The following is a 72,089-nucleotide window of genomic DNA, read 5'->3' on the forward strand; positions in this document are numbered from 1 at the left end:
GTGGCGGTCAAAGATGATTTCATTGCAATGTATATGCATTATTGTCCACATTTTCACATTTTGTCTTCTTGCGCCTATTTCCTAGGATCCACAAGAATACTTGACAATCCCCTCAACCAACCAAGCATATCCAACAATCATGGCCACTTGTTTAATTTGTTTTTAAAAAGAAATACTTTTAGAAAATTTTATTAAATTTTTTAAAATAATTAAAACATATGAAAATATAATTCTTTTTAACTGACTAAGGAAATATATTTTTAATTATTTTGATAATTTACTTTGGTTAGGTTATGTAAATAATCAGATGCAATGAATGAGAGAAGATGTAAACAATATAGTTATACAAAAATATAAAAAAAAACCAAATAGTATATCATTTTTATGAACAATAATCTACAGAGAGTCAGAGATATAATAAAATCTTAAAATCACAAAACAATTCTTAATCACATGCTTTTATTAAATCAACAAATGATAAAAAAAAATTTAATCATTTAACTTATTTTTTAATCCCATTGGGACCTATCCAATTAATATAGTTTAATGTATTATAATATAAAATAAATAAATAAATTATCCTTTAAACTCTAAATCCAGTAGCATATAGATTATAAACTTATTGATTGTGTAAATTGTTCCATCAACTTTTAAAAATGATGTACTCTAGCCCCATGTAGCTAAGAAAAGTTAACTTTAAATGTTAGGTAATCAGAAAATGACAAAAAGAACATCAAAGATGATAAAAAAAGCATCAAAATTGTTTTGATCGTTTTCTATAATTTTTTAGGTCCTATAATTTGTGGGTTAATTATTATAAATTTTTTGTCTTTTTTTTTTAATTTTTGATATTCTTTTATGTCATTTTTCAATCAATTGATGATTAAAGTTAACTTATATTAATAATAAAGGTTATATTATAATATTTTTAAAAATTAAAAAAATAATTTACATAATAAATAAATTTAAAATATATGATACTGCTTGATTTAAAATCAGGGAATAACTTATTTATTTATCCTATAACCCATAATATATGCATATAAAAAAAGGGAGCAATTTGTCCTCCTTGGGTGTTGTTGATGAACAAGGCATCCTTTTGATTGCGCATAAATATAAATATTAATAGTGTCATTGTCATCGTTGTTCAGTAGTCAGCACTGCTTAATTCTTTTTATCACTTGTTTTAAATTTAAAGTATAAAAGCTAATTTTTTACATCCACAAAATCATATTCAATTTCTATTCCTTTTTTTTAAAAAAAAATTCTGTTCAGCTATGCATACTATACAGGGGCTTAGCATTTATTTTTATTTTTTTAAAAATAAGGTTTCTTAGCAGTGACCATTCACTTTTTACAAGGTTTCTTCTTTTTAATATTTAATTTTTAAAATTAAAATCCTAATTTGTTCTCCTTTTTAAGTTCATCGGATACCTTCAAGTTAAAGGTGAGACAATGTCACCTCTCATTATGTCCTCATTGTCTTGAACATCTCCAGTACGGTTGAAAAAAATATTAAAAAATTTAACTTTTTTAATTATTTATAAATATTTTTTTGTTAAAGATAACCTTGTTTGATATACAGTTATTTACTAAATGTCAGCAACTAGACATTTCTTTTAGCAATAATTTAAATATTAATTTATTACATTATGAAAAATTAACCCCTTATGCTAGACAGAATATTCATTAATAATAAAATTAACAATTTAACCTTGACATTTACGAAATCCAATATCAATTTGTAATTCAATAGATATAACTAGGAACATGAAATTATTCCTTTGAGCATGTGCATAGCACTCGACAGTCGACAGGGTTCCGTGAGACGGGGACGTGTCTCTTTCCTCTTTGTTTGCTTTATAATGATTCTTGACTTCATCCTCCACACAAAACTTTCCCTTCATATATTATTACACTGCATCTGACTATTCTTTGGGGAATATATGTATATATATATATTCCTCCTATCTGGTGCTGCTCATAAACTCAGGTTTGAGTGCAAGAAGTAACCTTCGTAATTTTCATTGTCAAATCTTGAGCCCCCATCAACTAATGCCAACTCAACAATGTTGAGAATTTACAAGCTCTCAACATGAATAATTATATAAACATTAATTAAAATTAATGATTTTGGTTGAGAGCATGTTTTGCTTGTAAAAGCGCGCGCGGAGGCTTAACAAACAAACAATGACAAAGGAAAAAGGTTAAATATGCTGCAAGAATGTTTTCTTCTCCCTCCTCCATTTAAAAATATAAAATATTTTTTTAAGAGTTAGATATTTAAAAATATAAATTATTTTTAGTCTTTTAAAATATAATTATTATCTTTTTATAAGTGCTCCTATTAATAATGACTTTATAATTATTGTAGGGTGTTTAATAGGAATAAATATGAAAAGATAGGATTAGTTAAAAATTAAGTAACTACTTTATTGAGGGATATGATTCAGTTAAAAATATTTTATTTTTTTAAATAGAGAGAGTATTATTTTATCTAAATACATGCATAATCAAACAAAACAGTACTATTACAATTTATAATGGTTGAAAGTAAGTGTTTCGAAAGTGCTGTGACTTGTGCCGCCACAGGTGCACTAAGGATATAAATCACGACTGTCTTGTGAGAAATTGCCACGTGGCTCGAGAAAATACTCTAATTAGATCCATTGGCTTTCTAGATTACATCTGAGAGACTTGATATTGCTGACTTTTGGCACCATGAACGCTTAATTCTCGTCTTATGTTGTGCTAATGTCCTTGTCTGTGCTTGTATGAATGCGTTTTTATTGAGAAAAAGGCATCGTGTAAGGAATGCAAGAATTGTGCTGGCTTTTTTATTTTATTTTATTTTATGGTACACGGCTTTTTATTTTAATTTATTTTAACTTATCAAGCTCCTACTTTCTAAAATCACACACGCAAAATATTAATATGATATAGACTATAGATCTGGATGTTGCCAACATGCGCAAGAGTCGTGGATTGCTTTGCTTCGGTTTCAGTATACCATCAAAGTTTTGATTAGCAAATCGCAGCACAATTCGTGTCCCTAGCAATCCTCTCATAATCAAAAATGAAAAACGACGGACACTCACTGAAATCAACACCTCCTCGACAAGTGGCTTCCAGATTGCCCACATGCGCATCAGCGTCCACATCACGCGCCTCCCTTCAGCCTCTTCCGTGCGGCCTTTCCCTATCTAATGTTAATCATTGAAGGTTTTCCCCCTAATTTACTCCCTCTTTCCTTCATCTCACACTTCTAATTACTTGTGAAATTAAGTAAACATGATTAAGTTATTAAATTTATTTAAAAATATATTAAAATTTTAGTTTTATCTCTATTTAAATATTTTTTAAAAAAATTACATTGTTACATTGTATGTTCTCTCATAATAAATGAATTTAAATAAAGATAATATTAAAGAATGTAATTAATACATATCAGGTGGTATTAAACATACGGGTGACCACATAATCCTTTAAAAAGACACTTTATAATAAAAATTGAAAGGAATTTAAGACATGTCATTAATTTTTCTTATTACAATTTTTTAACTCTCGTTAAATATTAGTAAGAAAAATATGTTATTAAACTATATTTCCTCTAATATTATTTATAAACAATTAGAATCAAAGAAAAATCATAAAATTTATTAATTTTTTTAAAAAAATTTAGCAATTTTTTAAATTTATCATATTTAATAACACATTTTATCCTACCAATATTTAATGAAAAGTAAGAGAAGAAATTGTGATAAAAAATTGATGATATGACTTATAGATATTCTCTCTGTTAAAAAATATAAAGTATTTTTTTAAAAAAAATAAATATTTAAAAATGTAAGTCATTTTAGTCTTTTAAGGTGTAATCATTGCTTTTTTAAAGCACCCCTATTAATGAATAATTTTAAATTATTATAGGGTATTTAATAGAGATAAATATGAAAAGATATGATTAGTTTAAAAGTAAATAATTATTTTATTGAAGATAAAATTTGATTAAAAATACTTTATATTTTTAAACAGATGGAGTAATTTTTTTCTCTTTAACTTATAAATAGAATCTTAGAGTTATATATATTTAATAAGAATATAATTAAAAATTTGTTAAACTTTTAAAGGTAATCAACAAATCTTAAAATTGTTCATAATTTTAAAGAAACATGTTGAAAAAGTAAAAGTTATGATCATCCACTAGTTTTGGGGGGGAAATCTCCGGCACATTAGATTCCATGTGCCGGTTTGGAATCCATGACGTGGCGACGTGGCGTGCTTTTAAGAAGGGTTTTGTGAAATTTGCGGTGGTTGCGATGAATTACAGTGGGACCGTACCAGAATAGACGGGTCAGATATCAGTGTCATGTGAATGGATGACATTGATGCGACCACAGACATTACAGTTTTTACCCGCTCGGGTTACTTTCGTTACGATTCCCCCCCTCCCGGTGCTGTGAATTCTTAATTAAGTTTATTAAGGGTCCATTTGATTCGCTTATTTTTAAAATATTAAAAATTATTTAGATAAAATATTTTATAAAAAGCTATATTTAAATTATGGAAAGTAAATTTTTAAAACATAATTATTTAAAATTTTAAAAAAATAAATTTAAAAAGTATAATGTTATTTGATCATATTATTTCAAATTTAATCTTTTATTTTTTATTTAAAAAATAGTTAATTCCTTAAAAATATAATTATTATTTTAATAATAATAATAATTAGGTATCAATTTTTTAACCTTATAAATTAAATAATTAATCATGTTAACTTTTAGTATTAATATATAATAAAAATTATAAATTTTTATCATATTTTCAAAAATTACAAATTAAAAAATTACAAATAACTAGAGATCAAGTTATTAGCATTATAAATTAAATTTTATATTATTTAAAATCTTTATCATATTTTTAAAATATTTTAAATATATTATATTTATATAATAAAAATTATAAGTTATCATGAATCAATGTCTTTTTTAATAATTAGACATTTAAAAGCACATTTTATTATTATAATCTAAACAACTTTAAGCGTATCAAACTAAATTTTAAAAAAATATATCTAAATATAAATTTTATTACAACAATTAACTTTCACTAGATTAATTTTTGTCAAATATACTTTTATCCAATAAACTTTTGACAAGTTAAAAACCAAATACATACTAAAGAGTTTGTTTTGATTCTTGACATAATATTTATTTTTTATATTTATCATTTTTCCTAAACTACTTCTATTAATTATATAAATTACTGTAGTTTTTAATATAAATAAATAAAAAATATTTTAAAGAAACTAATATATATTTCACAAGTAACTAACTAAATAAAATTTTATAATGTATGTAAATTGATTATATAACTTTTACTTAGGAGATTAGGAAATATATACTCTCTTTATTAAAAAATGTAAAATATTTTTTGAGAAGTTTGGTATTAACAAATATAATGCATTTTTAATCTTTCGAGGTATAATTATTATTATTTTTAAATATTCCTAATAATAGTGACTTTATATTTACTATAGAATATTTAATATGAGTAAATATAAAAAGATATGATTAATTTAAAAATAAATAATTAATTTATTAAAGGATAAAATTTAATTAAAAATATTTTATATTTTTAAATAAGAGGAATATATCTATTTACACACATATTTGTCTCTTTCGGCTTTGATCAGTTGATGGCGGCAGGAGACGTGGCGAATCGTTCCTCCGTTTACAATCATCAAAGCTCTTATTATTTTAATTTGAAAGCTACAATCATCGAAACAAAGTCTAAAACGATTTTTAAAAGCGATATTAGGGTGACGATGTCTGTCATGTTCATGTACATGCGAATCCCCCCTTTTTATGTATTTAATTAGCCCCTTTTCTAGTGTTGGCGTGTTGCAGAAAATAAAAAATTGGAAAAACAAAAAAAAGTTTTTAAGCGACTTGTTATAAATTATAGATTAAAATATATTTGAACAAATTTTAAATATAATTTTTAAATTTTAATCAATTTTTCAAAAAAGAATATAAGAAGCTCGTGAATTTTATAGTTAGCGATACGGTTTTTATTATTAAATAATATCTTATAATTTTTAATATTTTCCAAACCAGTATTTAGATTTTTTAAAAAATATATACATATCAGATTCTCATTAATAATTGCCGATATTATTCAAAATACTTAAAAATTATATGAAATATGTATTTTCTATTTTTTCTCAATACATCATTAAATATTTTAAAATATAATTGTGATATGATTTTCAAAGTGTTTGTTTAATTTATCATTTTCTAAGTTTTATGCACTAATGAGTAATTATATTTTCATGGTAAACATGCAAATCAATTCACTCTCCGGCAAAATAAATCTTGTAATTTAAACAATTATTAAGAGAATTTCAAATAAATTAATTTACCATATTATTAAGATAATTTCACACAGCTAGCTGGAAGAAGAATTATTTTAGAACGACGAGATTCTTCCTGTTTTTTTTTTTTTAACGAAGTAAGTTTGATATATTATAAAGGTGCCAAATAGATAATAAATAGTCATAGATTCAAAGTATTAAAACACATTCAAGGGTTTGGGCCCAAAAAAAAAAAAAATAAATAAAACACATTCAAGGGCGAGATTCTTCATCATATGCAGATCACAATAAAAGATCTATGATGAAACAAACTCAACCTCACTTTATTTGAATTATAATTAATGAAAAGTTAAATTAAAGTTTAATTTAACCTAATCATTATCGTTATTAATTAAATAGGGAAAGCAGGGTGGCCCTTCAGTCTTATAAAATTAAGGTTGGATCATGCGCCGCTAAGAAGTAAGAATTGATTTAGGGCAAGTGGCCCTTGGGCTAGATAATATTAATGCTATGTTTAGATACACATGAATTTGGATTTGAATTTGAATTTGAGCTAAATTCATTATTTGAATAATTAAAAATGTATGAATTTGGATTTGACTAAGTCTAAATTCTCTTTTTTTTTTAATTTAAAATTCTTTTTAAACCTCTATTATTTCAAATTCTAAATCAAGCTCTTTTGTACTTTGATCCATATGAAAGCTTGATCGACTTGCTAACGGTAATTAAATTGAACTGCCAAAGTTCATAGAAACAAGTTAACATTGTTGATCGAGACAAAACAATTGGCTTCTAATGGGACGGGACCGACGACCACAACGGGGATCAGACAGTCAACTTCCATTGGCACCGAACAGATAATGACGATCGAGACTGGACGATCGATTTGCACAGCACTGGATTGACGGCAATGACCGAGACAAGGCGGTCAACTTTCACTAGGACTGGACTGACGACGGGAATCGAATGATGGACATCTACCGGGGCCGGACTGACTGTGAGGATGGGGATCGAACAGCTGACTTTCACAAAGACCAAATTGATGGTGGATGTAAATTGTTTGGTTCCTTTCATTGGTCTTGTCTCGTGGAAGTCGATCGTTCGGTCCCTGTCGTTGCCGTTGGTCTAGTCCTAGTGAAAGTTGGCCATTCGGTCCTTATCTTCATCGTCAGTTGTCCGGTCCTCATCTTCACCGTCAATCCAGTCTCAATGAAAGTTGGCCATACGGTCCTAGTAGAAGTCAGCCATCTAGTCACGATCGTCATCATCGGTCTGGTGTTGGTAGAAGTTAGTCATCCAGTCCCCATCATGGTTGTCGGTTCGGTTTTGGTGGAAGTCGACCATCCCATCCCTGTTGTTGTGACAATCTGGTCTCGATGGAAGTCAAAGGTCCCATTCCCGATCATGACCGATGCCATAATGCCAGCCAACTTTGTTTGTTTGATCCCGTTGGAAGTTGGCCATTCGAATCCTCTAATTTGATCAATCTTTCAAGTTTCTTTTAAATTCAAATATTAAATATAAAATTTAAGAGTTTACTCTAGATCCAAACAAAGAATTTGAATATTGTAATTTGAAATTTTTTATATCATCCAAATAAAGAATTTAAAATCTATAAATTTCATATGTGAGATTTTAAATCTATATTTTTAACTTAAATTCACCCATCCAAACACAATCTAAAAGAAAAACATAATTTTAAATATTTATATTTTAATTAAATTTTATTATAAGTCTTTACACTTTGTTTTGATATTTTAAATTCTTATACTTTTATTATTTAGTGTTTTAAGTTTCTATATTAAAATATTAAAAAAATATAAAAATTTATAACAAAATTTAAGTAAAATTTAACCATCTAAAATTATGTTTTCTCATATTAAAACCAATACTCAATCCGTTTTGTTTTCTTTTTTAACTCTCTTATTGGAAATGGGGAAAAGTTAAAAAAAAAAGGGGGGGAAGAAGAAGCGAGAGGACAATGCTGAAGGGTTGGATCAAATAAGATAATAATATTTTTGTCCTGATTAGTCTATTTTTAATTAAATTTGGGAATAAATAATAGATAGGTGGGCCATTCACGAGCCAGGGCCGAGAGCCGCACAAAGGTTATAAAAGGCCCTTGCTCTTGGGTAACAAGAGGTCACCCTCATCCCCTCATCCTCCTTCTTCTTCACAATTCAGAATTTCACAGAATGACAGAAGCTCTTCCTGTGAATATGAACGGCCTCACCGAGTTCTTCATCAACTCGCTCGAGTTGCCTAACTCGAACGGGTCAACTCAGTTAAAGTACCCTTCTGATTCCACTGATTTCACCAAGGTCGATCCTTCTCGCGTTTTCGTCCGCAAGGTCAGGCGCCTCATCGTTAAGGTCAGTCCCTTCTTCTTCCTCACTCTTTTCCCTTCTTTTTTTCTTTTATCTTTTTCTTTTAAAAAAATTAGACCTTCTGGTTCTTCCGAGTTTGGAAAAATTCATTATACGCTGTAAATGTTGAACGAGTAAAACCTCCTGCTTCTCCATTCTCGACATTGTATATGGTTATTATTACTCGCTTCAGTTCTCCCTCTGCCACTCATTGAACAGGTTAAACGATTCATGGTTAGAATCGGCGTCGATTATGAGTAAAGTATTTTATTAAATTGGATGACTTGACCTAAATTTCTATGTTATTTCCCTTTCCATCAATTTTTATCTATATTAAGAATTAGTCATTTATTTGTTGTTCTTTTGATCAGATTTATTAGTTGTTGCTGTCTAAGAGTGAATTGAGATTTGTTAAAAATAGTTTCATAAGGCTCCATCTTCGGAATATTCTGTTCGTGCCGTTAGAACCATCAATTTTATCAATACTCCTTTAGTTTCTTTAATAACTCATTTTTATTAATTTCACCAATATCGATATAAAAAAATTTAAAAAATAAAATGTATAAAATTTTAAATATATTTTTATATAATAAATTTTAAAAAATTATTTTTCAATAAAGAATAATTTTAAAAATATTTTTTTAAAAGTTAAACCATAATTTATAAATAAAATTAAATAAATTTTTTAAAACGTGCTTTACATATAGAATAAGAGGAGTGTTCAGTAAAAAAATAATATGCTAATATATATAGTTATTCTTTACTGCATTCGGCCGCGTCTTCTAGTTTCATTGGTATTTTAAATTTAAATTTTCAAAATTTCTCCAGGTTTATTTATTTGATGCTTGTACGTTGTATCCATGATAAACACAAATTTCCCTAGTTTTATAGTTAGGATGTGTGACGTGTGCGCATTGGATGTTAGATTAATAGAAAACAGAAATTTTGAAACGGTTTGAAACTGTTTTTATTTTATTATTTTGAGAATTAGTATTTTGTATAACATATTTTGAAAATAAAAAAATAATAAAAATAAATATTTTTTTCATTCTCCCTTATTATCCGAAACAATAATCACATAACATTTAAAAGTTATTTTTATTTTTCTGTTCTTTAAAATAATATTTTATTTTTTTTTCTAAAATATTTTTTAAAAACACGTTACCAAACGAATTTTTTTATTCTCTTGTTTTAAAAAACAGAAAACTGTTCAACTAGAATTGGTAAACGGGCGGGCCTAACTCATATGAGCTCGGCCCTTATGGACCTAGGCTCTAAAGCTCGGTTACTTCAATTTTACCCTAAAATTGAAGCCCGGGCCTTATTCATAGGGCTCAGGGTCGGGCTCGTAAGCCCGGATAAGAATAAAATAAAATAAAATAAAATTTAACATTAAAATTTGTTTAAAATATTTTAAAATTTAACATATATCAAACCAAAGTCTCACATAATCTAAAAAATGAACAAAAAATTTAAAAGTCTAAATAAGATGAAGGCAAATATCATCATCAATCCTAATCAAGATCTCCCTCATTATCATCCATAAATAAAATATTAAAACCCTCAGATGTAGGTTCACTTGTGAAAGATGGAGGCGGAAGCTCAATATTAATTATTTCTGCAACTTCTTCATCATCACCTACAACAATTATTAATTAAATTGTTTTATTATCAAAAATATATATACATATATCACAAGATAAAATATAAAAATTACTATAAAATGGCACAAAATAATTTAACCAATTGTTGGTACAAAATACAAATTAATGTTTGCACATTATCTGGAAAGAGGTGAAAACAATACTTTGTGAATAGTAAAACGGACTTCACGGGCCGCCCGAGTCCGAACCCGTTTTTCTAGGGCTTAAAAGGGCCGGGTTTCGAAGTCCGATTATCCTAAAAAATGCTAAATTTTTAAGCCCAAACCCTTATTAAAATGGGTTTAAACGGGCGGCCTGTCAAGCCCGGCTCTTATTCCCGACTCTATGTTCAACAGATTTTCCAAACAGGCCCTTCTTTTCTTTTTGTTTTTTGTTTTGTTTTTTTTTTAGGCTGAAAGTGGCTTTCTTCTTTTGAAGCGCGTTTTTTCAATGAATGTTGAATTTCTTTAATTAGTTTCTGAATTTGGGGCTCTCAATTTTGCCGAGTTTCTGAAGGGGTTGGCATTTTTATTTTCCTCAAATTATCACAATTCAATTTTTAAAAATATTTGTCTACCATTTTACGAAAAAGAAAAATATATTTTTACTATTTAAGTAAAAAATTGGTTTGCTTGATACCATGCTATATGACACTGGCATGCTCATCAAATCTTTTAGAAGCTTTATAGTTTATACTCGTGATTTCATTTGAATATGTCCAAATTAGATATTGGATATTTATTTAAGTTTACATTCAGAAATATTTTTTTATTTTAAAAATTATATATTTAAAAAACAAAAAAATAACATTGAATCAACTCTCGTTTTTGTTTGAATTTAATTATATCCTTTTCTTGCCAACGAATTTAATAATAGCTAATGTCGACTTTATGCCACAATTCCAACTCCCAATCATCAATGGTGAGGTAGCTGGAGCTCGAGCATAATGTGAAAAAGTAGACGGCGTAGCCGTTTCTCAACTTTATTTCCCATCAACAACATTTTTAACTTTTTAATCAAAAAATTAAATACAACTATTAAAAAAGCTATACTTTTCATCATGACATACTAATACATTTGGATATAAAATTTCATATTCAAAATATTGTTAATCTATGTATAAACTCTCTAAATTAGTTTTAATTTAAGATAATTTTTTTTATATCAACATAAAATTTAAGATTTATAAGGTACACCCCTGTTCTAAACTTTAAATACTGCAAATCCTATAGATTTTTCAACTTTTTTCTTGTTTTTTTCTTTGTATTTTCAATCACCGCATGATATTATGATATTGTGTGATTAGAGATCTGATCTCATCTAATAAGATAAGATCTATTATTATTATTATTATTATTATTATTATTATTATTATCTCCGTATTTTATTAAGATTTTGTAAATTTTTATTTTCATGGTTCTGATTATTTATTTACATGTTTCAATTAAATAAGATTTGTGATCTGCATAAAATATGAGTCAAGCCTTTAAAGCCACGCAAATACTCACTCCATATAAAAATATGAGGAATTTTTTGAGAAGTTTGTATGTTTAAAAATGTAAGGCATTTTTAGTCTTTCAAGATGTAATCATTATCTTTTTTTTTTCAAAAGTATCCCTATTAATAGTGAATTTATATTTATTATAGGGTATTTAATAAGGATAAATATGAAAAGATAGGGTTAGTTTGAAAGTAGGTAACTACTTTATTGAAGGGTAAGATTCAATTAAAAATACCTTATACTTTTTGAACGGAGTAAATAATATATATGGTACGAAGAGCAAATTATGGATGGTGTGGTCCGTGTGGGTAAACTTAAAATAAATAAATTATAAAACTGGTTTCATTATTTAAATATATTTTAAAAAAATAATCATGTTTATTCATAATCATAAAAATCATGTATTTATTTATCAAGTTTTTAAAATAGTTTATACTATGTGCGTGTACCTTGTATTTGCATAAATATTACCTCTTACATGTATCATAATTATTTTTCGAAAATACCTTTTAAGATAAAAAGAAATATTATTATTATTTTTTAGGTTTTGATTATTTTAAAAACAATTTAGAGAAATATCCTATTTTTAAATTTTATGCTAGACATAACCTTATATATGTTGATAAGATTTAGATATTTTTTGCTGACAAAATTTAGACTTCCCTTAAGTCTTAAGTACTCTCCCCTTGAATGCATGACAAGTTTTCCAGAGAAGAACGTGAAAATGGCATAAGTGGACAGAAAATGTCAGATGTATTATTTGTTAAATTATATATATTTTAAATTGGACGAATCTGAATCCAAGGAAACAACAACATTAGGACTTCCGTTTATGTCTCAGCACATGAACCCTGGGAGCTCTAGGTACCGCTTTGGCTTTAAATGAATGATCGTTAAATATTTGGGTTGGTTTCAGAGTGAGAATATTCTTTTTTCTATTCATAAGTTTTGCTATTAAATTTTTATTATAAATTTTATCATTTTATATTTCATTAAATATTGATGACAAAAATATGGTATTAAAATATTTATATGTACCAAGGACAAAATTGTTATTAAAATATTTATTAAAGACCTACTTTATTTGTTTGGATTGGTGTAGATGCGGATGCTCAACTAATTTTCCTCCAAACAAATACAGGGGTTTGCGTTTAGGTATGAAAAGCAGAACCAGTAGAAAGGTTTTACTTTTCCAGTACCCTGTTTCCCCTGGTAATCATACTTTTCATTATCAATCATCTCGGAGGAGGAGAAAATTTGGTACAAATAATGGACTAATGACACGTGACCCCACAAAATGACACGTGACCCCACAAAGTTCAAGCTGAATCCGTGCTCTTCCTTTTACTTTTTCTTGGAAAGAGATACTTTTTCTTTTTCTTTTTTCCCAGTTGGATTTGGATGAGCCAATCAGTTCACATAGGAAAAATTTCTAACACATCTTGGTAAAAAATATTTATTTATTTATTTTGATTTTAAATATAAGTAATTTAATATTTATAATTTTTTTTTCATTTCACCTTTTATATTTATTAAATTGGATTCTTGTGTCTGTAAATTTATAATCTTCTTACTTATCATAAATTAGAATTAAAAATAAAAAATAATATATATTTTTATGAGAATAAAAATTTTATTTATATGTCAATTATTGTTAAAATATGCTTATATTTTGAATTAGATGAAGCATTTTCTAATCACATTTATTAGTCAAATTTTAATGTCAAATTCCAATACTATGAAGTTAAAAAGAAAGTATGCAAGGTTGTATTTTTAAAATTATCGTGTTAAAAAATATATGACTTTTTTTGTCTTTTAAAATGTAATTAAAAGTTTTTTTTTAAATTTTCTTAATCAAAAGAGTAATCAAAAAGGTTTTTTAATTGAAATATGAAAATGGTGTATAATTTTAAAGATAATTAATTAATTCACTAATTGATATTATTAAGTTAAAAATGTCTTAAATATTGTATTTACAAGTGATCGAGACATTTAAAAATGATTAATTTTCTTACCCGAACCTGTGCGTAAAATCGTAAATCTCTCAAAAAAAGTGCATCCCTCATAGATTTAATAATTTTTTAAATGGCAAGTGAATCTGTAAGATTTATTTTATGGAGTAACGATTAATAGTAATAATAATGAGCAAAAATCAGAGCACGCTAATGGTCCAAATAGTTTGGCACAACGTGGCAGGTCCGCCGCGTCTCTGGAAACGCTTTTTTCACCCTCCAATCCAACACTGCACTCCTCCTGGTCTAAACTAAACTAACACAATCCTTCCACTCTCATTCACACGGAGGTTCTTGTGTTCTCACCTTATTCATCATCTTCGATTTCTATCACCGCCATGGATCCTAATCGTGCTTTTGTCAAGAATGTCAAGCGTGTTGTTGTCAAGGTCTCTCTCGCTTTTATTATCTACTGTTTCATTCATTGCATTTTTGTTTTCTCTTCTTCTATTTTTGGGTAATGCTTCACTCGTTGCCTATTGTTTAATTCAGTGAAATGTTAGCGAGCGATGCAAATCATTTGTGGTGTTGTTCTCTGTTGTGCTATCGGTTTAATCTGTTGACTGGTTCAATGATAAGATTTGTTATTATTTTTCCGACAAATTTTTATGCTTTAAGTTCTATGGATTTATTTCTGATACATGTTAAGATGAAAAACAGAAAACGAATGTCACCTAGTTTATTGAGCTCCATTCAATTTCCCTACATTTTTATACATCACTTTGCTTTTACTTTCCTGCTTTTTTTTTACTTGTCCTACATGTAGACTTCAACTTATTTTTTAACTAATATGATTGCAGGTCGGAACTGCTGTAGTTACTCGAAGTGATGGAAGATTAGCGCTGGGCAGACTTGGGGCTCTCTGTGAGCAGGTAATGTAATAATACCACTATAAAATTAAGTCTAATGTTCAGTTAACCCTTTGTAAATCTTCTGAACTGCATGGGAGAAAACCAAGGATGAAAACAAATAAAAGGGTCAAGGAGAGAGCTGAAAGGCAAACGGACCCAGAATTTTTTTAGAATCTAGAAATATCCCATTGGTCATGACTTCGTTTTTGTTCGTTTTGTCCAACATCATTTTTTCATTTTTTCAGTGACTGAAATTTTGTCAATTTGTACAGCTTAAAGAGCTCAATACCCTTGGGTACGAGGTTATATTGGTGACATCTGGTGCAGTTGGTCTGGGCCGCCAAAGACTAGGATATCGCAGAGTGGCCAATAGCAGGTTTTCCCTGAGCTGAAGTAAAATATGGTTTCAATACATGTATCAATTTCATCTAACTACTGGATCACAAAATTAACTGCATGAATTTATCAAACAATAGAAACTTTCGAAGCATGTGATGTTCCTCCAAAATATGTCATGTTTACATGCGGATTTAAGGTCAGATATATGGATTAGAAAATCAATTGGAACAAAAATGTGTTTTCGTTTAGCTCTGCGCTGTTCTGTAAAACTAGTTTAATTTTCCCCCAGTATAACTTTGTTAGGTTATTATGATTTAAATCATTTAGTTTGGATTAGATCAACATAGCATATAATAATTTCATGCACACTTTCAGCATTTAATTTTGCACTTGAGAATCACACGCATGTTCATAAATTTTTTCATTATTATACAGCTTTTCTGATCTTCAAAAGCCTCAAAGTGAGCTTGATGGGAAAGCCTGCGCATCGGTTGGGCAGGGTAGTCTCATGGCTCTGTATGATACCATGTTCAGCCAGGTAGTAACAAATCAATCTGTTAATCTAATAGGTTTTTAATTTGATATGAGTGGCATGATTGTGTGCAGTGGAATATTTTTTTTCTCAAAATTTACTATCATAGTTTTCCTCCATATTGATATTGATAAGATATTTGTATGGTGCAGCTTGATGTCACTTCATCCCAACTTCTTGTGACTGATGGCTTATTTAGAGATGCGGGTTTCAGAAAACAACTGACGGACACAGTGATGTCCTTATTAGAATTAAGAGTTATTCCTATTTTTAATGAAAATGATGCCGTTAGTACCAGGAAGGCGCCTTATGAGGTATGCTGGATTAATTTGATTTTCTTTCTTTCTAATTTTTATGGATTTATGTTTTTGCTTTTGATTGTTTAATCCCTCCATTTTCATTCAATCATCCTCCTTTTTCAAGAGGATATGAGGGAAACTGAGAACCATCAATTACTGCTGATACTTGGGCTGATTTTACAGCCGTTTTCTAGGAATAATCTTTTTGTGGGGACCTTGAAATTCAAGCTTTTGCTGTTACCATATTGTCAGATGGCTTTTGTCAAAATGTTAACTTCTTGTTTCCACAGACAAACAATAATCTGATTCTGTTGGCATTGTGATAGATGATTGCTTCTAATTGTTACCTCTGTGCAGGATTCTTCTGGTATTTTCTGGGATAACGACAGTTTGGCGGGTCTATTGGCTTTGGAGCTGAAAGCCGATCTACTTGTTTTATTGAGTGATGTGGAGGGCCTTTATAGTGGTCCTCCAAGTGATCCAAAGTCAAAGCTAATTCACACTTATGTGAAAGAGAAACACCAAGAAGAAATTACTTTTGGAGACAAGTCCAGATTGGGCAGAGGGGGTATGACTGCTAAAGTCAATGCTGCAGTTTGTGCTGCCTATGCTGGAACACCGGTGGTTATTACTAGGTATTCTTTTCTTTTCTTTTCTTTTTAACCAATATATCAAGATGTTTATTCTAAAAATAAGTATTTTTGTTCGAATTTTATTTATTATTAAAAAATCAGTTGTTTTAATTTATTGGTTCATCCATCTTTGGCCTGACTATTAGGAGAAAACTGTCCCCACTGATAAAATTACTGATGGAAACGTCAGGAAATAAATGCAATGAAGACTGAACTGAAGTAGGGCTATCATGAATTTGTTTATTACAAACTATTCCTTTCTTATGGTTGGTTTATATATATATATATATATATATTGTGTTTTCATGTCAGCATTGGAATCTGGTAAGGTTATTAGTTGTTGAGACAAGGCATAAAGATGTTCCACAAAGCCAGTAAAAAGAGTTCAGTCTGACGGTCTACATCAGATTGAAAAAAAAAAAAATTGATTTCATATAATATATATTTTCTATAGGCTTTTAATGTCTTTCAATGCCAACTTTTTGAAGTGATGAAGACAGATTCTAATTTCTAATTGAGTGTTATTTCTGATTCTTTTCTCTGGAACAAGGATAAGGGGAATTTCCTATTTTACTGACTTTGATTTGAATTCTTTCTCCTTTCAAGCGGCTATGCTACAGACAATATTATTAGAGTGCTTCAAGGGGAGAAGATAGGAACTGTTTTTCATAAAGATGCACATTTGTGGTCAACCATTAAGGAAGTGAGCGCACATGAAATGGCAGTTGCAGCGCGTGATAGTTCTAGAAGACTTCAGGTAAATGCAATGGCAAATTAACGAGTGTGAAGTGCCTTCTTTATTTTCATAGGAATACATCTTTTAAGAGTGATTTATCTTTTTCGGCCTTGAGTCTTATAGGGTATAGTTCAAATGGCACCCCACAGTTCCCTCAAAGAAGTGTGTTTGTGGGATCAAACCCCCAAGTGGGTGATGTGTGTGTGGGTCACCCTTTCTGATGGAAAAGGGCTAGAGTAGGTGTGTGTGAGTGTATAAATTTCATGTGTGTTAAAAAGAAAGAAAGAAAGAAAGAAAATAATGATTTATCTTTTTGATTTTTCTACTTCATTTTTCTTTTGGGGAAGTTTACAGCCAACAACAATTAACCAATGTAGATAGTTTTCATTTACATAATACTAATGTTTTGGGTATCAGGCCCTAGAGTCTGATGAAAGGAGGAAAATATTGTTGTCGATAGCTGATGCATTGGAGGAAAATGAAAGCATGATAAGGCTTGAGAATGAAGCTGATGTTGCTGAGGCAGAACAGGCTGGGTTAGAGAAGTCACTGGTTTCACGTTTAACCTTGAAACCTGAGAAGGTAATCAATCATTTCCCTATTAGGGTAATACTCTATAAATAACATGCCTGACAATCTCCTGTCTTTACTTTCCGAGACTAGACTGGATCCTCACTTCTAAGGGATGTTTGTAATGTCATTTTTTCCCTTTTCTGACAACTATAATATTTTACAGATCTCCAGCCTTGCGAAGTCTATGCGCATGCTAGCAGATATGCAAGAACCCATTGGTCAAATTTTAAAGAAAACAGAGGTAGAAACCCCATACATAATTTTGTCTATAAAAAATCCATGATTGTCATCTAATAGACTTGAAAAAATGACAAATTCTTCAGCTTTTTTCCTCTAAAAACAGAATCTTCACATCTTCTCTCTCTGATAATTAAAATATTCACATCTTTTTATCAACAAAGAAAGAACCTCACTAATTTGTCCAAAAGAATATTAATTTCTCCAAAACCATAAATCCTGATGTTCTTGTGCCCAGCTTGCAGATAAACTCATACTGGAGAAAATATCATGCCCTTTGGGTGTCGTGCTTGTTATCTTTGAATCTCGTCCTGATGCCCTTGCTCAGGTACACCCTTCCTCCAGCTTCAACAAAACTGCTGAAAATGTTTTAGATATGAGCAAGATGTTAAACTATGTTTTAACAGGCTTGTCATTGTTTTTACAGTACTATTTAATTTGGATTTTTCGTGAGTGTGTCATTTTTTGTAGAACAAGTATGTTGTTGTGACATGTTTCCTCATATTCAAGATTGACTTATAAGTTGTTTGTTGATGGGTGGTTTAATAGATAGCTGCATTGGCCATTCGAAGTGGAAATGGTTTACTGCTTAAGGGAGGAAAGGAAGCCAAACATTCGAATGCTGTCTTACACAAGGTTTATCTAAATTTTGGGTTTGATGCTGTTGTTTTTTAAGATTAATTTGGATTAGAATTATATATACTTTTGCGCAAGTCATTTGATATGGTTCTCAATGTTAATGTTTCATCATTATTGTAGATCATTACTTCAGCCATTCCAGAACATGTTGGTGAAAAACTTATTGGACTTGTGACTTCAAGAGAAGAAATTCCGGATCTGCTGAAGGTGATGCTAGAATTAAATTTCTTCTAGTTATTTGTCTAAGATGGCTTCATACTAATTCTACTTTGCCGCAGCTTGATGATGTTATAGATCTTGTGGTCCCAAGAGGAAGCAATAAACTTGTTTCTCAAATCAAGGAGTCGACAAAAATTCCTGTTCTTGGCCATGCTGGTAATTCACACACACAGACACACACGCATTCACACAATTTTGTAATATTATTTCCCTTAACTGTATTCTACTAAGTTATATTTCTGTCATGTAGATGGAATTTGTCATGTATATGTTGACAAGTCGGCTAATATTGATATGGCTAAGCAGATTGTTAGAGATGCAAAGATTGATTATCCTGCTGCATGTAACGCAATGGTAACACTCTTGAAATGTGCACTAAATACTATTGTTTGTTCATTTACATCCAAAGTGGCCAATAAAAGAACCGCCCACATCCATCTATCCTTCAAGTTTTGCATGCTATTAGATCATGGACTGTGTGTGCTAATACATTCTATCCTGATGTTCTAAGGAAACACTCCTTGTGCACACGGATCTAACGCATAATGGTGGGCTTAGGGAACTCGTTGCTGAACTCCGAAAAGAAGGTTTGATCTTAATTGCACATGGATTATGAGAAACTAAATATATATTTAAATTGGGGACAATTTCTATTACTTCTGTTATATTTTAGCCCTCTGTCAATCCCTTTGTGATATTGATGATTTCCCCCTTTTTACTGCAATCAAACAAATCCTTGATTTTCAGACCAAAAATTAGAAAACCTGGATTTTTTGTGCTAAAATGGTAGCTAGTTTTTCACATAAAGAAAATTTGACTACATTTGAGGGATCGCTATCTCTAATAAGACGATACTACAATGCAAGCTCTTGTGGGTAAGGCTTTTTTCCAAAAGAATCAAGGAACTCTGAGAAAGAGAAATTGTTTAGGTTGGTTATTGATGTTGTAAAGGAAATCCAAAGGTGATCTGTGCGTAGAAAATTAAAGGGAGCCTGTTTGCAATGAGGGTATTGGTTGAGAGTCTATGAATCTTACATATCATACACTAATTTGTTGGCAGGTGTTAAACTATATGGTGGACCAAGAGCCTCTGGCTTGTTAAATATTGCTAAAACCGAATCCTTCCACTATGAGTACAGCTCACTGGCTTGCACAATAGAAATTGTAGATGATGTCTTTGCTGCTATTGATCACATACATAAACATGGAAGGCATGTTGGGATCATCCTGCTCGTTCACATTCATCTTTATTCAAGTTCTCTGTATTCTAAGGCTGATAGTCTTTCTTCCATTCCTTTGGTTGCAGTGCTCATACTGATTGCATTGTTACTGAAGACTCAGAAGTTGCTGCTACTTTCCTTCGTCAAGTTGATAGGTAGGCTGGGCAAAATTTAGGGGAATAAAATGACAGTATGCCTGTTCCATGCTTTGTCCGCAACAGCTTACTCCAACTTCATCTCTGCTAACTTTAACCCGTTATTTTTCCTGTATGCATTGCATAGGTATCGAATATCTTGTTCTCATTGCCATATTTTTCATTGAGTTCTATGTGTAAAATCTGATGAAATTCCAATTATATCATCAGATTGTTGCTTGGTGCAGATTGCAGAGCACCTTGGGTATTAGAAATAGCTATTTTCATATTTTCACCAACGTAGTTGATATGCTTATCTATTATAGCCTGGGATCGATATATTTTTCCAATTTGCAAATTAACAAGGGTAAATTTATTGCGTTGACCTTGTCTAAAGAATGGTTTCAGAATAAAATAGTTCTCAGCTTTAAGTGTGCAGCCTTCTAAGGAAATCTTTCTCAAAAAAAGAATTATTATGATATGTTCCTTTTGTATCTTTTCAGCTTCTTATACTTGCACTTTTATTATAGATTTAGTACAAAGATCATCTCTATGATATGAATAAAATTAAGACAGAATATGCAATAACCTCCTAGTTATTTAATTATATTTTTGAAATAGCTTCTTAAGAGTTTGGATGAAAACTTTGCTTACAAATTAGTTCGAGATTTTAAAGGTTTCTTTTTATGAAGACGTGTACTTTGGTACGTCTCAAATTATTTTTCCAGTTTAAGCAGTATGCTTGCTTGCTAATATATATTGATTTGTTTATAAACTTATGTTACTTTTTTGGATCATGTCTTGTTGCTACATATACATATAGTGCTGCTGTATTTCATAATGCAAGTAGCCGGTTCAGTGATGGAGCACGCTTTGGCCTTGGTGCAGAGGTGATGCATCTTCGAGAAGTTTCATCTGATATATTGAGAAGCATGCTTAGTTTTGTTTTCTGATTTGATTTTGTTTCGCATATGGTTAAACAGGTTGGAATAAGCACAAGTCGAATCCATGCCCGAGGTCCAGTGGGAGTTGAGGGTTTGTTAACAAATAGATGGTATTGGTTCTCTCACTACGTGTATCTTTTTTATTAAAGAGCCTGATAACAATCTATTTTGATCATATGTTAAGGAATATTAAAATCTCTTCTGATATTATGTTGCAGGATATTGAGAGGCAATGGGCATGTGGTAAATGGTGATCGAGGAATAACATACACACACAAGGAGCTGCCTCTAAATGCATAGGTTATAGGATATTACAATTGGGATTAGATCAATCTACTAGTAGTTTTCTTTCCTTCAATTTTAAGATACAATGTTTGTGCTGTATAATTAGTTTGCATATTATGACTATTAATTACAATTAATTTGCCCCTCTTCCAGAATTTTTTTTCTTATCTGGAGCATCGTCAGGGGAAAGAAATAGTTCGAGGAACTATTAATTAGGTGAACTTTTCCATGATGGATGGATATCTGATTACATTTTATCCCGAATAAATTATATTAAATTATTTCCCCTTTGATATAATAAATTTATAGTTAAATTGTTCTTGCACCATATTTGCTTTATGCAATGCAAGTCTCTAATAGCAAGGGTTTAATATGATAAACCCAATTGTGTCTAGTATTAGGGCTGCACAAATACTGGACTGGACCGGGTTGGATGCCAACCCGAAGTCTAGTCTGAATGGAGACAGGGCTATAATTTTCAGTTCGAGGACTGGTCCAGTCTTGTTGGACCTGGGACCTGGATCGGGTTGGACTTGGTCCATCAGGTTACTGGACCAGTTTAGATTCTTGAATCCAACTATCTCCAAAAAAAAAGCCCTTATATTCCCTTTCCTATATTCACTTGCATTAATATCATAGGCTTTTTTTTTATATCCCTTTTTTTTTATATTGCTTAATGTTTTTGTTGTCTACGTATAGCGTGAAAACACAATAGAACATATATGCTTTGCATATGTTTCTTTTTTTCAAGTCTTGAGCTAAAGAGGAACGAGAGCATGCATGAGTGACGTAAATACATAAACTAAGTAGACACTTGTATTAACTTAGCAGTATATACAATGACAATAGATTAATCCTTTTCTAATATTAAGACAACTTGATAATCTACTATCAAATTACATTAAAAAAATGAAACACTGAAAGAAAAAATTAAAGACCCATATGAATAGATGCTAATCCAAACATCATCTTCCTCACATGTTCATGGTACTATTTGTTACCTCTGGCTCTCGTCAACCCCCTCAAACATGCATGCTAAATAAGTGCCAAGTAATAAACTCATTAATATATTCATATTCAGAATATATACATCTCACTATAGTCTACTTAGTCAACAATTCAACATTTTATTGTCAAGCTCTATAGTCTATCCAAAAAACTGACTATCTACAAATTCTAGCCAACCACATGATATAGCTAGCTAGCCAAAAAATAAGCATTAGCCTATCAAACTATCATCATGCTTTTTCACATAACAAAAAGTTAGTGAGATGTGCCCAAAATATATTCAAAATATTTGAAAGTTTGAAAGTTAACAAACATAAGCGCCATACAACATCAAATGACGCTCACACAACCATCCTCTCCAACATCAGTAACACTGGAAAGATCTGAAAAAATATATAAAATATAAATAGTCAATGGCATTACATCACAAATAAAAAAATACAACTGAAACATATAATAATTCATATAAAATATAAATAGTCAATATCATCATTGCAACACATACCAGTCTTCACCACACCCTCGGTCTCCTGAAAATTATCAAATTCTTGAAGCATGGATGCAAATTTAGAGATGGATTGTCTAGGAAGCAGCCAATTTTGAGCACAGATAAGTGCTTCAGTCATCTTTGGTGATAATGAACTCCTATAAGAGTCGCCTTCCTGTGCTGAATGCTGACTCAAAGGCCACTGTAGACACTAGAACAGCCAAGACATCATGTGCCATCATAGAAAGAACCTTGTATTTGCTAGAATTGGCTCTCCACCATGCTAATATATCAAAATCATCATCAATAGGGGTATCATTAGCAGAATTAGATGAAAGATATTTATCTAATTCTGATTGTGGGTCTGATGAGGTTTTTTATTTTTTAGATGCTAACCACCTGCGACTTGGATCTATACCCCCTTGGCCTTCAAGCATTGAACATGTTGATGATCCTAGAAGTGTAGAAGAAGAAGCATTGCTTGGGGTACTAGTCCCTAGTCCTTTAGAATACTCATCAAACATACAGTACAAGACATCTTTGATCTTAATTTTCATGGCCATGCAAACTTCAAGATCAAGAAAAAGATGCTCAAATATATGATTCACATAAGCAAGCTTGTACCGAGGATCCAAAATCACTGCTACAATGAGCAAAGGATTCATATTCTCTGTTTGACCCTAATATTTTTCATACTTGCTTCTCATACTTAGGGATATTTCCATAAGCAAAGGATCAACATTCACAATGTTCTCTTCCAACAACTCATGAATAAGAGCAATTTGATGGAAACAAGTGTTAGAAGTAACATTTAGTGAACTTGAAAATATCAAAGTTATGTTATAGAATACCTTCAAAAATTTGAGAAAGACACATGCCTTGTTCAAATCACTAGCTTTAGGAGGGCCTTCACGCTTAGTGCCTCCGATGAATTGCCCCATATAATCTTCATCTTTATCTTTTAGGCGTTCAAAAGCCTTTTGAAATTTCAAAGCGGATTCCAACATCAAGTAAGTTGAATTCCACCGAGTATTGACATCAAGGCAAACAAGGCTAGTAGTGTCCAATTTCTCCAACTCAATAACACTTTTAAACTTTTAGAGACGAGCAGGAGAAGAACGAACATATTTAATTGCATTGCGGATTGCATCAAAGCTGTTCTTCAACTCCTTCAATCCATCATTAACCACCAAGTTAAGAATATGTGCACAACATCTCAATTGAAGGTAATCACCCCCATAAACCATGCCCTTCCAATTCCTAAGCCTTCTTTTCAAATAAGACAAAGCCGTGTCATTAGATGATGCATTGTCCATTGTTATAATAAACACCTTCTCAATTCTCCATTTTAATAGACACTTCTCAATTGTCTTTATAATTGTGTCACCCCTATGATTCTCAATCATGCAAAAATTTAATATCCTCTTATGCAACTTCCACTCAAGATCAATGAAATGACAAGTAAGGCATAAGTAATTGAAATTTTGAGTAGATGTTCAGCAATCAGTTGTCAAGCAAACACGATTTGCAAACTTCTTCAACACTTGCTTCAATATCTTGATTTCTCTAAGGTATAGTTGCCAACAATCTCTAGCAACTAATGTTCGTGAAGGGATTCGAAATCTTGGTCCCAGGTCTCTCATAAAATTTCTAAACCCATACTTCTCAACTATCTTGAATGGCATCTCATCACAAATAACAAATTCAGCCAATGCCCTTCTACATCGTTTTTGGTTGAAAACATGAGAGACTAAGCCCCCTCCTTGCCCACTTCCCGTCACGTAGTTCAACATTGATTGCTTTGGTATTGTGGTAGCCTTACGTGGGTTTTTAGGACATTTTGAAAATTTCCTTTTCAATGATGTTGTCTCATGCTTGTTTGGGTCACAAGCATAAGTTGCATGACAGTATTTGCAAGAAGCTCTAACCTCTCCATTTGTTTTTTCCAAAGGTAACTTCACAAAATGCTCCCAAACTTGTGATTGTTTACTCTTCTTCTTAGGCTCTTTTCTCTTTCTGCTCACATTCTCTGGACCACAATCTTATGTAAGGTTAGAGGCAGGATTAATAGCTACAAGAGGAGGAGTTGATGGAGTTGGTCCAGTAGGAGGTGGCATTTTATTTTGACTAGAACCAATTAATTGTGTTAGCTGGGGTTGGCCAATACTAGCAGATGCAGAAGTTTCGTCCACCATGTCTCTAACATGAAAAACAAGACACAATGTTAACTTATAAAATCACAAACACAAGTATAGAGTCAGACTTCTCTCAAAGAAGTATGACATATACAGAGCCACTTCTTTGTCATGATCACCGGTAAATCAAATCCAATAATTAATATTATAAGCACAGGTAATTTAATCGTTGCAGAAATTTATCCTCAAAATACTGATATAAGGTTCAAATATTAGAATAGCAACCTCACCAAAAATATAATAAATATCACATTATACCAACAAAAAATGAGGAATGATCCTCCAAAATTGAAGCCATCTATAGCAAGTTAGCAATAAAAGATCAGTTATCAGTCTACAGCAACAACAGAAGCGTCTCTCGCCGAAAGGGTGGAAAAATGAACTTTTGAAAATGGCAACAATAGTACATCTCTCACCGCAGCAACCTTAACAAAAAGCAAAAAAAACCAAAAAGAGAGAAGTAACAGAACAGAAGCATGTGAAAATGGAACAGAAATCGTCGGAGAAGCTAGAAACAAAACAAGAAAAACTAGAAACCAAGCAAGCAAAACCAAAATTCACGATGAATCAGAAGGTTGAGTGAAGAAAAACTAAAAATAGAGCAAGCAAAACCAGAAGAAAAACCACAAAATACGAATAAATTTCAGCTATCGACGCTATCGCTGGAGAAGAAGGAGGAAAATGCATGATGAATCAGAAGGCTGAGTGAAGTAGTCAAGTGATCGCGTTGTTCTTCTTCATCGGCATGCTTGAGGAGAAACAAGGCGAGTGGGCGACGAGCGACGGCTAACCACGGAGAGGCAGAGAGATGAGTGAAACTTTAGAGAGCTACAGCCTACAGCTAGGGCAACGAGAGAAATGACAAATGAGGGTACTGAATTGACTACTGAGCTCAAAGCCTCGGACAGAGTGGGGAAGGACTGAAGGATTATGTGGGGAAGGACAAGTTTCCAATGCGGCCTATACGACAGCCAATTTTTGACTAAGACCCTCAGACTCTGAACATCATGGCCTTGCTATTCATATGTTTGAATTTTACTACCAATGAAAATTTTTTATTAGTAGTGGGTTGTCTTTATTCAGACTTCACAGACCGAATCTGAGGCATGAGCGTGAGGAACTGTAACTGAGGTGTGAGACGTGAAGCTCAGCGAGTCAATCAGCGTAAGATTTTTTTTGTGTAAATAATATAATTATTTAATATTTAATATTAAAAAATTAACCTGGACCGGGTCAGACTAATTAGTCCAAAAGAGCAGTCTCTAGTTTGGTCTAACCCGTATATATAGTCTGACCCGTTTAGTCCAATCTTTTATTTGGGTTGATTTTTTTAAGATCGGGTCAGACCAGATCACACCGGGTCAAACCAAACAGATCGGGTTTGAAGTTTTTTTGCACAGCCCTATCTAGCATGATAAATGCAAGTGTGGTAAGATCCCAAGAGGCCAATTACCAACACGTCGGAGAAGAAAGGGACTGACAAGTCAGAGGTGACATATGGCATATAATTGCCTCAAGTAGTTGTAAGGATTTTCAAGAAATTGGGAGAGCATTTAGTTCAAAGGTAGCCAGATTGATAAGGTATTTATTTATGTTTGAAGGTTGTAAATCACAGTGAGTAACCCGTGCCATATCTGATAGGTTAGTGCCATAGTTGAATTCAAATGTCAAAATGTCAAAAAAAAAAAAAATTACAATTACATAAACTCATGTTACAAAAAAAAAAATTACTTAAAGGTGTCGCCATCAAGTAAAATGTATGAATATTCACATAAATCCTAAGGCAAGAAAAATATAAACAAGAGAAATGTTTCAATTTAATTAGCATTTTGTCAAGTTTATGACACTTCATATTTCCCCATCCCACAATTCCTCGAGACTTTTATTAGGACTACAAGTCTCATGGATAGCAAAGTCCCCCCGTAGTAACCTTTGCTGCATTGTAGAACGGGAGAAAATAAACAACCCAATGATAAATATGAAAAGTTAAATCCTTGATTATGTTAAAAGGCATCGATTATGACCTGGCAGATCTGAGAGAATTCTGAGAAGAGGCGTGGAGGCAGGGACCACTCAAATAAGCTAATATTTTGCTTGATCCTGGATTCATTTGCACTCTTTGGAAGAACACTGTGACCACTCAGGATTCCCCAGCGTAGAGCAACCTGTGCTGGAGACTTGTTAAGTTCTTCGGCAATTTCAACCGACACTGGTTCCTTCAAAAATCTCACCTTTCACCTATGACCCTGGAGAACCCAAGGGACAGCGTGCCTGAAACAACAAACCATTCATTTAACTACAGAAACTTGTGGAGATTCCTACATTGATAATATGGGCAAGTAATTTCAATCAAATAGAAAACTTGTAGGAAGAAATGAAAATGCAAAGATATAAGGAAGGTAAAAAAAGATGTAGAGTAATACAGAGAGATGAACACCAGTACCGATTGTGAAGAGAAGATTGCTGCCAAACTGGGTGGCATTCCACTTGGTTAACTGCAGGTGGAACTTTAGCATACTTGAGCATGTCTTGCAGCTTCTGAGTAGAGAAGTTGCTCACTCCGATGGCGCGTGCCTGACCCGACACGAATAACCCTTCCATTGCATTCCATGTCTCTGCAAGACACAGTGGAGCCATCACCTCCGGATCCCATCCTCTTGAACCTGCCTTTGTCCTAAAAGGCCAATGCATCTGTCACAACATTATAATAATCGCAGTTCAAATTATATAAGTTATAGACTTCTAGCAAGATGTAATCGCTGCTTTCAAAAATGATAAAATATCAAATTCCTCTGAAGACTGGTGTTGGGGGGGGGGGGGCGTTGAAGAGTCAGGAATCATACAAGGTATCGATCGATGTAATCTAACTGGAGGTCCTCCAGAGTCTTACTCAGTGCCTTAGACACATCTTGGGTGCACACTGCACAGTCACTGGTCCTGCTTGGATATAACAACCACTTATCAACTATTCAACTGTAGAAGTGTGTATCAACAACATCAATTTATAGTATTTATCTATAACAAGACTGCAAACAAACAAGTGTCGTCGTGTTTGACTGTTGAAACTTGAGGACACATACCATAGTTTGGATGTGATGAACATTTCACTACGCTGTACTACTCCAGTGGAAAACAGTTTCTTCAGTGTCTCTCCTATCTGCGTCAAATTTCTAAGCATTAGGCAAACTAAAACAAATGCTATGTCAAGATAATAATATTGGACAGGAAAATCTTACCTCTTTTTCATTTTCATAGACCTTGGCACAATCTATATGCCTATAACCATCCTGCAAATCATTGAAAAACTTTCATTAGACTAAGTATTACAACCAGCTCTGTTTATCTACTTCTTATGAACTCAATTACAATACACTCCATTGCAGATTTAGTCCACAAGCATTTGTTTACATTTTAATTGATTTGGTTCATCAAAGCAATTACTAATTGACACACTCGATAACACATGTATTGATATGACGTAGCAATTTTTTTTTTATAAAATCAGAGCAATCTGAAAACCCTCCAAAGAAAATAACCGGAAAATACAAAGAAGAAATGAGAAAGAAAACCTTGACAGCAGCAATGACAGCATCACCCACAAGATCTGGAGAAGCTTTCCATGTTCCAAGGCCAAACGATGGCGTCTTCGCACCTGTATTAAGTTCAAAATGCAGAGGTCCATATTCACCTCCCTTTTCCATTTTCTCTGACAAACCAATTAATGAGAAAATTGCTTTCAATATACTAAAACACGCTTTTTTCAGGCAAAAATACGACGAAGATTGATTGTCCATCTTCACGACTCCAAAATTTCAGGGAATCTCAGTTTCGGCTATATATGGATTGGGATTGACGCTGAATCAATGGTTAATGTACTAATTAATTAAATTGGTTCACTAATTCAATGGCCAGTCAATTCGATTCAATTGCAATGAAGAGGAACTTAGCAGTTAGAGACCATGTCATGGTGCGAGTCCTATAAGTTCGAATATATGAGTGGCTTGGGATTATCGACCATAGGTTTAGGCAAGAAAGATGGATGATTGCATGGAGATAAACTGAGTGTGCTTTAACCATTCGAGTGATTTCGCTTCTGCCTCATCAATAAGGGCAAGTCAATTTCTCATTTCCCTCTAATGCATTTTACGTAGTACTTCTCTATTCTTTGAATTATTTGATTTTATAAAAAATCACAAGGACATTTATTTTAATAATATATTTGCTCCATCCGTATCACAATATAAATCATTGATAATTAATTTATGTTTTTAAAACAGTTGGTTAATTTTCACGTCATTTTAATCATGCCTTAAATGTAATAAATATAATATTTAACTTATTTAAAACGCTTTCATTAATTACTCAATAAAATTAGAGTGAAATTAAAAAAAATGTATAACGCATATCAAATATTTTATATTTGACATCAAATAAAACTTCTAAAAAACTACTTATATTATGACTTGGAAGGAGTATACACAACAATACACATCTTTAAGAATAAAATGTTGCCTTATATTTATTTTATTTTCTTATGTAAAATGCACTCCATTCATATGACAAGTCTGGATAGTACTAAATCATATTACGCCACTTGAGAAAAAAGTGATGATAAGAAAGGCATTGATGAGGATTGATTTACATGTCATGTGGGTGAAGAAAAATCTCTCAAAACTTTCCAAGGTCTGACATTGATATTAAAAAGAGATGGGAGAATGACACGGAGGTCATAAAAGACTAATTATTTTAAAATATCAAATTTTAAAAATTTATAAGTTTAATTTTTAATTTTATAATTTTATTATAATGAATTTGTAACTTGTATTTTAAATTTTAACAGAAAAAATAAATTTATTTATTTATCAACCATGTTAAATTTTAAAAAATAAATTGTAAATTCATCACAACAAAATTATAAAATTGAAAGTCGAACTTATAAATTCTTAAAATTTATCACTTTGAGACTTAATTTAAATTAATTAATTTTCTTGAGATTTAATTGTCATTCTCTCAAAGTAAATCAAATAAAATGTAATGGATTGATAGAGAATAAAATGGATTAAAATAAGATAATAAATTGATAGAGATGTTGAAAAATAGAGATTCTTGAAGGGATAAAGAAGTGAGAATGAAGATTAATATAAATAAGATCATTAATCCCTAATCCTATCTTTCTATCAATCTCTCCACTCTTTTAACATTTTTACATCTTTATTAGTATGTGATCTTATTTTAGCCCATTTTCTACCATATCAACTCATTTAATTTTATTCTATGTTTTTAATAACCAAACACGTCCTTAAGGCTTACTTTTTTTTTTTTTTATTTGCGGCGATGCTTTTAACGGTCATCATCAACAAACCGCTGGCAGTCACTTTTATGCTGGTATTATGTATTCAGATGAGGTATATTTATCACTAGAAGAAATAGCCTCTGCATTTAGCAAATAAGGAATTATAGACTTTCATGGCTTTTTTTTTTTTGGATTCATCCAAAATTATTCTCCCATTGAAAATAGTTTTATTTAAAGCATTGTTGGATACATACTATCTCTTTTCATTAGACTCAACTCTGTTAATAATCTTTACTAATTTTTTTTATTGCTTTTGTTTTCCTTTTGGTCTGCGAATTCGAACTTGCAATTTGGATGTTGAGTGTGGGGCGCACTAGCCAACAAGTTACAAGTTATCATGGCATTGCTTTTGATAATGGGTGCGAGACAAAGCAGATGGACTGGGCTTGAGCCCAAGTTTAAAGGGCTTTGAGAGTTTATTTCGTAGCAGTGGGCCTTTTTCTCCATATAAAATAAGAATATATTTTGTTATCTCCAATCCATTGCTTCACATTCAAGCATCCTATCAAATTGGAAATATCAAATAATCTCAACAAAACCACCATGCGCGAATTTCCAAACCCAATTTCCGGAGAACACATAAAATTGTACTGTATTGTTCATTTTTTGTGTATACTTTATTCATAAATAAGCTTTTGATCATATTGCTAGTGAGATAGATAACAAAATGCAAGTGCAGTTTTCATATCATATGTACCAGCATCACAGTCACAAACTCGATGCAAGCTTAATGACCAGTTGCCATATCACTGCTTTTGAGTACGAGGAAGTATAATTACCTCCCATGCACACCTGACTTCAGCATATGTGTACACTTGCATCTGCATAATTATGCCTTGGATAATGATAATCAAACCCATCGTCATTACAAAAGACCTTTTAAAAAAAAGAAAGATTTTTAATTACAATTCATTTATGAGCATGTTAATTATTTTTATTTAAAGTAATTAATTATGAGAAAAAAATATAATATAAATACGAATAAATTAAAATTTTGTTTTATTTTTTAATAAAATTAATACCTTAATCTCCTATCACAATTTCAGAAGTTATTAGAAGAAGTGCCTTTAATAGAAATTGGAGGGGCACATGATTATTTTAATTATTAAATCAAAGACACGCTTTTTTTTTGGTCATGGACAGATGGATGCATGCACTGTATTTTATAGGAGAGCGTTGATTACAGAGCAAGAGGTGGGGGAAAACTTGACTATTGAGAGATCAAGAGAAAAGGAGAATGCGTCCATACACTTTGTTTTCTCCCATTCTTCAAAAAAGTATACTACAAAATGCCAGGAAACTTCTGTAAACCTGATGTTTCTTGTAGAATAAACTCGTCGGAAGCTTCACCCTTGAAGCCGCTGCCATCAGAAACAGTGTGAAGAATGAATTCAATCTCATCAGCAACGTCTTTCATGGACGGCCTATTTTGCCTCTGTTCATCCAAACATGCAATCGCCAGACACCCCAACTCCTTCATGCTCTCCAACTCCGACTTACTAGCTCCCATCTTCAGTGTTGGATCAATCACTTCCATCAACCTCGTACTTTTCATCTCCCTCTTCACAAACACCGCCAAGTTCACATCCTCCTCGTCTCTCCCGAAATCCAAAGCCTTCTTCGCCGTCAATATCTCCAACAGAACCACCCCAAAACTGTACACATCGCTCTTATCCGTTAGCTGAAAATTCATGTAGTACTCTGGATCAAGATATCCCAACGTGCCTTGCGCACACGTTGTGATGTGACTCGCTTCGCTCGTAGCCAACTTCGAAAGTCCGAAGTCCGAGACTTTAGCGTTAAGGTTGTCGTCTAACAGAATGTTGCTCGACTTTATGTCTCTGTGGAAGATTCTGGGTATGGCTGAGTTGTGAAGGTAGGAAAGCCCTTCTGCCGTTTGATGGGCGATTTTCAGCCGTCGATGCCACCGGAGTGGGCCCCACTTGGTGGTGTTGTGGAGGTGGTCGAAGAGGGTTCCGTTGGGCACATACTCGTAGACGAGAAGGGGTTCGTTGTGGAGCTCGATGCAACAACCCAGGAGGCGTACGAGACTTCGGTGGTTGAGTTGACAGAGGATTCGAACCTCATTGAGGATCTGCTCGACGGCTCGGGTGTTGCCGAGCTTGGCGCGCTTGATGGCGGTGAGACTGCCGTCGGCAAGGGTGCCCATGAACACCTCGCCAAAGCCGCCGGAGCCCAGGAGGTTGTGTTTGGAGAAGTTGTTGGTGGCTTTTGTGATTTCTTTGATGGTGAAAATCTTGGCCGACCTGCCGCCGTTGTTGTCGGCGTTCAATATATCACGTGCTTTGCTTATGCTTATAAGTTGGGTTGCTCTCCGCCTCCGGTAGCCATAAATCACTGCAGCTATTAGGATTCCGGTGAGCATGGCAGCTCCAGAAAATGCCAAGCCTGAGATGATATCGAATCAATATATATAATATTCAAACAGTCTTTTGGTTAAAATTTAGTTTCCCATGCAAACTGATATTTTAATTATCCAGAAGTAGCTTTTCCTTCATCAGTGACATCTGAACATTTCATTTCCAGCATAGGTTTTTTTTTAAAAAAAAATTAACGGTGCGACAACAGTATTAGAGTTGTAATCAATGCAAATGAATTATGTGGCCCTATAATGCGACAGATTTAATTGTCTTATAAGGGCAAAAGGTGTGATGTATGATGTTTTGTGGCTACTTAGCTTCTAATGGTGTAATTAACTATAAGTACTCGATAACTTGACATTAGTTCATGACATCCTCTACTAATTATAAGCTTAATATGAAATGGTAGATACGACATTTAAACTTTTGAGACACTTTTTTTTTCTTTTTAATCTAATAAACGACGAAATTTTAAAAATAAATAGAATATATAACCACACATCAATCTCAAAGAAATAAAATTCATAAGATGCTAACTACCAGTTTAACGTTTATTGACTTTTACCATATAATCTTCATATGAAGCCTAATTAAATCGATCAACACAAGGACTCCTGGCCATAAAACGACTAAAACACACAAACATGTATAGAAGTATATTGAATCTTGCTTTTAAAGGGGGAAAAATTTACGAGAGAGGGGGGGGGGATTAAAATATGCACGTAACCTACTAGAAGCCAAGATTGGCCTTGCCTCTAAGAAATATTATATCAATTACTACCTCCGTGTCAATAACGTTGTTGTTTTATGGGTTTTTTCTTGTTTCAATAATATTATTGTTTTGTGTCAGTTTATACTCCATTCAAGTTCAATGTTAACTAATCTACTACAATTATGTTTCATTTTCTCTTTGAACACATTAAGACACTTTTGGAGAAAATTTGGTATCTCAAAATATAAAATATTTTGACATAAATAAGATCCGTTCAGTCCTATTATGCTCTCTCTCTTTAATATTTTTTTCACAAATGAGTATTAAATGAAATATATTTTTGAAAGTTTGTATTTTTATTTTGAAAAAAATAAAGTTGTAAAATATATTTAATAAGTTTTATTGATATGTGTGTTTTTGTCTAAAAATATTTTATAAATTTTGGGACAGAGGGAGTAGTGACTAGTGATATCTTACATTAATTTGATTATTGATTTCTTAATCCATGTGAATTGAGGCAGAGTGAGTAATTAACATGCTAATTAATCAAAAGACTAGATGCATTAATATTGTTTTCCAAAATACATGCATGCATGCCGACTCAACATTCGGTATATTAAACCAAGTTCTCCTTTGCACATTTAAAGCCAATGAACTGACGATGCAGCAAAATGAAAACACTTCATAAATTGTTATTAACATGCTATGATGATCCAAAAAATAATTACCTCCAACAAGTTGAGCTTTCTTCTTGTTACGACGATTGCATCCTCTGCCATTTTCACACTTGATATCTGAAGGTATATGGATCAATATTAATAAGGGCGAACACTTCTTGCGGATGTACCTTATATATAACATCAATACTAAGGAAGGTCTAGATCTGAATAAAGTATAATGCATGACAATTAGCCGATAATAATATTAATAAAAATGATGGAAAATTCTGAGTTTCCTCAAGACTCAACGTCCTCAATGAGAAATAATATCGTTAACGACTAACGAGGTTGATTAGTTAAGATTTTGAGTTCAGTAATTCACATGGCCAGGTTTTATTGGCAGCAAGCTCGCTCTGCCAGTTGTACCTGATCACCTTTTATTCCTTTATACACATAAAAATACTTATGTACATCAGTATGTGAAATAACTTATGTTCTTCCTCGCTAGTGACATAACAAATTAAAAACCCCACAAAAAAGTGTCATTTTTATTTTGTTAAAATAATTTTTAAAGTTTAACCGCTTATTTTATGTACTTACTTACTTTGACATATTCCGTTTACAGGATCCCACTGAAAATCAGGATTGCACAAGCACTTCCTCATTCCACCCATTGCCGCAACCGGCGAGCATGTCGAATTAGCCAAACTACCACAATCCGGTGGTGCCTTGCACACTGGCTCCTGCGGCAGCTCCCACCCTATCTCCACCCCAGGCTCCGGCCACTTACTCACCGGAGCCGAATCATCCATATTCGGAAAACTCACATACGCCGCGCACCGCTCTTTCCTCACCCTAATTCTATACTCCGTCACCGACCCCCCCGTCCTGAAGTTGCAGCAAATCGCGCCTCGGCAAGCCTTGGCAGCTCGGGCCTTAACATAACTGTGGCAAATGCTGGACGAAGAGCAATTCCACAAGAGCGTCAACACCTCTTTGGAGCAGTTCATCAACAAGAGGGTGTTACTGGAGGTGATGTTGAAGGGTGCGTTGGTATCGAGCCACATGCCTTGGGTTCCGAAATCGGCGGATACGCAGGTGTGGTCAGAGGCTAGACTGGGCGGTCGGATCACGAAACGCTGCGTTTGAGGGTTGATGGTGGTGATCATGTAGGAGGAGCCCTTGACGGTGTCGAACCAGAGGGCGCCTTTGTGGCATCGGACATTGTAAGATGGGTCACCACAATGAGGGTTGGTGCTAAGTGGGAATGGGACGTGAGTGTGACCACAGTCTGGACAGTGGCTAAAGCAGATGATTAATGGTGAGCAAGAGAAAAGAAGCAGAAGAGAGAGGTTGATAGGTGTCTTCATAATTAGGTTTATTTGATTTGAATTTGTGGACACTGAAGCTGATATTACTGAAGTGTGAAGCTCTTGATCTGATGATGGCCAGCTGGGCAGCTATAGTCCATGTTCATGATTCTGACACTATGGAAAATAATACTATACTTTATTGAAGTGTGAGTCAACGCTGCTTTTGACACCAGATTCTATGATCTCTGTGCTCAGTTAGGAGGAATAGATAAAAGAAACTAGTTAAAGTTTGGACTGTATATAAAGCGAATTTAAAAATGAATAATATGTATATAGTACATATACAGAAACGACCTTAGAATTATTACTAAATCTGAATTGAACAATATAATATGTAAGTGCACCTGCATTTAAATCTGGTCTCTGTCATTCTTTTGATGTAATATCAGCTGGTATATATTTAGTAGTATTAGTTTAAATTCATGCATTATCAAACTTATATGAAAATAGCTCCTTTTTACATGTTTTTTTTTTTTCATTTCTATTCTAATACAGAGTTATGAGGTCTCCAACTCACCATATACGATTTTCATCTTTTAGAAACAGTATATGCCTGGAAAAGTTTGCAGATATAACGACGTCTTATGTTTGACCAAAAATTTAATTGTAATGAGTTAATTAAATAACACTGAAATTACTAGAGAATTGATATATTTGACCATTTCAAAAGGTTAAAGACCAAAATTAAGTAGATTGATCAAATTAAATTAGTATGAATTACAGCAGTTTTTTTTTTTTCTTGCTGCTTTTTTTTGTGGGGGGGGGGGTTTAGTTCGGAGAACCCGATGTAGCATGGGTTTGACCTCTTATGTTAACTTTTGATCTAAACCTCGTACGCGAAAGAATGGTTGTTTTTACATTTCCAAAGTAGTGATTTTGTAAAGCAGAGGACAGAAAGTTTCGAATAAATAAATAAAAGATATGAAGGCGACAAAAGCAAAGGTGTTGATTCCTCAAATGGCGGGCATAGATCGTGACGAAGAATCTTGTGCTCACAATATTTCACTCTAGGGGCAAGTTCAAGCTTACTTGGACTCCTTTTTCTTTTGCTGAATCATGTGCTTCTTGTAGTAGCATAGCAATACTAAATCCACATTCAATTTCGTTAATTAGAACTATAATTTATTTCGTACTCTATAGTTTTAATTCAAACAATAGAGCAAGGCTTTACTCCCCGCTTTCAAAATATAATTATTGCCTCTCAACTAATCTTTATTCAAAATATAAATAATTTAAATATTTATGTAAATGTATCTCTTACTCATTGTGAAATGTATTGGTAATTGAAATTAGAAATAAAAGTAAAAATAATATATTTTTATGGGAATGAAAATTTTATTGATATACAATTTTTTTTTAAAGTTGCTTGTATTTTGGACAAAAGGGAATATTTTATAGAGTATACTCTTCTGATCCTTTTTATAGAGTGATAAAGAGAAATAATTAATTTTGATCCTACTTATATAATATTTTAAAATTTTTTATTTCATATATCCTTATTAAGAGATGAAAGTAAAAATTTATTAAATTTTAAGATATAGTTAATAAATTTTAAATTTTTTTTAATTTTAATATTGTCTCATGAAAGTTACTTGTAAATAAAATTAAGAGAATATATATATAAGGTCAGGTCGAGTAATGATAATTAAAGATAAAGTGGTGTTGGAATAGTATGTGATTATAATAATAATTAGTTTTATCCTATTTTTCCCTGTACTGAAAAAGTATATATTCGTTCCGTATGAAAATAAATACATATGGTGAGAAGATAAATACGAGGCTGCAGTAAAAGATGAGTTGGCAATCCCTAACCGCTTTGGATCTTTCTTGAAGGTCAAGGCATCTTTTTCGAACACACCACAGGCGGACTGAAGATCTCTGAACATTTTCATTACAGATTTGATGATAATTAAATACTTTTTGGCTTGTTCTTAGATCTGAACTTTATTACGGCAATTTTTTTTTTTGAACTTATTGGTCAATATTGGTCAATCATTTTTTTTTTGGGTGGAAAAAATGTGTGGAAGCTTTATATTGCACTTGTATTATCAATCTCAAATTATTAAAACTTCTGATGACCTCTCTTATATATGACCAGTCATATAAAGTGATGCATCTTATATAATCATAGCCCTTTTAGATTTTAAAATAGTAAAATGTAACGTATCTGTTGATGAATAGTGGAAAACTGGGTTAGTTGAGATCCTCTTGTTAAGCCTGGCATTTAATGGAGCCGGTTAGCCTAGAGAAGAAACTTGGTGGAGAAAAGATGGAGGCCTCTTGTTGGATTAATAATGACCAAAAAGTTCGTTGATCAAGACTTTTGAACCTCCTTCCCCGTAAGTTTATCAAATAATTGACCTTTATTCTTTTCTCTCATAAAAGTAATAATTATCTTATGTTTTAATAGGAAGAATTTTACATAAGAATCAAAGATATGATTTAATTATTTGCGAGTCTTAAAAAATTTTAAAACTTTAATTCATTTTAAGATAATAAAAGTAAAAATAATTTCAACTGTAAAAAGATTAAAGTATCCTTTACGTGTTATATAAAATCATTAATTATTAATTTTCTTACTTCACTTGTTAACTTACTAATATAAGTTACAAATTACATGAGCTGACATGTCAACAATTATATAAGACTTGACATCAGTTGTTCAATTATAAGCAGTAACATCAATTGTTAAATTACTAACAAGTCTTGTACTAACATTAATTGTAAATTACTGACAAGTCTTATAATTTACAACTGATGTTAGTATATTAACAAATGAAGTTAACAAGTTAGCAACTAATGATACTGCTTATTTGACAAATGGATATAATTTATAAGTGATATTGATAAATTAACAATTAATGATTCTACATAATTAGTAAATGATATTTTAATTTTTTTATAGTTGAAATTATTTTTACTTTTATCTCCTTAATAAAATAAAATTTTAAAATTTTTTGAGGTTCACTAATAATTAAATCATATTTTTAATCTTTATTTGAAATTCTGCCTTTTAATAATTTAGATTCTTTCAGGACAAAAAGGATCATTTATTACTGTGTAATACTACCAACGCATAATTTATGGTATTTCGTACCACGCACAAAAATTCTTTAGTCATTACATAAAGAAAAGAAGTGTACAGGTGGCCCACGCCCGAAGAGAGAGAGAGAGAGAGAGAGAGAGAGAGAGAGCAGAAGTGTATGTGGCCCGTTCGTTTATTCTTTTTTTTTTTTGTTTACACTGTCTATTTTTTTTATAAAAATTAAAAATTGAATGTTTAAAAATATAAAAAATTAATATTTTAAAATATAATTATTATTTTTTTAAATATTTTTATTAAATAAATTATTTTATATTTATTATAAAATAAAATATTTATTAAATAAAAATAAATATAAAAAAATAAAGTTAGGTTGAAAATAAATAACTATTTTATTTTTAAAAATTAAATTAAAAATATTTTTTTAAAATAAAAAGGATAATAGATTAGAAAAAAATATAAAAATTTAGACTCTATTTCATACACGATTTAATTGTGTGAGTAAAAACCGCAAAAAATAAGGGCCTGTTTAAAAATTTATTCTAAAAAATAAAAAATTATTCTCCAAAACAAAAAAAAAATTATTTAGTAACATATTTTTAAAAAGTATTTTAAAAAATAAAATATTATTTTTAAAAATAAAAAATAAAAATATTTTTTAAATATTCTTGAATTATTGTTTTAAAAAATAAAATAAAATAAAAAAATATTTATTTTTATTATTTTTTCATTTTTAAAATATATTTTATAAATTTCAATTTTTAAAATAATAAAATAAAAATAATTTTAAATAGGCCTTATTCATGCGATATAGCGCTGACAATATCACGATTTGGGGTGGCCGGGCGCACAATGATTGCTTTTGTCGATTAACAAACAAAAATATCTTGCATAGTGTTTAGATTAATTAATGGAAATTTAAATTTAGGTCAAATTTTCCATTTGAACTTATGGAAATCTTTAAATTTAAATTCACATTTTATTATAATTTATTTATAACTTTAAAAGTTTTATATATTTTAATTATTTAAAATTTCAATCATTTTAACATTTTATTTTGTTTGTATTGTCGTTGATGAAGTATTTGTTGCTCTTATTTTGTTTTTATTTCTTATTTTAATCTCTCATTAATTGAAAAATACAAGTAAATTTGTCACCTTTACTCTTCCGTTTTCATTTTGAATCTCAGCTGGTCTCTGCCATCAATTCTTTTAAAAAATATTATAATTCTAGATGCATGAATTTTAGTTTTATATTTAAAATTTAAATTTAAATTTATCAATCCAAACCCACCTGTAAGTTTATCTAACTTTTAAAAAAAGAAAAATCTTTTCCCGTGAAAAAACTCTATTAATTCATGATCATGCGAGTACACACGTAGTGGACTATTATACTCAGACTCAATGTGTATCTATCTATAATTCTATATATATTGCCCAAGCTGCCAAGCATTCCAAAACAATTTTGAAATAAGAGCATGGGAAGACGAGAACACAAACACAAGTAATTTTCAGACTAAATATTTTATTACAAGTTCAGATCAATTTTCATGACCACTTTCACTTTGGCCAAGAAACAACATACCCTCAGTAATCAAAGATCAAATATAGTCTTAATTAAAAGCTCTCATATAGTCTTCCTGGCCCTTTGGCCTCAAAACACATGCATTTATTTATTTTATTTTATTTGATTCTCATGCACTAAAATCCCCTATTTACATTGATTTTCCACACTTACCAAGCGTTGGAACCCCTTTGGTTTTTCCACACGCTTGCTTAATTCTCAAACCTTCACAACCTGGGAAACACAAACTCAGAACACTTTAATATTAACCCTCCAAATGTAGTTTTCACACCAGAAGCACAAAACTTAAGTAAAGTTGTTTAGATATTTGCTATCAGATTGTTTACTAAAAACATAAGATGTGAAGAGACGTTTTGCAAATGCTCACATATTATGTTCTTATCAAAAACCTTGATATAAAACATCTAAAAACTTTACCCAAGTATTCATTCTTACTAGGATTTGTTCTTGTGCTGAGCCTTCGGCTCCCTTCAAGCACACGAACGAACATAAACGGTTGTTCATGCTGAAACTTCACGACGTTTCAAAGCAGGATTTGGCGATTGATGAACGCCAGAAGAAGATTGTATCGGGAATTGTGTTGCAGAAGAGGAAGAATTATTAGAAGGGGATGATGACTTGGCAGGTGGTGCCGTTGCAGAGAAGCCATAATCAGACAACAAAACAGAAGCAGAGGTTTGAAACCGACCAGAGTCACCAGCAGCAAGTCTAACGTACGAATACGAAGGTGACTCACAAAGCCATGACCCTATGGCTCCTTCTTTACCATTCCTGTACTGCATTATAGCTTTGTACACAAAAGGAATAAGACCCTCCATATCTTTGAGAATAAGCTAGCTAGTACTGTTGATGAGAGAAACAGGAGAAGAAGAAGAAGAAAGTTATGATGAGATGTTAATTAAGTTGCTGTGATGAATGGATTGAATTTGAAAGGAATGGTGAGATTCTTGGGGTATAAGAAGAGGATGAGGATGACGTGGAGTAATGGATTAAAGTCTAGCTCTTCACGCTAAGCCATGAAAATTTCAACGCAAACGCACACGGAGACAGTGATGGTAAACTTGAAAGCTATGTGCAAACCACACCTATAATATCTTTTTATTTTGCTGCAGCTGATATATATATATATATATATATATGCTAAAACCAAATCTCGCTATGATCTTCTTTGCATTGTCCCACCATCTCATTCCTAGCTAATATTATTTTTCCTGGTTTGGTTCGATGGGTTTTTAGCTTTTAGACCAAGATTGGTTGGTTTGCTTTGTTTTCTTATATTTCTTCCTAAAGTAGTTACCACGTGTTGAGGCAGCCCCCTTGTTCCCATAAAAACAAAATAATATCTAACTTTTTCTTGGTTTGTTTAGATGTTGTTTTAAAGTAAGGTATTTGATAAAATTGTTGTTTGCTTATTGGTTGCCACTTGAATCTCTGTGTGATTACTCGTGATACAAGATCTAATTAATAATTTTATTTTGCAGTTACACGCACCAAAATAAAAATAAAAAATCCATGATCCATTATGAACACATCTGATATGTTCATTAAAATCATTCTCTTCAAAGCAATATAATTTTTAATTGAGATCACTTATTTTTGTGCCTTCCACAATTTTTTGGTAAAAGTGCCTGATCACTTGTTATTATTTGAAAAGCCAAAAAAGTTAAGAAATTTTCTTATTATTTTAAAAGTCATATCATGGAAAAATTATGATCATTATATCATCAACAACTGTGCTAATGGAACCTGCTCGGAAATGATCCAAGAAAAATATTTTTTAAAAAATCAAAGGAAAGGGTCAAGTGCATTTAATCTCGCAAATAAATTTTTTTTTTTAAGGTAATCAACAGGGAATCTCGCAAATAGAGCACCTGGATCGTCATATCATAGAATGCTAGCTATTTGGAATTGTTATATTCAATATTCATAAATTAAATATCATATGGTCAGATGGGTTTCTTCAAACATATATTGAATTTTAAATAAAATTTCAACTTTCTTTTGATTGGCCAAAAACTGGTTTTTATTTTTTTCTTTTGACCTGGCTTGGATTCTCATTCATTAATCGTGTAAATAAAAAAAAAAAATGTATGAGATAAGTTAAAAGCCAAGTTGCCGGCAAGTGACACGACGTTTATTATTAAGTATTTCAACGTGATACTGATATATATATATATATTTATTTATTTATTTATTTATTTATTTACCAAAACATGATACTGATATTAACACCATGATAGAAAGCATCTATCCAATTTAAAACAGTGAAAAAAAGTAAACAAAAGGAAAGTCTAAGAGCTAGAACATTCTTGGCAAAACAGACGATTTTAATATATCTTCCGTGAAGTAGCTGCGTAGTCATAGACTTTGACACAGTAAAACCCAATGAATTTTGTTATGAATAGAAGCTCAAAGGAAGAATCATCTTAAAAATCTAACTTATTAGGAAGAAAAATTCCACACACTTACAAACCTCATTTTACTTATGACATTGTAAAACCCAATAAACTTTGTCATGAATAGAAGTTCAAAGGAAGAGCCATATTAAAAAACTAACCTGTTAGGAAGAAAAATTTCTCATACTTACAAATCTTACTTTACTTGTGAGGCTTCTTAACATGAGACTCATTACAATATCACCACATTGAGAGCTGCTGTTCCTTGCAACTCTACTCCATGGCTCTTCATTCAACCTTCTACCGATAATAACCTTTCGTAGGTAGGCCTTTCTAAGACATTGGCCTCTCAATGAAAGTATCAATATGATGAGCATAAATTTAAAGCACTACCATAGACCAATATTTGACAGTTTTTAATCGTCAAATAATGGGGCACCATATATTTACTTGATGGTTAAAAACTATTAAATATTTAAGATATTACTTGATGGTTATTTCAAGAATTTGTTACAAGTAAATGAAAATTGTCAAGTAAATTTTTATGCATTTGCATTCCTGGCTTTGTTACAAGACTGTACTTGATGATTATTTAGAAATAACTGTTAAGTAATATAAACTACTTGATGATTATTTAAAAATAACAGTAAAATATTTTTGGTAAATTTTGTTCAGTAGTTTGCCAAACCAATTGATAGTTATTTTGAAATAACCGTCAAGTATTTATAATTTTTTTTTAAGTTAAGGGCTACTTTTTAGGCAGCCCCTGCAAATACATAAAGCAATTAAATATATATATATATATATATACATATATCAGCTAGCCAGCAATCAAAAAACAAATGAATCATCATTTATATTAAAATTACTATAAACGTCTTTAATTTCCTATATCTTCCTATACCTTAAACCCAAAGCCATAAAAACTCTATAATTTTACCTAATTCGCTAGCTTAAATTTCAAACTAAGCGGCATAAGACATAAGATTTGCCAGAAAAATAGATGTGTATACCAAAATTAATTATTAAGCCTAACCACTGCTGCTATCCAAATGTTGAACACGACTTGAGCTACCCCTTGAAGGGCTTCTTCTATATGTGCAGCTACATACTAAACACAATAGGCATCCTTAAAGTACTGTATGTAACGAGTTACAACAAATTCAAGTTAATAGTTATCTAACTAAAGTTAGTTAAAATTTGTAATTTAAGTGTAATTAAACATAATATATACCTTATTAGGTAATGTGGTAGGGGCATGAGTGATGATGTCTTTCAAGAATCTCATCAAATAATAGCCATAATCATTACTCTAATTTGGCTGGAGCGAACACTGTAAAAAAAATCACATAGCAATGAAATAACAATCAAAAGGTCATAGTTTGTTGATTAAAAACTCAGCCAATTAGGTCAATACCTTAACTTTGACCTATATTTCACAAGAATCTAATGCCTTTAAGCTAGGGGACAATGTCTTGCTGGTCACAGTATGATACAATACCACAACTCTAAGAAGAAAGTAAAGAATAAATATTAAAAATTATGTGTGCGCGTTTGTGTGTGGATATTACAATAACAATTGATAAAAATTTAACTTATTTATTAAAAAGTTCTACCACATTTGGGCTATTGCTTGGTTCTCCATTAAAAGGATCAAGATACCAAATTTTTAGAGCAATAAGATTAACCACAATAAGTATCCAGTGCTTCCTAATAACAAATAATAAGTGTTATCAAATTAGTAAATATAAAAAATATTTTCTTGTACCAAAAGTAGTTAGAAAGTGGCTCACCCCTGGTGGTAAGGAGTGACAATTAAAGTATCATTGTTTGCTCCCCTATCTTTGAATTGATCCAAAAGTTGCCTTGCTTGATCTTGAAGAGCTTCCTTTGTAATTTCATTATAGGCACAGATATCATAAGGATTAACTAGCTTGAATCTTGACTCGAAGCCACCAGGAACCACAGATAGGGTATAATGATGGCTTAAGTGAAAAAATAACCAAGTTAATACATGCTCGTGCACACAACATATATAATTTAAGTAATTAATCGAGCATTATCAAAAAATTACCTCAGGTAAAAGCTTATCAGACTAGTGCTGGCCAATTCGTGCTTGAGAATTTTATTAAAAATTTCATCCCGAACAACTTTAGATGAGCTAATCTGCCGTATAGCCTATCATCAAAACTAATGACATCCCCAGTCTCCAGTTAATGGGCATCCTTATAGCCATCGCATAAGTCTCAAGAGAGGCACAATATTTATATTCTACAACCGACGCCAATGCTGCAAAATTATGGTTGACTCTTTACTATGGCTTAATGCCTTACCTTTCAAGTTTCTTTTCCCTCTCGACTGCACAACAAAAAAGTTAGATATTTATAATTATATTAAAAAATTATAAATAATTATTTAAATCATACCTTTTTCTTTAGAAGCAATGGGTCCTTTGCCAGTTTGGTGTTACCACCGTTACAAGGTGGCTAGGCCATACAATGAAGCTTCTTACTGTATCTCCCACTGTCTGTGCCTTATCAATAGGAACAGACAATGAATACTTGCTGTCGATTACAACAAGTAGAGAAACTCTCACACAGTCCAGTGGGAAGGGATGATTATGGATCGTGTCTCCGAAAATGTTGTACACACGCCCCGTTGTAATCACTCTACGTTCAGGAGTGTTTGTCAAATAGTTGTAATCATTCTCACCCTAAACAAATAATGACAATTAGTTTTTAAAATAAAAATAATTAGATAAATTCATAAGATAACACATATTATCTTGGGTAATTTTTCTGAAGGGACTATACAGCTATCTTTCTAGCTAATGCTAATCTCACCTAAAGTCCTCCAAGGACTTGGCCCTTTGATAACATGTTAATTAGTGCTTCTTGTGTTAGTAATTATTGCTTCATAACGGCTCTCTTTTCTCTTAACTATTGGATCTCAATCGAAGAAGCCGATGTTTGCTTCTTTATCATAGTAAAATATTGATTCTTCTTGACACTAAAGCCAACACCCTTGACATGACCAGGGTGGTCAACAATTCCTAATGTCTTAGCTAAGATGTCCTCATATTCAAGAAGCTTTTCCTGTGAGACTTCTTGAGAAATGGAATCTTAGGTAGAGTAAATATAATTTGTTTAGATATTCATAATCAATTATTAAGTAATAGATAAGTATAATACTTATAATTTTTTCAATAACCTCCTTCACACGAGGGTTGCCAATAATTCCTTCTTTATTAGTGCATGCCAATGCCTAAAGCTTATGGCAAAATATAGCAACCTCTGATCCTTCCTCCTTTACTTTTTTCTACTTAACACCTGCATACCCCCACCTCCCTACTCTATAAGGATATTCGTTCTTCACCACTGTCTCTTTATTCTAAGCACTTAATTCCTTGACAAATAATAAAAAATTTTATTACTACATGCACATACAATCAATAAATAACATCAAAATTGAAATTTAAGAAACATTAATACCTTAAATTTCTTCTCACATCGTAAGGCAATCCTCTTATTTTACTAAAGGTTGTAATAGGAAAGAAACTCTAGCTATAAATTCAGTATCAGGATCTTTTAAATATTTTTATGTGATGAAATATCTGAAAGACCGTAATGCCTTCATAGCTTTTTGGAGGACAAAATCCTTCCTGCTCTCTTCATTTCAAATCTTGACTGCAAAATAAAATAAACAACATATTAGATACATCAATTTTAAAAATAATTTATAGCAAAACATACTTAGTAAAATGCAACTTACTGCCACAGGATCCTAAACAAGATCCTTCGTGGTCCACTTTGTGCCATGATTTTACTATGTGATAGGCATAATAGTCTTTGTCATCATCCCCAATATAACTTATTAATTTTGAGGATTTGATTGCTTGTCCTTTCTTATTCTATTACACAATAATTTTTCCCTGTAGCTCTTGTTTTTGTCACCTCTTCCATTATTGTCAAGCCCTACTGAATGTTATTGTATAGCTTTTTCTATGTACACGGAATCTTAATAGAATTTGTAGCTGGAACTAATGGAGGGGTATCAATAGACTCACTATCAAAAGCTATTTATTTATAATAAACAATTAAATCAAACATTAATTAACTTAGACAAAAAGAACGCAATTAATCAACTTAAATAAAATTCACACAATTAATTTAAACATTAATCTTGTTTAAAACTAGTAACTATTTTTTAATGCTAGCCATTGAAAAAAATTCGAGAGTACAACAGCTTAAAAAATAGAGTTTCCTAGGCTTTAAGCCGTCTCTTAATTAATCCAATAACAACAATAGTAGCACAGTAAAAATCATAAAAAGTTATACCCAAGAATAATTTAAAAAAAATTGATAGTATAATGGCTTAAAATGAGTATTGCCAAGGTTTTATCCCTTTAGAAAAATCAAGTTATCCATAACAAGACTATATATGATCCAACAATAATAATGACAACATCAATAAGAAGCCAAATTTTAATTAAAATCATATAAACTACATCAAACACTATATATATCAACTTGCTTCAAAATTATTTCTGCATAGGCCAACTTTCAATCAATTCAAAAACTAACAATGTGAAAATTGACAATTGAAGGAATAAAAAATCTAAACTAATAATTCAATTACAGAACAAGCACTATCGAGCACCAAACAAGTACTTAAAACTCAAAATTACAAACACCCACTAATAAGAATAACAATGAAGATTAAAATAATCAACATTGAAATCATTTATTGCATATATAAGTCAAAATCAACAACCCACAAATTCAAAATGAAGATTAATAATTAGGAAAGTAAGAACCAACTCAAAAAGAAGAGGAGAAGCTAAAAATAGAGAGAAATAGAGAGATAAGGACCGAGGAGAATGATAGAGGCCAAGAATCCACCCACACGAGCACCTACGAGAATGACAGAGGCCAAGAATCAAAAATGTTCTAAGAATCAAAGGCAAAAACATGTTTTTTAGAAGTTGGAGTGATGAAAAATGAGTTTTAATGGCTCTGGGTGTGTTTTTGATGATAAACGAGTTGCAGAAATGCGAAGAGAAAACATTTTTGGAAGGAATTTAAATGATAATACTTGACGGTTATTTTTAAACAAGTATTAAGTATGTGTATTGTAATGTCCACCTTGACATTACTAGGACAATACTCACACATCGTTGTGATAACTAGGATTAAATGAAATCCTCTAAAGAAGTTACCATAACTTAAGGGTTTAAAGATAATTAATTTAAAATATTGAGATTCTAAGAAAAACCTTTTTTAAAATATTGTTTGAGCTAAAACCATAGTTAAAAATCAATTAAGAGCAGATATAGAAGTATGGGAAACAAACCACATTAATATTAAGCTAAAAACGCCATTTTTCAATAAATACTAGTCCGTTCGCCGCGGCAGATGGCAAAAAGGGACGAATCCCTCAAAGGCTCCATACGTCATAGTACAACAACCACATGTCATGGTGCACACCCACTATCATGATAGCAGATTGTTGTCATGACAGCCCTTCAAACTTTTAGAGCTCACCATTTCACCATCCAATATTCAATTTGAGCGGTTCAAGTGTTCACATGAAACTCTTTGAGCCCTCTAACTAGTAACACTGGTTTCACACTCAAATAATCATTCATTTAAAAGATATACACCTGAATCTAAAATGGTTTGTTTTCATAAAAAAACACACACCAAGATGTCTAACTCACAATACCAAATGCCCATTAGCCTTAAAGACACCTTGACCACCTCAAATAGACCACACACCACATAACAATTCAATCATAATACACAATTGAGCATTTTCATTCAAAATGACTATTGAAACCCTAATTCACAATAATATAATAGGGTGGATAAATTCTAACACACATGTCACTTAGTCATTTTGGCATATAACTCACTTCAATTTCATCACGTGTAATTGTAACTTGACGTAACACACATATAATCCACACATTATCCTTGGACCAAGGTACGCATACCTATAACAAATCCATACAAGTAATATCCCAACATATGTCATGTTCTTAAGTTGGCAATATATATATAGACTATATTCATTACAATACTCAAAAAGAGAAAGGGAAGAGTTATACAATGATGCTCTTCACTCTTTAAATACCCTTTTCTTTCCCTTACTTCTATTGGAGCCCTCACCTGTAAAATATAACCACGGGGTGAGATAAGCATCTCAGTAACCAATATAGTTCATCAAATGTTTATTACCACAAATAACCATGAAAAAGTATCAAAACTATAGTAATAACAAGTATACCATAATTATGAGATAAGTGTATCTTTTTACAACAAAACACATAGTTTCACACTAGCATGATCATCTAATCATTGAACCTCCAATGCTCCTCGACATGAAACCATAGGCTCTCCTGGATCAACCACTTTTAATAGTAGAAATATCAGGCCAAAGATAATCTAACCCGCCTACGGACTATGGTTTTTCCCTCTTCACACACTTATGATAAAGGCATCGTTGACTCCTAGCCGTACCTTAACAAGTATTAAGGAGTTTCTAGACTACCTGGATGTCTCATAGTGTTAGCCCGACTATATAAATTTTTCACTCACATATCTCTACATTATTATTCCTACATATCTCAGGTGAACTCTTACCCCTTATGATCATGCTCTTTCACAATTTTCACCATTTTTCGTCATATTTCCACATCATAAATTTATATACATAGTATATACATATCAATTAAAATTAATAACCTTTTACAAATTAATTTTTCATGCTAAAATTATTTACAATGTTGAATTATGCACAAAACTCTTCAAAATCACAACTTTATCATTTGTAATTACTTCTACACGATTATAATAGTTAATAAACACAATAAACCATATGATTACCTCAACCCTTTATCATATAAAAAGGGTTACCGTGGCTCAACGTTAGCTCCACACGTTCTATACGCACGATAAGGCTCGAGTAATGCTCAATCTACACAATCAAGTGACAATCATCAATTATCACTCTGGTTAACTCCAAATTCACTAGGTTCTAAGTGCTTATAACACCTAATTTCCTCTTTCTCACAACATCAATCATGCCTGAACACTCTAACTATCCTATTAAACATCCTAGCACACTAAATTCGCTAACTAATGTCCCACATTGTCTCAAAATCCTCAATTTATGCCTAGGGTTCACCCAAACCCTTACCAAAAATTTTCAATCACTACCAAACTCATAAAGTTAGGGTTAGAAGCTTGATTTAACTCACTAAGATCTTAAATAAATTAATGGGTTTGGTCTAAACCTAAAGAAACTAAAATCAAAGCCCCCATTACCTCACCAATCCATATTTTCGCATAAAAAAGGGAGAAGAGGGAATGTGCAATTTACCCAATGGTAATTCAAGCTCTAAATGCTTCTAAAGTAGTCTAAGGATCATGCCCTAGCAGACTACAGGCTCTCCTCCATCACTCTCTTATTATCTTGCTTTCTCTCTTCTGTTTTTCGAGTCTGATTGGCGATATGATAAGTGCATATTTTGCACGTGCGCCATGGCTCGTTGACACACTTGCCACGACACATGGCACAGAAAATCTCACAAAATTTTAAACTCCCTTTCGTGCCATGACCCGCTTGAACATTGACTTAATCCTCTTTTAAGACTGTCCAAGAATTCAAAAACTATATTAGTTTCTCATAAACGTCGTCAATCAATAATTTATTTAAATTGACTAAATTACCCTTAAAAATACTGATAATTACAAATGAAGAAACTTAGGGTGTTACATGTATATTTTTAAATTTTTTCTTTAAATTATTAATTTATCGTTTGTTTAATCAAGACTGTCGAGTATGTTTTATATTTATTTAATAGTTATATTTAAAAACCATCAGATATGTATACTTGATGGTTATTAGTAAATAACTGTCAAGTATGGTTAATATATTTGATAGTTGATTAAAAACAATTGTCAAGTATTCTCCACCTTCTTTTATTTGTTGTTTTTGTCAAATAAGCATCAACTATAGGGCTTCAAGTATCCCCTTTTCTATGGTATCGGGAAGAGCCATCTCAAAAGACTAATATATTAAGAGTAATAGCCACTTGAACTTATAAACCACACTTTTACTTGTGAAACTTCTCGATGCAAGACTCATTATAATGCCACCTCATTGAGTTCACGAAGGGTTCTAATTGACAAAAGGCTACCCACAGAGATTTTTGACTGGCGAGAGGCCAAGTGAAATATCATGGAGTAGAGCCACCAGAGACTTTATCATGAGTCCTATATTAGGAAACCTCACAAGTTGAATATGGTTTATAAGTTCAAAAGGCCCTCCCTTTTAATATGCTAATATTTTGTGATAGACTTTCCCTTTAAAATTGTGCTCGTAATATTGGTGCTTTCATTGAGAATTCAATGTAATAGAAAAGGCTACCTACTAAGGGTTTTGACCAGAAGAAAGTCAAGTGAAGTGCTGTAGAGTGGAGCTATCAGGAATATTGGCTCTCAACGGGGTAGCATTTTAAAGATTGAAGTTATTTTGCTCCTACACTTGTATAAAAAAAATAGCTAAATCATTTATATAAAATTTATATTAATAATAAATGTTTAAAAGCTTTCCGCGCACAAGTTTAATAATTTTTTATTGATTTATTAGGTTAAGAGAATAAAGTGGAATTGAGATGTACAAATTTTGTTAAGCAGTTCAACAATCCAAATATTTTTCCTAAAAATAAAAATTAACAAAAATTGACCTAAAGTATAAAAGCAAAGTGACCTAAATTCAGGAGACAAATCATCTTAATAAATGTTAATAAAATTAAGTCATATTCAATATAAAATGATAAAGCTCAAAACGACTCAATCGCCTTTTCTGATGAGTTCAGGTTCGATCTTTGGTCTAATCCATTGAATAATTGGTATAGTTCAGCGGTGTTCACAGCATCCTTAAAATACCAAGGTCCATTTAGGACCGTTGTTTTTTGTTTTTAGTGTTTTTTTTAATAACAAATTTGTGGTTTCATGCTTAATTAGTTAATTTTTTAATTATATATTTAATGCCTTCTGGACCTGGGAATTGTACTTACTCTTCGAAACGCGATCATTGCTCTTTTAATTTATAGTACATTCAAAATGTTCCAGAATCCTTTTAAGTCACAGTTTTGATTTGGTCTTTAAGTTTGGTTTGAGCGAAACTAATTTTTTAACTTTTAATCAATATCAATAGGCCAAAACAAAAACTTCAGTCGATGTCGTATACATTTATAAACTGCTAGCTGTGGCATCTTCCACGTCTTGTGATTAAAGTTGTGTAAGATTAATTAATATTGACTTGACAGATTGAAACAGAAATAATCGACTTAATCAAGATAGTAAATAAAATTCAGGAATCAGAGCATATATTTGCCTTTTTGAAAGAAATAAAATCAATATTATTAATTGATCTGCAGAAGTCATGGCGTGCTTCACAAGGACAAAAGCTGAAATTAAAAACAAAAAAAAATAATTGGCAAAGAGACGAATCAAAATATTAGAAACAACTGTTGATATCATTCCCACAAATCTGAATCCTAATGGTTTCAAAGCAGAGATCAATGGATCCAAAGGCCGAAAACTGTGGGCGCCATATACATGAGCTTTGAATTTCATTAGTGCAATGAGTTAGGTGAATGGAAGATAGGTCAAGCTCTAATTATATGAAAATTTTGGTTTTGCACAAAACTACAAATTTGAAGGCAACATCAACTTCCATATATTATGATTTTTGCCTACATCAACGCTCAAGTGCTATCCCTTAGTCCTCTTTCAATCAATCACCCAAACGCAATATGAAATTGATGTTCACTTTATCGATTCCGTCTCCTTATTGTTGATAATATTATGTGTATATTTATTAATCTAATTAATTTGGGTTTGTATAATTTGGAGAATTGGAGATCTATTCCTGTGGCATAATTTAAATTTTTTTATATTGATTAGCAATCAATAAAGAATTTATGAGTTGTTGATTTGATAAGTTATCCCTTTTTTTTGTTCTTAAAAAATAAGAAGCCAATAAGTTTTTTGTAATTACAAGACTGCCTACTTAATTAACTAATAGGTTGTCCATTAACTGAAACTTCATCGCCTTGAATGGTTGGTAATGTTATGGCATCCGTCTATGAGAAATTCTTACATAAGCTCAGTGTATCACATTATTTATAGGCTATTTAATAAAAATATATGCTTTGTCACTTGGTTTTATGTAACTATAAATTGATTTTACATTGATGATGATATAAAAAGAAGACAAGAAATTAAAAAGACACCTTATTTTAAAAATAATAATAGATAATATTTTATTTGATTGAAATGGTGCAATTTTATTGGATAGTCTATAAATGATAGTGTGCATGGGTTTAACCAAGAATTTCTCCTATGTTTATTGATTAAAGCCATTTTTTGTTGTTGATAAAAAAAAGTCTGTTTCCTAACTATTTAAAAACATTTAAATTTAAATTAATGCATTCAATTATTGAATATCTCATTTTGTAACTTTTATTTTTTTAAAAAAATCACTAGACACTTTTATACATAATTAAGTACATATTTGGTCCTTTAATTTTACACAATTTTTCATTTTAGTCTTTTATTAATTTTATAAAGTGTCTTTTTAATCATTTAATCTAACACTGTTAGTTTTATCCCAATAAATTTTTATAATGAACTTTTAAATATTGAAAAATATTTTCAAATATTAACATATTAATTTTAATTTTTTTAAATAAAAATAATTAATATAAAAATAATCATTTGAAACAAATGATGTTATGATTAAAGGACTAAAAAAATACTTTGTAAAATTAAAAGACTAAATTAAAAATTTATATAAAGTTAGAGAACTGAAAATATACTTATAATTAGGTGAAGAATAATATATTAATTAAACATTCTATGATATTTTTTGGCAACTAATAAAATAAAAGTGTATTCCTTTTATATGATATCAAACAAAATGAAGGAAGAGAAATTTTTAGGTAGAATGGTCTAGCCAATAAAATTATACCAATTCAATCAAATAAGTTATTATATATAATATTTGTAATGATTTTATTTTTCTAATAAAATACTTATTTAATTTATTGCCTTGTCTTTCTGTACTATCATCAATATCAAAATTAATTTATATTTAATATTATTTAAATGTTATGATTTTATGGATGATGTGGTGAACAGGGTCTATCTAAAAATTTCTTGGAAAGGATAATAATTTATAAATAATTATGTTTAAGACAAGGTTGAATATTAAATTTAAGCTTCCCCCCTAGCAAAAGTCAAATTTCTGTTCACTGCCAGTCTACCCTAGTTCCACCAGACAGATCAAACTTAATTTCATTGATAATTAATCCTTCCTTTTTATTTATTTTCCTTTATTTTTTGCGAAAAATTGAAATTATTGCCCTTTCGTTTGATGGTGCTTGCTTTCTCCTCTTACAACATAATATCAATGTAAGGGGAAATAAGATTATTGTCCACTACAGTATCATGATGCCGTACATATTGCACGGAAAAGCTCGTCCATAAGCATTTGATAAATTAAACTTACATTTTTGAGACAAGTCGAATAGGAATATTACATGATACCGTTCCCTAGACTAAAGCAATTCTTGGCTTAATCCGTGCTATGCATGGTCAATTTTCTAACTCTAATTAGCATTCTTCTATAAATACTTATCTTACAAGATATCGCTCTTAATTTCTTAGTAATTAAGCAAGCCATTTTTTGGATTTAAAAATTGATAACACTTTTGTAATAAAATATTATTTTAAAATATTTCCCAACATATTCATACCATTCGATACTAATTAACTAATTACAAAGCCTAAAAATTACAAAATAGTCAGTCATAATAAATGCCAAAAAATAATGGAAGTTCAACTCAAGATAATTCAACAACAATAAACAAAACGTTTAAAATATAATATAAGTTTGGCAGTGCAGGTTCAAAGGAAGTAATTTTAAAATACAAATCAGTTGGGAGTAAGTAAGTTTTCACTTTGACTTTTACTAATTCAGTCGTTTACCGATTCTATAAAATATGAATTTGACATATTAAATTGTATATCGTATTTGCGACAAAATATATGTGAATAGTTTCTGTTGAAAATTTTAAAAAAATAGCGTAGAAAAGTAATTTCAAGTTAATGATGTTTATAAATATTGGGAATGATTAAATTCATTATTCATTGTTAATAAAAATTTGCTGTGTTATACTATTGGAAATGCTTTATATATATATATATATATATACATGGGCTTTCTTTTTCAATTTCAATATACGTATTAAAAAAATATTTTTTAATTACAAGTACAAGCTAACAAATTGAGATGAGAAGAAAGTCAAACTTGAAACCTTCTATTTATAGAAGAGTTTCCATGTCATTTTGTCACAAATTAACATGAAAGCGAAACTTATCTAGAATGTGTGCCAAGCGGGCACATATCTTTGGACGAATGGAAAACTGAATGCAACAACTTGGCGAAAATGGGGCCCAATGGAAGAAAACGAAGCCCAAAACCAAACGAAGCCCAAAATTTCATTAGCTTTGTGTGGCGAGTCATTTTTAATTAATTGTGTTTATTAGAGATTTGAGTGTAATTCTCCTAATATTTTAGGTATCTGCTAGTATCCTGTAACTAAAATTCCCAAGAACTTCGTTTTATAAACTTGTCTACGCTAGCTGGAGGTTCTTTGGATTTATTTTTGATACATGTTTGTGGGGGGGGGGGGGGTGGAGAACTAACATGGCCTAATTTTCTGAGCTCCATTCAATTTCCCAACATAAATTGAAGCTAATCCTAATAACTATTCAGCTAACCCTCTGTAATTATTCTGAAGTGCGTGGAAGAAGAAAAACTAAAGATAAATACAAAGAGAAGGGAAAAGGAGAGAATTGAAATAAAAATGTATTGTCATACTTTACCAAAAAAAAATATATTCTCGCACTCATATATTAAAATTTTGAAAATTATCGTATTCAACATGTGATATTGAATCATATCAGCACGTATCTGTACCCATGCTTTTTAGAATACAAATTATGATATTAGGATTTGGATTCAACAAATGGCCTAGCTATACTTATTCAACAAGTGTTTTACATAATAGAATAATAACAAATTGATTTAATCAAATAATTGTTAGAGATTTTGTTATATAACGTACATAAAGAATGTTCTGATCATAGGGATTGTTTCAAATTTTTGAAGAGAACTATATTTTAATTATTTTTAAATCTTGATGAAACCTAACAACAACAATGCTAATATTATTGTACTCTATTATCAACCAAATTTTTAAAATATTGTTAATTAAGATATCTCATTCAATAATTTTCATAATTGTTCTCTTTGATTTTCATTTATCCCTTTTAACAACACACACACACACTTATTTTAAATTTTATCTTTCCATGTATGCTCACACATCCATATTAATATTTTAATTTTTATTACTCTAATTTTATGTTCATATTATCTCTTTAAAGCCTAACATTCACTATCATATAATATGAATGATTTTACAATATTTTGATAAAACTTCTTTTTTTAAATTTATTAGGCACCTTTTGACCTTATCTTGTAATAAAAAAAATACCTGACCTTTTCCAATAGGACAAGATCTATTATTATTGTCATCTATGTTTACATATTTTATTAGGATTTTGTAAATTTGTATTTTTTTTAGTTTTAAATTATTTATTTACTTGTTTCAATCACATAAGGTTTTTTACTTGCATAAAATATGAGTCCAGACTTGAAAGCAACCCAAACAATATATATGGTACCTGGAAAAAATTATGAATGGCGTGGATTAGTATAAACGTTGAATTGTTCAAACTTGAAAAATAAATTATTTTTAGATTGTGATTTCCTTATGTAAATATATTTTGAAAAATAAAAATGATTTTTTAAAAATTTTATAATATATCCATCAATCGTTGTTTTGTTGTTATTTTGGCTATGGCACAAAGACATCATTTCTGGCTGACAAAATTTGGACTCTTTGTCAACCTAGAGCAAGTAAATCAGTAAAAAAATATTATGTGCTATAAAAAAAGTTCATATTACTAAGTCTGAGCCTAATCTGTTTGGAATTCGGATTATTCAAGTTAGCTGGAATGTTAGGAATTTTTTAAAATATTTGTTTGTCCTTTTTGAATTGATTTTAATTTCTAATTTATAAATTAAATTTTAAATTAATAAAATACATGAAATAAATCAGCAAAATTACATGAATATTAATAATAAAATGAATTACGCCAGTCCGCCACACACTTCAATCTTCTCTCTGTCTTCGCCTTCACTCATCTCTCGTCTTTACGGTTGTCGCCTTCGGCTTCACCTTCACAGTCAGTTAGTCACTCATCAATCAGTCCGTCACGGTCACGACATCACTCTTCTCTGTTCTCTCCCTCACAAGTACTCGACCTTGTGTGCTCTAACCGAACCAGAGAAGAGTTGAGAGTCCAGAGTCCAGAACCACGGCTTCCAGATTTCGATCATCGATCTCGTGCTCTCAATCAGCAGCAATCGACTTCTGAGGAGGAAACTTTTGCAGTTTTGCTGCCATTTACTCTTTCCTTTGTTTCTATCCACAGCTCGGAACGGACGTTAACTCTTGTACAGTAGCAATATCTTGCTCTTCGTTTTTTCATTTGTTTCATTGAATCCTTCCCTCTCCAATGGGCAGTGTGGCGTATTGGCGTAATTCATTTTTTTTTTTTCATAAAATATTTATGTGTCTGCGGGTATTGGCCATTGGGGCAATTTTTTTTTTAAAGAATTAAGCCGGTCTAAAAAAATTTTTAAACTTATTTGAGCGGGTATGTGAGACTTTATGCATATTACAGCAGTAATTTAGATTCCTCTCATGGAGCTCTTCATGCATGACACGTGGAAATGCACGAGTGGACAGAAAAATGTCAGATATATTTTAAGTTGAACCAATCTGAATCCAAGGATCAATGTTTTGAAACCCGAATCGGATATCGAAGTAGAAAGAGCAACGGGTCGCAATTTTTACAGTCTAATCGGTTAGACTGGCGGTCGAACCGGTGACATAAAAATTAAATAAAAAAATAAAATTTATATGTGCAATTATATAAATAAAACATTAATTTGTTAATGGTGCCTGGGATCTCAACCCCAAAAGCTAGATACTTGGATCATTGGAGCTAGAGGTAGAGGCGTGTCAGTATAAACTTGTGATCTCAAAGGAAAATGTTGGAGCTGGAAGCATACTGTCATGTCATGACTCACAAGCTTTCGATTTCAATGCTAAATATTAGATCTTTAGAGCTAGAGGCAGATGTTGGAAGAGAAGTTAGAGATTGAGTTTGGGCCATGAAGGAGAGATTAAAAATTAGAGAAGAGAAGAAAAGAGAGAATTAGTGATTAGAGAAGAGAAATTGTGAATCTAAGCAATTTAGCCTAATTTTTTTTTTAAATTTTTTTTGGCTTTGACCCGGGTTGAACCGAGTCCGGTTCCCAAGTTAAAGCTGGTTCTCTTAAAATCGGCCGGTTCAACCCGAGTCAAATGCTAGATTGGTTCAATTGGTTGAACCGAACCGTTTTCTTCAGCGGGTGGTGGTTAGACCGGTCAGACCATCCAGTCCGGTCTAGTTTTAACAACATTGCCAAGGATACAACAATCCTTAGGGCTTTGTGTATGTCTCTCGCACAAGAACTCTAAGAGCTCTAGGTATGGCTGGCTTGTATGATTAGATTAGTGCACATGCCAAACAATTTTTCCTCCAAACAAATATTAAGGTTTTGCCTTTATGCATGAAAAGACGATCTAATAGAGTTGAGAATACAGACATGTCTGATTTTTAAGGATTTGAGCCTTAAAGCTCAATTTTTCATTTTAAGCCTCATTTTTCAAGCCTAACCCTTATGTGAAGGGCTTCAGATCGGGCCCGCAAGTCTTTTTTGAAAAAATAAAAAAGAAAATTAATCTTTTAATTTTTCAACTTTTAACTCACTTATAACTCAATCTCTCAACTATGACTAGCTGCAACTTAGTCTCTCGACTATAACTTACTGCGACTCAATCCCTCAACTTTTGATTCACTTATAACTCAGTGCTTATTTTTTATTTTTTTTAAAAAATTTCTTATCAAATAAGAGGGATAAAAAAATACTCATATATTATTTTAAAATATCCTGTTCTTGCTCATTGATGTAAAATATAAGCTAATATGAAAAAAATTAACAAAAGTTAAGGGACTAATTTGTAAGTGATTCAAAAGTTAAGGGACTGAGTCATAGGCGATTCAAAGTTGAGGGACTGAGTTACAGTGAGTCATAATTAAGGAACTGAGTTACAAGTGACTTAAAAGTTGGAGGACTAAAAGATTAATTTTTTCAAAATAAAAAAATTAAAATAAAATTAAACATTATAAATTAATTAAAATATTTTAAAATTAAAAAATCAAAATCCTCATAATTTTTAAAAAATTCAACAACACACATTTAGAAGTCTGGTAATAAAATTTAAATCTTGATTAAAAAATAGTTCATTTTTATAAATACACAAACATAATAATTATAGAAAAATAAAAATATCATAAATTTTATACTATACACTAATATTTATTAAATTATAATAAATTAATTTTAAGATAAATTAAAATTTATAATAATATAATGTGTGTAGGATCAAGTGAGCAGGTCATTGGCTTCAAACATGTGTTCCGCCAAATAAAATAATAATAATAATAATATAACAAAACTTGAAGGGTTACCTAGGCCCGAGCCCTTTTTTACAGGGTTTATCAAGGCCAAACCCTGAAACTCGATTACTTTAAAAAAAATTATTTTCAAAGCTCAAACCCTTATTTAAACAGGGCCTCCAAGGTCGGCCCTCCAGGCCCAGCTTTTATTCTCGACTCTACTTAGTTGTAATAGAAACTAGAAAGGTTCTACTTTTCCAGTGCTTGACATTTGTTTTTTTTTAATTTATTTGAGACTCCTAAATTATATTTAATTAAAAGTAGATTTTTTAAAATGTTGAGAGAAATGATAAAATTAATCTTCTTTTAAATTAAAAAAGTTATTTGGAATTCATTTTTCCTTTCTATCTCTCCTCAAGAACGCTCTCCTACTTTGGTTGATACCCGGAAGAAGTTTGAAGTGAGAATGTGAGATCGTGGGAGGCAAGCTTAGCAAGAATAACGAAGGAGGAGGAGGGTACCATTATATTTTTATCAGGAGTTTCGCACGAAAACTTCTGTTTTATGAGCATCATGAAATTTTGCACCTTCACTTTCTTATGAGATTTCTCTTCCTTGCCAACAATTCCTTCTTCTCCTTCATCATCTTCATCTCTTTTTCTTTTTTCTTTTTTTCAGTTCTAAAAACAAAAAGACTTCCCTTTTACTCAATATCATCGTCTCTGGAACTCCATTATTCTCTTATTTCTAAAAATATATTTGCTCATGCATGTCGGGAATTTTTGTATGCTTATTGATGGAGAATTTAGGAATAAGATTTAAATAATAATATTAGTCAAATATGGAGAAATATAATATGATTTTTAGAAGATATTGAGATTAATCATTGGAATAAAGATATTTATAAGTGATTGAATAATAAATAAGGATTATTTTTGGAGCATAAAGAAAAAGTAGAATATGATGAAAAGAGATATTTGAAATAATTATATTAATATTAGTGATTAAAAAATACTAAAATAATTAAAATATTAGAAACTTTTGAAAATATCATCTTTCTTCTCATAAAACTACATGATGTTAAGAAAAATAAGCCCAAGTTGAGCCTGCTAGATCCAAGACCGGTTAACAGAAGAAAGGGTTGGATTTAATTTATTATTCTTATTTTTAGTTGTTGGATGTGGGTAACGTGGAAGTGAATTAGCTGGTCACTTGGAAATTGGAATGTGCAAAAGAAAACTAATTAAGTAGGACCCACTTTCTCCTTCCTTCCACATTCCGGATGCACGGCGTGAGTGACGCAAGAGACACAGAGAGAGAGAGAGAGAGAGAGAGAGAGAGAGTGCTCAATTTCCATGGAGGTTGAGAGTTCAGAGAGAGAGACTTTAACCCAATCAAATACCCACCATTTTAACCCAAATCCTACGTGCAAAAGTAGAATATGAACCCAACTCAACTCAAGTTTTCAATTGAATTTAGTGGCTTAAGGAGGAGTTTAGGGAGATAAAGTCCGAAAACTCATGTTTATAGAATTTTTGGACTTTGGAGTAAGGTAATGAGTATAAATTTATGAGTTTTTGAATGAATTTAAGAGTTTTAGAAAATAAAATGTGGGATTGAAAAACATTGTTCAGATTTTCTCTCAAGCTCATGAATTGATATTTTTAAGGTAAAAATAATTATTAGAAGGTACCAAGTTAAAACCAACTCAAGATAAAAACCAGAAAAGAAAGTTAGAAATTTTTTTTTCATGCTCTATTTTATTTGGTAATTGATATTGATGAACAGGGTATTGTAGTTTTTGTTTTATTATACCCTCTCAAGTCATGGTTTTGTTGATATAAAATGGAGGAATAAAAATTCAGCAAATTTGGAAGTGATCCCTGTTATTGCATTTTATTTTGGTGAGGGAGGAAGCATGTTTTGCAAGTTGTAATTATGAAGTTAAGAGGGGGGATGGGTGGACCGTGACTAATAGCAGGATTAGAATTTTAATTTTTTATGTTATTTTGATGTTATTATACATAATTCAGCTGATGGGGGGAAGCACGTTTAAGCAAATTCTAATTATTAGAGTGAGAATTTTTAATTAATAGTTAATAGAGAGGAGGAGTAAACACTAATGGGTGGAATTATTTGACCGTGCAAGGCAGTACAATAATTCTAGGAGAATTTATTTTGTATGTATAAAATTTTTAATTTATTTTAGATTATGGAAATGATGTAGTGCTAATTTAATAATTCTTAAGTATTGATATTTGTGAGAAGTCTAAATAAATTTATTTTCAAGAGAAGTTAGGACAAAAAAGTGTTTTGATCCAAGATAGTATTTTTTTAATTCTTGTGATAATAATGTTGGTTGATTTAACGTTATAGAATTTTATTACTTTGAATTATAGAAAATTTATGATTTTATGATATGTTTCATTGCTAGTAATTGGTATGACACTTTATCTAATGTATATATATACTTGTTGAGTTTAATAATTCATGGTCTAAGCTTATTATTATTATTTTTATAAGTGAACCATTATTACTTGAAATTTAAAATAGATTAATACTATTGAGATTTTCATAAATTTCACTTCTATTTTTATGTTACAAATAATAAGTGCAAGTTCATCCAAGAACCATGATAAGGGGAGAAAGCAATGAAGAATTTATCATGTATACCTTGCTTTATAATTTTGTTTTGGCATATTTTAGAGTTGTAATATGTGTGTGTGTAAATATCTAGTTTTATGATTATATTTTGAGTTGTAGTTGTGAAAACATATTACAAATATGTCTATAGTATGTAAATATTTTATTCATGGTAAAAGTTCTAAAGTAACAAGAATAGTACAGGTTTTATAGTAACTAGGCAATGATTATTATCTTAAATTTTTTATCATTGAAAGTGGACATTCAAGTTTCAAATGAAGTTTTGAATCACTAAGTTTGCAGTTGTATATTATAAGTTATAATTATTACAATATAAGGTTAGAAATTTGAAAAACTTTCTGGAGATAAGAAATTTGAAAAACTTTCTTGGGATAATTGAAGCAATGAGAAACAAAAATTTCTCAGTAAATACTAGTCATTAATTGAAGTCAAGGATTATTTTTCCCTTGAGGACTTCCTAAGATTGATTTAAAGAATCAAATCACCTCTTATGCTTTTTATAGAATTAAATATGAATTTTGTAAGTTGCTGAAAGATTCTAGAAAATGCATTAGTGTTTAAAAATCAAATTGGCATTTTTGTTAATCTTTAGTATTTGATGATTATCAAGGCTTAAAAATAATTCTTATGAGTACTTATTGTTTAAGGAGTAAAAATATATGAGATGTTACATTTAAAAAACTCTTGTATAAATAATTTTTATAGGAAAATGAACAACTTCTATAAGAAAATTAACAACTCATATATGGGCAATGAACAATTCATTTTACTACAATAAGATCATTGAATAAAATCAAGAAAACATATGCTCACAAACAATTCTTGTAAGTCAATGTACATATATAAGAAAATGAACAACTTCATTATGAGCAATGAATAACTCATTTTGTCATGATTACAACACTTGAAATAAAATTAAAATTCATTAATGGCACAAGCAACTTTTGTAAAGCAATAAATGTATGTATGTATGTATGTATGTAGGAATATGAACAATTTCCATATAGGCAATGAACAACTTGTTTTTATTATAATTACAACACTTGAAATAAAATTAATATTTAATAATAACACAAATAACTCCTTAGAGAAATGAACAACTTTATGTAGGAAAATAAATAATTTTCATATGAGCAATGAACAATTTGTTTTACTGTAATTACAAAATTTAAAATAAAATTAAGATTCAATAATAATATAAACAACTTTTGTAGAGCAACGAACAACTTTATATAAAGTTGTTTGCGCATAAATGCAGTTGTTCAGTGCTTAAATTGCAAGAACAACTTTTCCCTACATACAGTTGTTTATTGTTTTATATAAGTTATTTGTGTCATTATTGAATCTTAATTTTATTTCAAAGCATTGTAATTACAGTAAAACAAATTGTTTATTGTTAATATTGAAGTTGTTCATTTTTCTATATAAAGTTATTCATTGCCTTACATAACTTGTTTGTGCCGTTACTCAATCTTAATTTTATTCCAAGTGTTGTAATAATAATAAAATAAATTGTTCATTACTCATATGAAAGTTGTTCATTTTCCTACATATAGTTGTTCATTGTCTCACAAGAATTGTTTATACTATTAATAAATTTTAATTTTATTTTAAGTGTTGTAATCATGGTAAAATGAATTATTTATTGCTCATATTGAAATTATTTATTTCCCTACATAAAATTATTTATTGATCTATAAAATTTGTTTGTGAGCATATATTCACTTGATTTTTATTCAGTAATATTATTATAATAAAATAAGTTGTCCATTGCTCATGCAAGAATGGTTAATTTCTCTATAAAAGTTATTGATTTCCCTATAAGAGTTATTTATACTTCTACCTGCAACTAAATTTTGGAAACTCCTAGAGCAAATATATTTTTAGAAATAAGAGAATAATGGAGTTCCAGTGACGATGATACTGAGCAAGTGAATTTGTTTTTAGAACTGTAAAAAGAAGAAGGAAAAAAAAAAGGAGATGAAGATGGTGATGATGAAGAAGGAAGTGCCGGCAAGGAAAAAAGTATCAAGGGAGACTGAAGGCACAAAATTTTATGATGCTAATAAAACCGGAAGTTTTCGCGCGAAACCCCTGATTAAAATATAACAGTACCCTCATCCTCTTCCATTATCCTTGCTAAGCTTACCTCCCATTGCAATCGATCTCTGCAGCTTCTTCTTCCAAGTATGAATCAGAGGGAGAGAGTATTTTTTTAAAAAAAAATTAAAAAAAGTTAATTTTATAATTTCTCTCAACATTTCAATTTCATTTCACAGCCCACAACTTGATTTGAAATGAAGTTTTGAAGTTTAAAGGGGTTTTTTTTTTTTAATTAAGTGTGGCCAACAGGTCTTCAATTGAATTTTTCCATTTTTTTGCCTAGTAATTTTACTTTACATTATTACTTTTATTGATCTTTTTTATAAATTATTTCTAATTAAAATTGTCTTAAAAAATAAATCAATTTTCAATTTTGTCCCTACCTTAAAAAAAAAGTAATTTGATATGTGAGAAGAGTTTTCTAGAAAATAAAAATATCATACTTTTTTTAAATTTCATTGTACTCCCTCCTTTTTTATTTGTAAGAGAAAAAAATTGTATTACACAGTTTAAAAAAATCAATTATCTACATTAATTGTTTTTGTAAATAAAGGAAATAGATTGCAATACTCTTTATTAATTATGTTAATCAAACCTTCATTAATTATTTTTTATAACTATAAATGTCAAAATTACGAGGGATAATTTAAAAAATTTACAATAAATGCCTATTAAAAAATGTGATTTTACTTATATAAAAAAAATTAAAAATGATAATATTTTTTATAAATAAAAAAAAATAGTATGATAGTTTTGGAATTGTATATTAAAGATTACAAAATAGAAATTAACTTATGTGAAAAATTAAAATTTTTTTTTAAAATATGACTTATAAAAATAATCGGAGGGAATAATTATTTTGAGGGGGAAAAATCAATAATGGCCCATTGACACGTGATCCCACAAAGTTCAAGCCGAATCCGTGATCTTCCCTTTTATTATTATTATTATTATTATTATTATTTGGCCCCGTTAGATGAGCCCATGACTTAATGAGCCTCTCCTCCATAATCTCATTTATAATTTAAATTTTGACATTTTTATGGTAAATTCTAGTATTTTTAAATCATTGGTATCTATAAATAATTATTTTTACGAAAGATGTAAGTTTTTAAAGAAAAAATTGTGCAACTCTCATAGATTTAACAATTAATAATTAATAATTTTCTAAATGGCAAGTGAATCTGTGTGATTAATAATAATACTCCTAAATCATAAAAAAATAATTGATAATAATATCATCACCACAGAAATCAAAGCCACAAATACTCCAAATAGTTTAGTAATACGTGGCAGGTTTGCCGCGTCTTTGGAAACGCTTTCTTCAACCTCCAAGCCAACCAACGTACCTCCAATACTGCACCCTGCACTCCTCCTGGTCTAAACCCTCCTTCACTCCCATTCCCCGTACAGAGGTTCTTGCGTTCTCAACTTATTCCTTACCTTCGATTTCTATCACTGCCATGGATCCTAATCGTGCTTTTGTCAAGAATGTCAAGCGTGTTGTTGTCAAGGTCTCTCTCGCTTTTTTTATATACTGTTTCATTCATTGCGTTTTTGTCTGCCTGCCTGCTTGTTTGTTAGTTTGTTTTTGCAATGCTTCACTCGCTGTCAATTATTTAATTCTGTGAATTGCTGGGGAACGACGCAAATCATTTGCGGTGTTGTTCTCTGTTCTTCTTTGTTGAAGGCGATACCGGTTTAATCTGTTGAGCGGTTCAGCGACAAGATTGTTTTTATTTCTCCGAGAAATTTCTATGGTGGAAGTTCTTTGGATTTAGTTATGATACATGTTTAAATGAAAAGAAAAATGAAAGTGACCTAATTTATTGAGCTCCATTCAATTTCCCTGCATTTTCATAAACCGCTTTGCTTTTACTTTCCTGCTTTTTTTACTTGTCCTGCTTAAATACTTTAACTTATTTTCTTTACTATTATAATTGCAGGTCGGAACTGCTGTGGTTACTCGAAGTGATGGAAGATTAGCGCTGGGCAGACTTGGAGCTCTTTGTGAGCAGGTAATGCTAATAATACCACTATAAAACTAATTCTACTATTCAGTCATAAATACAAAGGAAAGGGAAAAGGAGAGAGCTGGAAGGCTAATGGACTCAGGTTTTTTGTTCTTTTTGGCCAATATCATTATTTTTTTTTTTTCAGTGACTGAAATTTTGTCGATTTGTACAGCTTAAAGATCTCAATACCCTTGGGTATGAGGTTATATTGGTGACATCTGGTGCAGTTGGTCTGGGCCGCCAAAGACTAGGATATCGCAGAGTGGCCAATAGCAGGTTTTCTCTCAGCTAAAGTAAAATAAGTTTTCAAGACATGTATCAATTTAATCTAATTACTGGCTCACAAAATTAGCTACATGTATATATCAAACAATAAAAGCTGTTGAAGCATGTGAGGTTCCTCCAAAATATCTTGTTTTCGTGCGGTGTTAAGGACAGATATATGGCTTAAACATATCAAATGGAACAGAAATATGTTTCCATTGAGCTCTGCGCTGTTCTGTAAAACTAGTTTAATGTTTTCCCCAACATACCTCCCTTATATTATTTTGATTTAAATCTTTTAATTAGGATTAGATCAGCATAGCATCTAATAATTTCATGCACACTTTCAGCATGTCAATTTGCACTTGAGAATGATACACATGTTTATAACATTTTTCATTATTATACAGCTTTGTTGATCTTCAAAAACCTCAAGGTGAGCTTGACGGGAAAGCCTGCGTATCGGTTGGGCAAGGTAGTCTCATGGCTCTCTATGATACTATGTTCAGCCAGGTAGTACAAATCGATCTGTTAATCTAATAGGTTTTCAATTTGATATACCAGTGGCATGATTGTGTACGGTGAAATATTTTTTCTCTCTCTAAAAGTACAATAATAGTTTTCCTCCATGTTGACATCGATAAGATATTTGCATGTTGCAGCTTGATGTCACTTCATCCCAACTACTTGTGACTGATGGCTTATTTAGAGATTGGGGTTTCAGAAAACAATTGACAGATACAATGAATACCTTATTAGAATTAAGGGTTATTCCCATTTTCAATGAAAATGATGCTGTTAGTACCAGGAAGGCACCATATGAGGTATGCTGAAATTAAAGATTTTTAATTTGATTTTTGTAAATTTGTTATGGTTTTATATTTTTGCTTTTGATTGTTTAATCCTTTCATCTTCATTTGATCATCTTTCTTTTCTAAGAGACGATGAGGGAAACTAAGAACCATCAGCTATTGCTGATAATCTGGCTGATTTTACTGCAGTTTTCTTGGATTAATCTTATGGTGAGGAGCTTTTAGGTCAAGCTTTTGCTGTTAAAATATTGTCAGATAGCTTTTTGTCAAAATCGTTACTTTTTGTTTCCAAATTCAAACAATAATCTGATCTTGTGGTCATTGTCATAGGTGATTGCTTCTAATTATTACTGCTATCTGCAGGATTCTTCGGGTATGTTCTGGGATAATGACAGTTTGGCGGGTCTATTGGCTTTGGAACTGAAAGCTGATCTTCTTGTTTTATTGAGTGATGTAGAGGGCCTTTATAGTGGTCCTCCAAGTGATCCGAAGTCAAAACTAATTCACACATATGTGAAAGAGAAACACCAAGGAGAAATTACTTTTGGAGACAAGTCCAGATTGGGCAGAGGGGGCATGACTGCTAAAGTCAATGCTACAGTTTGCGCTGCCTATGCTGGAACCCCAGTGATTATTACCAGGTATTCTTCTTGTTTTCTTTTTACCAATATATCAAGATGTTTGTGCTAAAAATGACCAATTTTGTTTGACTTTTAGATCTAATACGCAAAAATAAGTTCTTTTAATTTATGGGTTAATCCATTTTTGGCCTGACTATTAGGAAAAACCGCCCCCGTTGATAAAAATTACATATCAAAACATCAGGAGAGAAAAACAATGAAGTATGGCATATCATGAATTGGTTTATCACAAATGATTCCTTTCTCATGGTTGGCTTTTATATATAGTGTGTTTTCATGTCAACATTGGAATCTGGTAGGGTTGTTAGTTGTTGAGGTATGGCAAAAAGACGTCCACTAGGCCAGGAAAAGGAGTTCAGTGTAACGGTCTACATCAGTTGAAATAAATACAATGATTTTATCCATCTCGACACTCACGAGCCATGTAGTCCTCAATTAAACAAAAGGACGGCATTTATTTCCGATGTTGCAACAATTTATATTTTCTAGGCTTTTAATATCTTTGAGTGCCAACTAATCGAAGTGATGAAAAAAGGCTCTAATTTCTGTTGTGTGTGTTGTTTCTGATTCTTTTCTCTTGTACAAGGATACAGGGATTTTCCTATTTTACTGACTTTGATTTGAATTCAATCTCTTTTCAAGTGGCTACGCCACGGACAACATTATAAGAGTGCTCCAAGGGGAGAAGATAGGAACTGTTTTTTCATAAAGTTGCGTATTCGTGGTCAACCATTGAGGAAGTTAGCGCGCATGAAATAGAAGTTGCTGCACGTGATAGTTCTAGAAGACTTCAGGTAAATGCAACGTCAAATTAGTGAGTGTGAAGTGCCTTCTTTACTTGCATATCCATATATCTTTTAAGAGTGATTTACCTTTTAAGCCTTATGGCTCAAATGGCACCCCACACTCCCCTTAGAGGAGATTGTGGGATCAAACCCCTAAGTGGTGTAAGAGTGTGTGTGATGCGTTTGGGGGTCACCCTTTTGGCCTTTCCTATGGGTCGGGGAAAGGGTTTGGATAGGTGTGTGGGTGTTTAAATATGATCCATGTTAAAAAATGAAGTGATTTACCTTTTTATTGTTTTACTTCATTTTTTTTTTCTTTTAGGGGAAGGTTAACAGCCAACAAAAATTAACAAAAGTAGATAGTTTCGTGTATATAATACAATTGTTTTGGGTATCAGGCCCTGGGTTCTGATGAAAGGAGGAAAATATTGTTGGCAATGGCTGATGCATTGGAGGCAAATGAAAGCACGATACGGCTTGAGAATGAAACTAACGTTGCTGAGGCAGAGCAGGCTGGATTAGAGAAGTCACTGGTTTCACGTTTGACCATGAAACCTGAGAAGGTAATCTATCATTTCCTCATTAGGGTAATACTCTAAAAATAAAATGCCTAACAATCTCCTGTTTTTATTGTCCAGACTAGATTAGATCCTCGCTTCTAAGGGATGTTTGTAATGTCATTTTTTTCCCTTTTCTTTGAAAATGTTCTTTTCTGACAACTAACTTTTATATTTTACAGCTCTATAGTCTCGCGAAGTCTATGCGCATGCTAGCAGATATGCAAGAACCCACTGGTCAAATTTTAAAGAAAACAGAGGTGGAAGCCCCATACATAATTTTGTTCCTTTTTTTCTTTTGCCATAAAATTTGTTCATAACAAATCCATAACTGACATGTAGAGGTGGCTTGACAAAATAACAACTTGAGCTTTTCTTCATCTGAGAACAAAATCTTCACATCTCTCTCTCTCTCTCTCTCTCTCTCTCTCTCTCTGTGTGGTAATTGAAATATTCACATCTTTTTGTTCATAAAGAAAGCACCTCACTAATTGTTCTGAAAGAATATTAACTTCTCTAATAAAACTATAAATTATGATGTTCTTGTGCCCAGCTTTCAGATAAACTCATACTGGAGAAAATATCATGCCCTTTGGGTGTCATGCTTGTTATCTTTGAGTCTCGTCCTGATGCCCTTGTTCAGGTACATCCTTCTACAAAGTCCTGAAAATGTTTCAGATAAGAGCAAGATGTTAAAATATTTGTTAACAGGCGTATAATTGTTCTACAGTACTATTTAATTTGGGTTTTTGTGAGTCTATCATTTTTTTGCAGAAAGCGTCTGCTGTTGTGGCAAAAGTTTCCTCACATTCAAGATTTACCTGCAAGTATTTTGTTGATGTGTGGTTTAATAGATAGCTGCGTTGGCCACTAGAAGTGGAAATGGCTTGCTGCTTAAGGGAGGAAAGGAAGCCAAACGTTCAAAAGCAGTTTTACACAAGGTTTACCTAAATTTTGGATTTGAGGCTGTTGTTTTCCAAGCTTAATTTGAATTTGAATTATATATACTTTTTTGCAAATTAGTTTATCAGGTTCTCAATGTTAATGTTTTGTCATTATTGCAGATCATTACTTCAGCCATTCCGGAAACTGTTGGTGAAAAACTTATTGGACTTGTGACTTCAAGAGAAGAAATTCCAGATCTGCTGAAGGTGGTGCTAGAGTCAATTATCTGATAGCTATTTGTCTAAGATGGCTCCCTACTAATTCTACTTTGCAGCAGCTTGATGATGTGATAGATCTTGTGGTCCCGAGAGGCAGCAATAAGCTTGTTTCTCAAATCAAGGAGGCAACAAAAATTCCTGTTCTTGGCCATGCTGGTAATTCACACACGCACACACAATCATCTAATATTATTTCCCTTGACTATGTTTGCAAACTAAAGCTTCTACTAAGTTCTATTTCTGTCTTGCAGATGGAATTTGTCATGTATATGTTGACAAGTCAGCTAATATCGATATGGCAAAGCAGATTGTTAGAGATGCAAAGCTTGATTATCCTGCTGCATGTAATGCAATGGTAATTATAATTAACATCCCTTGAAATGTGCACTAAATACTATTATTGTTTGCTCATCTACATCCACAGTGGCCCATAGAAGAACCGCCTTTGTCCATCTATCCTTCAAGTTTTGCATGTTATTAGATCATGGACTGTGTGTATTAATACATTCTATCCTGATGTTCTAGGGAAACACTCCTTGTGCACACGGATCTAACGCATAATGGTGGGCTTAGGGAGCTCGTTGCTGGACTCCAAAAAGAAGGATTGACCTTAATTGCACATGGATTATGAGAAACTAAATACGTATTTAAATTGGGGACAATTTCTTTTTGTTTTGTTACTTTTTAGCCCTCTGTCTATCCCTTTGTAATATTGTTGATGCCCCCCCTTTCCTACTTAATCCTTGATTTTCAGACCAAAAATTAGAAAACCTGGATTTTGTGTGCTGAAATGGTAGCTAGTTTTTCATATGAAGAAAAATTGACATGTAGTGTTACCTCTTTGTAAAACTAAACCACAATACAAGCTCTTGTGGTTAAGTTTTTATCCAAAAGAATCATGGAACTCTAAGAAAGGGGAAACTCTGTTTTTGTTTGATATTGATGTGGTAAAGGAAAAACCAAAGGTGATCTGTGCATGGAAAATTTTAGGGAGCCTGTTTGCATGAGAGTATTAGTTGAGAGTCTGTGAATGTTACATGTCATACACTAATTTGTTGGCAGGTGTTGAACTATATGGTGGACCAACAGCCTGTGGATTGTTAAATATTGCTGAAACCAGATCCTTCCATCGTGAGTACAGCTCACTGGCTTGCACAATTGAAATTGTAGATGATGTCTTTGCTGCTATTGACCACATGCATATACATGGAAGGCATGATGGGACCATCCTACTACTTCACATTCATCTTTATTTGAGTTCTCTGTATTCCAAGGCTGATAGTCTTTGTTCCGTCCCTTTTTCTGCAGTGCTCATACTGATTGCATTGTTACAGAAGACTATGAAGTTGCTGCGATTTTCCTTGGTCAAGTTGATAGGTAGGCTGGGTATAATTTGGGGAATAAATCGACAATATTCCTGTTCCATGTTATGTCTCCAACAGCCTAGTTAATCCAAAACTCCAATTTCATCTCTGTTCATTTTGACTCGTTATTTGTTTATTGTATGCATTGCATAAGTATCAAGTAACTTATTCTCACTGCTATATTTTTCACTGAGTTCATGTGTAAAATCTGATGAAATTCTAGTTATAGCATCTGGCCGTTACTTGATGCAGAGCACCTTGGATATTGAAGATAGCTATT

At 31.5% G+C, this 72,089-nt stretch overlaps 3 protein-coding genes and 2 pseudogenes across 5 annotated transcripts; 2 read left to right on the forward strand and 3 right to left on the reverse strand.

Annotated features, from left to right (window-relative positions):
• The first annotated feature begins 8,511 nt into the window (after window positions 1-8,511).
• On the forward strand, window positions 8,512-21,816 carry LOC129287802 (delta-1-pyrroline-5-carboxylate synthase-like). 3 transcript variants are annotated; one of them, XM_054924048.1, is made up of 21 exons: window positions 8,512-8,745; window positions 14,696-14,767; window positions 15,019-15,122; window positions 15,521-15,623; window positions 15,770-15,931; window positions 16,274-16,551; window positions 17,155-17,305; window positions 17,702-17,866; window positions 18,021-18,098; window positions 18,333-18,422; window positions 18,644-18,730; window positions 18,854-18,940; window positions 19,012-19,108; window positions 19,203-19,306; window positions 19,464-19,539; window positions 20,013-20,163; window positions 20,259-20,327; window positions 21,130-21,196; window positions 21,290-21,360; window positions 21,469-21,550; window positions 21,689-21,816. In XM_054924048.1, the coding sequence occupies exons 1-20, from the start codon at window positions 8,569-8,571 to the stop codon at window positions 21,548-21,550; spliced, it is 2,271 nt and encodes a 756-aa protein (XP_054780023.1). In that variant the 5' UTR covers window positions 8,512-8,568; the 3' UTR covers window positions 21,689-21,816. The 3 variants fall into 3 exon arrangements, with proteins under 3 accessions (XP_054780023.1, XP_054780022.1, XP_054780024.1); XM_054924047.1 differs by having other exon boundaries at window positions 21,469-21,816; XM_054924049.1 differs by lacking the exon at window positions 8,512-8,745 and adding an exon at window positions 14,138-14,284 and having other exon boundaries at window positions 21,469-21,816.
• Window positions 21,817-27,073: 5,257 nt separating this feature from the next.
• Window positions 27,074-28,926, reverse strand: LOC129287554 (NADPH-dependent aldo-keto reductase, chloroplastic-like; annotated as a pseudogene).
• A 2,934-nt stretch (window positions 28,927-31,860) lies between these two features.
• LOC129288281 (wall-associated receptor kinase-like 20) lies at window positions 31,861-37,595 on the reverse strand. The gene is made up of 4 exons (XM_054924786.1): window positions 37,480-37,595; window positions 34,935-35,632; window positions 34,400-34,465; window positions 31,861-32,987 (listed from the first exon to the last, which is right to left on the reverse strand). The coding sequence occupies exons 1-4, from the start codon at window positions 37,593-37,595 to the stop codon at window positions 31,861-31,863; spliced, it is 2,007 nt and encodes a 668-aa protein (XP_054780761.1).
• A 2,658-nt stretch (window positions 37,596-40,253) lies between these two features.
• Window positions 40,254-41,260, reverse strand: LOC129288886 (uncharacterized). Its single transcript, XM_054925689.1, has one exon. It carries the CDS (start codon window positions 41,146-41,148, stop codon window positions 40,831-40,833), a length of 318 nt encoding a protein of 105 aa, XP_054781664.1. The 5' UTR covers window positions 41,149-41,260; the 3' UTR covers window positions 40,254-40,830.
• A 24,262-nt stretch (window positions 41,261-65,522) lies between these two features.
• The window catches only part of LOC129288401 (delta-1-pyrroline-5-carboxylate synthase-like), an 8,277-nt pseudogene continuing 1,710 nt past the window's right edge, over window positions 65,523-72,089 (forward strand).

Source organism: Prosopis cineraria, unplaced genomic scaffold (assembly GCF_029017545.1).
Source record: "Prosopis cineraria cultivar Desert tree isolate PC_DT_omini unplaced genomic scaffold, ASM2901754v1 PC12, whole genome shotgun sequence".
Taxonomy (NCBI): Eukaryota; Viridiplantae; Streptophyta; class Magnoliopsida; order Fabales; family Fabaceae; genus Prosopis; species Prosopis cineraria.

Excerpts from the sequence above, each read along its gene's own strand:
- LOC129287802 (XM_054924047.1), top strand. The coding sequence starts at position 8,569 with ATGACAGAAGCTCTTCCTGTGAATATGAACGGCCTCACCGAGTTCTTC. Across the intron at positions 18,423-18,643 it reads GTCCTGATGCCCTTGCTCAG|ATAGCTGCATTGGCCATTCG; the intron begins GTACACCCTTCC and ends GTGGTTTAATAG. Across the intron at positions 21,361-21,468 it reads GGTTTGTTAACAAATAGATG|GATATTGAGAGGCAATGGGC; the intron begins GTATTGGTTCTC and ends ATTATGTTGCAG.
- LOC129288281 (XM_054924786.1), bottom strand. The coding sequence starts at position 37,595 with ATGAAAATGTTCAGAGATCTTCAGTCCGCCTGTGGTGTGTTCGAAAAA. Across the intron at positions 35,633-37,479 it reads TCATCTTTTACTGCAGCCTC|CCACTGTCCAGACTGTGGTC; the intron begins GTATTTATCTTC and ends CATCTGCTTTAG. Across the intron at positions 32,988-34,399 it reads GAAAGCTCAACTTGTTGGAG|GCTTGGCATTTTCTGGAGCT; the intron begins GTAATTATTTTT and ends ATATCATCTCAG.
- LOC129288886 (XM_054925689.1), bottom strand. The coding sequence starts at position 41,148 with ATGGAGGGTCTTATTCCTTTTGTGTACAAAGCTATAATGCAGTACAGG.